The sequence below is a fragment of the Falco punctatus genome (genome assembly GCF_963210335.1).
Source record: "Falco punctatus genome assembly, chromosome: 4".
Taxonomy (NCBI): domain Eukaryota; kingdom Metazoa; phylum Chordata; class Aves; order Falconiformes; family Falconidae; genus Falco; species Falco punctatus.
In genome coordinates this window covers 46,294,686-46,360,896 of record NC_137583.1, presented here as the reverse complement: position 1 = coordinate 46,360,896, position 66,211 = coordinate 46,294,686, and the positions used below count along the sequence as shown (strand labels likewise).

At 62.2% G+C, this 66,211-nt stretch overlaps 3 protein-coding genes across 12 annotated transcripts; 2 read left to right on the top strand and 1 right to left on the bottom strand.

The window, feature by feature from the left end:
- Positions 1–12,864: 12,864 nt before the first annotated feature.
- On the top strand, positions 12,865–22,540 carry TLE5 (TLE family member 5, transcriptional modulator). 3 transcript variants are annotated; one of them, XM_080383838.1, is made up of 7 exons: positions 12,865–13,140; positions 13,537–13,634; positions 15,009–15,072; positions 17,482–17,526; positions 19,089–19,151; positions 20,603–20,677; positions 21,330–22,540. In XM_080383838.1, the coding sequence occupies exons 1-7, from the start codon at positions 13,114–13,116 to the stop codon at positions 21,546–21,548; spliced, it is 591 nt and encodes a 196-aa protein (XP_080239964.1). In that variant the 5' UTR covers positions 12,865–13,113; the 3' UTR covers positions 21,549–22,540. The 3 variants fall into 3 exon arrangements, with proteins under 3 accessions (XP_080239964.1, XP_080239965.1, XP_080239963.1); XM_080383839.1 differs by having other exon boundaries at positions 12,869–13,140; positions 13,558–13,634; positions 21,327–22,540; XM_080383837.1 differs by having other exon boundaries at positions 12,873–13,140; positions 21,327–22,540.
- A 7,839-nt stretch (positions 22,541–30,379) lies between these two features.
- On the top strand, positions 30,380–48,548 carry TLE2 (TLE family member 2, transcriptional corepressor). 3 transcript variants are annotated; one of them, XM_080383795.1, is made up of 20 exons: positions 30,380–30,508; positions 30,598–30,683; positions 31,132–31,195; positions 32,566–32,610; positions 34,502–34,564; positions 34,759–34,833; positions 35,224–35,413; positions 37,659–37,675; positions 40,857–40,958; positions 41,241–41,285; positions 42,615–42,755; positions 43,861–44,002; positions 45,136–45,368; positions 45,727–45,803; positions 46,158–46,407; positions 47,001–47,248; positions 47,351–47,498; positions 47,578–47,728; positions 47,842–47,918; positions 47,999–48,548. In XM_080383795.1, exons 1-20 carry the CDS (start codon positions 30,485–30,487, stop codon positions 48,104–48,106), a joined length of 2,286 nt encoding a protein of 761 aa, XP_080239921.1. In that variant the 5' UTR covers positions 30,380–30,484; the 3' UTR covers positions 48,107–48,548. The 3 variants fall into 3 exon arrangements, with proteins under 3 accessions (XP_080239921.1, XP_080239922.1, XP_080239920.1); XM_080383796.1 differs by having other exon boundaries at positions 35,221–35,413; positions 45,211–45,368; XM_080383794.1 differs by having other exon boundaries at positions 35,221–35,413.
- Positions 48,549–49,679: 1,131 nt separating this feature from the next.
- LOC308062374 (transducin-like enhancer protein 1) lies at positions 49,680–65,204 on the bottom strand. Of its 6 annotated transcripts, XM_080383789.1 has the most exons (22): positions 64,763–65,204; positions 64,093–64,215; positions 63,292–63,440; positions 62,939–63,019; positions 62,553–62,616; positions 62,039–62,083; positions 58,798–58,860; positions 58,578–58,652; positions 57,711–57,906; positions 57,230–57,246; positions 56,765–56,872; positions 56,614–56,658; positions 56,220–56,375; positions 55,783–55,912; positions 55,485–55,669; positions 55,334–55,410; positions 54,832–55,081; positions 51,184–51,431; positions 50,818–50,965; positions 50,588–50,738; positions 50,177–50,253; positions 49,680–49,953 (listed from the first exon to the last, which is right to left on the bottom strand). In XM_080383789.1, exons 2-22 carry the CDS (start codon positions 64,114–64,116, stop codon positions 49,846–49,848), a joined length of 2,397 nt encoding a protein of 798 aa, XP_080239915.1. In that variant the 5' UTR covers positions 64,117–64,215; positions 64,763–65,204; the 3' UTR covers positions 49,680–49,845. The 6 variants fall into 6 exon arrangements, with proteins under 6 accessions (XP_080239915.1, XP_080239917.1, XP_080239918.1 ...); XM_080383791.1 differs by lacking the exon at positions 62,939–63,019 and having other exon boundaries at positions 64,763–65,201; XM_080383792.1 differs by lacking the exons at positions 62,939–63,019; positions 64,093–64,215; positions 64,763–65,204 and having other exon boundaries at positions 62,553–62,788; positions 63,292–63,388.
- Between the last annotated feature and the right edge of the window lie 1,007 nt (positions 65,205–66,211).

Genomic DNA, 66,211 nt, shown 5'->3' with positions numbered 1-66,211 from the left:
TACCCTGAGTTCTCATCAGCACTAACGAGTGGCCAGGACCACTGGGATCACTGAAGTAGTCTCTGAAACAGAAGAAGGAGAAGGGATTGTAGCAGCCCTGGGAGCATCCCTGATGCATGCAGCAAAGCTGGGGCACCAGCCTGCTTGGTCCCCAGGGCCAGGCAGACCAGCCACCAAACCACCTGGGGAGGACTCTGCAGGGAGGGTTGAATTCCTGGTGCACACAGGTGCTTCAGGAACAAAACAAGGTGAAACAACTCCTGCCCAGGTGCTGGGGAAGAGACTTGAGCTATCTCTTATTTCTATGGCTTTAAAGTGAGCTCACAATGAAGGGCCAGAGCACGCTTTCCATCCAACCTAGAGCCCCACTGACCATAACCTGCAGGTTTTGAGGTAACAGGGTCACCTACACCATTTCAGTTCCTGGCCGAGAATAAGTTTTTTTTTAAAAAAAAACAAGCCCATTCCCTCCCCAGCTGTAATCACCGGGCCTATGACTCCCACCCTGAGTTCCCCCCTCCTTGCAGAGGTTCATCACTGCTCCTTGGGCTTCCCCTCTGCCTGCTTTTGCCATCCACCCCAATTCCTCGTTGGCCTGTCTGCCGTTCACCCCCATCCCTTGCCAGCACCCTGGGAGCTGCCCCAGTCCTTGAAGGTGCAACAGCACGTTCCCACTGTCAGGGGACAGGAGTTGCTCCAACGTTCAGCCCTTCCCTTTGGGCAGGATGAAGCAGCACGATGTTGCTGTGTCAAACACCCTCCCTGCTTAACCTGTAACGGCATTCGGAGCACATGGGGAGGCAAGGGCATCCCTCCCTCCCCAGGCTCCCTGCCATCGCTCCCTTGAGCTGAGATGCAGGCTCCTCCGGGATGGAGCGGCGTGCCCAGTGCTCGCTGGGGCAGGCCACAGCAGCCAGGCTGCATTCGAGAACATCAGGGGTTTTGCATCACGGCCGTGATGCCGAGGACCCGTTTGTGCATCAGTGGCACGTTCTGAGGTCGTGCCAGAACTGTCACTCCTGAGAGCACAACTCTGGTGCTGAGAGGGCTTTCTGATCCAAGGAGGACAGAGGCAGAGCATCACAGAGAAGCAGAAGCCAGGGATGAACAGAGACCAGGGCACGTTTTCCAGCAGGGAAGGAGTCAGCGGGACCTGCAGCCAGAGGGTGGCCCAGTGGTGCCCACCAAGAGCCCAGGGCAAACTGGCTGAGCTCAGCCCACACCAACAGGTCCCCGCTAGGCTCATCTCACAGCACCTCATCCTGAGCACAGCCCTTTGCCTGCAGCACCCTGCAACTGCCTTACCCTGCTCCCTCCAGCACCGCTTCCAGCCCTGGGCATGTGACTACCTCAGTGCAGGCCCACTAGCCCTGCACACTGCACAGGGTGCCCACGCCAGCCTCACCACCCACAGGAGGGCACCAGCAAGCCACGGGCCCGCAGGGATGCCACCAGCCCACCTCCAGCCAGCTGCACCCCTTCAACCCCTCCTGACCCAGGTGTTTCAGGTCAGGATCGGGCCCCTGCCACTCTTTAACCCCCTCCTGGCCAGTGCATCGTCAGCAGTTCCCATCCTACGCCAGTTCAGCTCTTACAGTAAGGAAAAGGAAAGCAATGTATCATTTGATACGTGAAAGCACCTTTCTACAGTAAAATCACAGTAGTAGCACCAACTTTGCATAAGCTGGGACTCCCTCCCCATCAGCTCCTTCCCTGTGCTGCAGGTCCCAGTCTGTAAGCGCTGCCCAGGAGGACACGAGGTATTTACTAAGTACCTGCAAGGTGCATGAAATCTCTTCCTAAAGCCTGAGCCTGGCAAGGGTTCTTACTGCAGAGCAAGTGTCAAATGTTTTTAGCCCGCCCCAAAATTATTTTTACAAGCTATTCAATTGCCGGTCACAGGAAGATGCCACACAGAGATGTGAGTCCTCTGAAAAGAGGGGGAAAGGCGCCCAGATCAAACACGCTGCTGAGCGCAGCCTGTGACAGCAATTGCGGGATTACAGTTTTTTAAACCTTATGTTTTGCATCCGGTTTGTCATGGCTGTTGTAGGTGGGCTCGGTGCACGGTAAATCAGGATAACAAACCCACATTTACCATGATCCTTTCATCCCCTAGGATCCCAAAGCACATCATTTAATTGCACTCAACCTGCACATAGATTTCATAAATAAAGGAATGATGAATTAGCACAGCTGCTGCAGCATTCACAGGGGTTACTAAGACACAATCTCCTTGTGCAATCAATCCAGCCTCATGCTTCAGTGTTTTGTCATAAATTGAGGTCAGGAAGAAATTTCTTCCCACCTGGAATGCAGCGCTGCTAAACTAGCTGTGTACAGGAAGACACTTAAGGGTGTAGTAATCTGTCTTCCCTGTGCAAATCTCAGAAATTGCTGCAAATATTCATTTGATGGAGCTCCCATGCAGTAGATGAGAGCACCAGTCCTGCACAGAGGTGAGAGGAATGTGATGCGGGGTCCTCCGGAGAGATTATCCGCCTCACATCAGGCAGGAGGAAAGCTTGGATGATCTCTTTGACCTTAAAATTGGTATCTCATTACTCCCTTTGTCCGGCAAGGGAAACAGAGAAGGAGAGAGGTAAGAGTCCTTGCCATGTCCATGACACACAACAGCCTGGTCTGGAAGTCCCCCTCTGGCCCGTTCCAGCCCCCGCTGATCACTCCCACCGTCAGGATCAGTCTGTTTCATAGGCAGCGGGGTTCAAATGCTGCGTCATGAAACTAATGGGCCCAGGAGCCTGTTCAGGGTCGAAAGGGTCAGTGGATCCCCCTGCACCTCCTGGCCGTGTTATAGCTTCAAACCTCCTGTTTATCTCCCACTAAGTGTCTCAGAAACACCACCTGGAGCTGAGCCCTCGGGAGCTTGATGCTGTCCCAGCCCTGGTCTCGGGCATCCTTGCCATGTGCTTCCTCATCACGCCTCAGCTGCAAAATCCCTTTCCTGCATCCTGCAAGGAGTGTGAACTGTTCCTTGCACTTTGGCTGGTAAAAAGGGTGATAATTACCCCTAGCAGCAAAAGCACAAGCCACAGCAGAAGCAGGGAGGGGCAGCCACCACGAGGAATGGAACCCAGTTATTCCAAGTCACTGATAAAATGGGATCAAAGAGGGTGGAAATGTTTCACCAGCTGTAAAAAGCCTGTGGGGACCAAGGCTCTTCCCTGGAGAAAGCCCCTTTCTGCCCACAGGCCGTCCCTGTCCTTCCCAACCTATGCACATCCATGGGGCCGTTTCTCATTTTTCTCCTTGGTATAGGTGGGGAATTCGGGCTGGGGGTAATTTTTTCCTCCAAGGGCAAGCAGCAAGACTGTTTCCCAAGGCAAAGAGCACAGTAAAACGGGTATGTGGTGCTAAGCAAGTGCTTTGTCTGGTGCCCCGTGTGGGAGCTGAGCTGCTGGGACCTTGCTGCATCCCACCAGGAGCACTGGGGTGTCCCAGGGGATGGTGCTGGGGCCAGGGACAACGCTGCAGGACAGCATCTGCTGCGTGCACTGCCAAGGCTGCATTCATGGGGCGAGCAGTGCCACGCTGCTGTGGGTCTTCCTCACCTCCCTGTGAGCCCACCCTGTGCAGGACCCCGGCCCTGGGTCACTGCCATTGACATGGGCCAGATGAGCGCCTTTGGGAGCCAGCACCGGCCCTGGGTGCTGAGCTCCAGCTCTGGCCCCTCTGCCAGGCACAGGGCTCCGGTTTGCTGGGGGGAACTGGGCGATGAGCAGTGAAATCCAACAAGGGATGCTGCGGCCAGAGCAGCTGTTGCACCGGGGCCCTGCACTCCAGGCTGAGCTCAGCAGTGCTACCAACTGCGGGAACCAGCCCGGCTCCGGAGTCCAGAGACAGCGTCAGCACCTCCATCGGGAGCCTGCCTTGTGTTTGCTGCCCAAGCACTGCACCCTCACGGCAATTCCCAGGGCAGCTTAAGCCAGCAGCAGGAATGGAGGGGTGCTGGGGGGTGCTGCTGCGGCCGGCCCCCCGCCTGACAGAGCAGAGCAGGCTGTGGGTGTCTGCAGAGGGCAGGACCAGGCCGTGGCTGTGGCTCCATGGCTCCCTGATGGAGGCCGTGGCTGTGGCTCCATAGTTCCCTGACGAAGGCCACAGCTGTGGCTCTGTGGCTTCTCGGTGGAGGCCACGGCTGTGGCTCCGTAGTTCCCTGACAGAGGCCGTGGCTGTGGCTCCATAGCTCCCTGACGGAGGCCGTGGCTGTGGCTCCATGGCTCCCTGATGGAGGCCACGGCTGTGGCTCCATAGCTCCCTGACGGAGGCCGTGGCTGTGGCTCCATAGCTCCCTGATGGAGGCCACGGCTGTGGCTCCATAGCTCCCTGACAGAGGCCGTGGCTGTGGCTCCATGGCTCCCTGATGGAGGCCGTGGCTGTGGCTCCGTAGTTCCCTGACAGAGGCCACGGCTGTGGCTCCATAGCTCCCTGATGGAGGCCACGGCTGTGGCTCCATGGCTCCCTGATGAAGGCCATGGCTGTGGCTCTGTGGCTCCTCGGTGGAGGCTGTGGCTGTGGCTCCATAGCTCCCTGGTAGAGGCCACGGTGACTCCGAGGCTCCCTGACAGAGGCCAGCAGCAGCCCTTCCAAAGGAAGACATGAGAAATGTGATAATGGACAAGGGGGTCACGTGCCAGGGGACACGGCTGCACCCCGTGGGCTTCAGCCACCTGGCCCTGTGGCCACGGCACTGCTGTCCCCCGCCCCGGGGCCACCCGCCTGGATGTGGCGGGGTCCGGAGCCCCTGTGCCCGCAGCCCAGGAGGTGTCAGGGTGGCCGATGGCTGTGGCGGGGGGTGGGGGGCCATTCTCCGTGGGGCAGCCCCACTGCTTGCTCCAGCCCTCCACTGCAGCAGGGAGGTTTGCAGAGCTGCCAACAGCGGCGCAGGGGGGGGTCGGGGGGTGGTGAGGGAGAGGAGGAAACAGCTCGTATGCAAAAGAGACCGCAGAGGCAGAGATAGATTGCTTATAAATCACTCCTGGGCCTGCCAAGCCCTCGCCAGGCGTCTGGTAGATTGCATTATGCTATCTGGAGAAAGTTTAATATAAAAAGCCAATAATCCCTGTGATAAGAGGGGTGATAAGGGACAGCGTGGCCTCAGGTCCCACAGGAGCTGGCCTGGATGTGGCGGGGAGCAGGGGCCCGGCACCCAGCCTCCCGCCATGCCTGGCACCATGACCACCCCGTTCTTGTCCCCCGGGGCAACGCTGGCGCTGGCCGGGCAGGGAGCTGGGTGGGTGGGTGGGTGGTACAGGGGGGACTGCGTTAGTGCCGCATGACAGCCTGGTCCTGGGGCCCTCAGCTGTGAGATTTGCCTCCACCCGAGCTGTGAGTGCTCAAAGCCAGGCAGCCGTGAGTGCTCCTTCCCATAGGCAGCCACCACGCTGCACCACGTCCGAGGCACTGCGTCTCATCTGAGCCACTGCATCACGTCCAAGCCACTGCACCACATCCGAGCTGCTGCACCACGTCCGAGCCACTACATCATGTCTGAGCCACTGCATCACGTCCAAGCCATTGCACCATGTCCGAGCTGCTGCATCACATCCGAGCCACTGCATCATGTCTAAACCACTGCACCACGTCCGAGCCATTGCACCACGTCCGAGCTGCTGCACCACGTCCGAGCTGCTGCACCACGTTCGAGCCACTACATCATGTCTGAGCCACTGCATCATGTCCAAGCCATTGCACCATGTCCGAGCTGCTGCATCACATCCAAGCCACTGCATCATGTCTAAGCCACTGCACCACGTCCGAGCCACTGCATCATGTCCAAGGTGCTGCATCACGTCCAAGCCACTGCAATACATCCCAGCCACTGCATCACATCCGAGCCACTGCATCACGTCCGAGCCACTGCACCACGTCCGAGCTGCTGCATCACGTCTGAGCCGCTGCACCACGTCCGAGCCACTGCATCATGTCCAAGCCACTGCACCACGTCCAAGCTGCTGCATCACAGCCACTGCACCATGTCCAAGGCACTCATTCACGTCTGAGCCACTGCACCATGTCTGAGCCGCTGCATTCACATCCAACCCACTGCATCACATCCAAGTCGCTGCATCATGTCCAAGCCGCTCATCACGCCTGAGTGGCTGCATCATGTCCAAGCTGCTGCACCACGTCCAAGTCGCCGCATCACATCCAAGCCACTGCATCACGTCCAAGCCACTGCATCACGTCCAAGCTGCTGCATCATGTCCGAGCAGCTGCATCACATCTGAGCTGCTGCATGGCAGTGACTCCTGGGAGAGGGAAGGAGCAGGGGCAGTGAGAGCCTGTCAGACAGCTCAGCAGTGTGGGAACCTGTTGCCCAAATGCCAGCCCCCTTCCAGCCTTTGCTCTGGCCCTCAGGGATGCTGCTGGGGTCCTGCAGGCCCCTGAGGTCCCCGCAGGGGCCTGGCCTGTGTCGCAGGCAATGAGGCTATGTGCAGCCCATCACAGCAGAGTGTGGAGAGGGAAGAAAGTGACCTTTGCTCTGGGGCAGCAGGGCTGCATCAGGGGATGTGTGGGAATGGCATGCAGGCAACCCACCCAAGGGATCCTGGCCAAGACATGCCCATGAGAACACCTCCCTTGCCCCTAGCACCCCTCCTTGTGCCCCAAGGGATGCTGCCCCTTCCCACACACAGCCCCTGCTGATGGCAGGGTTCAAGGAACCACAGAAAGAGAAACCTAAATGCAGTCTTGAGAGGCTGAAGCAAAACACGGAATTAACCCCTGCAGCTTTAAAGCACTGGCAACCACGTGGTCCCCCATGAAAGTCGGGGGAAACTTTGCACAAGAGTTTTGCCACCGTGCACAAGCCATTAAGGTTGGGCACGTGCCTGGCAGGGCGGCTGGCAAGCAGAAGCAGGCGGCTCCTTTGCCCAGCTCCAGCCCCAGCCAAGCTGCAGGGCTGGGCGAGGATGAGCTGGGAGAACTGGGAGGGTGGAAGGGGAGAAGCCTGTGAGCACCAGCAACGTGGCACGGGGCAGGCTGTGACTAACAGCCCACAAGGTGCCAACCACTGTGCCTTGTAAAATGCCTCACAGATGTCTGAATACAGGGTGGCGGGGGGGTGGGAATCGCACTCTGCGAAGCCACGCTTTACATCCTGGGGAGGGACCAGGATTTGTTAGCAGCTACTCTATGGATGGCAGCTGAAGTTTAATGAGTTTGGTGGGTCTCAGCTCTGTTTCTACTGGGAAGAGACCACAGCATTCAAACCACAGCTGAGAAGCGAAGGAGAAGCTGCTGCCTAACCATGCTACTGCCAGTAAGGTCCTGGCCACGCCGTGCTGAGGCGTGCAGTGCCCAGGGAAGCCCGAGTTTCTCAGACTCGATGCCACAAAACACTCCTGTATGTGGTCAGCCTTCGGTGCTGGGACTCGAGAGTGGTCCTGAGGTGGGCAGCGGGGGGCCGGGGGGGGAGAAAAAAACCTTCCTAGTCTCAGGGCCTGAATTGCTGCTGTGCCTTTTTAATTTTTCTTCTTTTTTAATTCCAGGTAAAAGAGACAGTATTCTCAGGGTAAAAGCAGGATCTTAGAGCCTACATTTCCATTGCAATGACAGCATGACTTTCACCTTGTGTCCAGAGCTTCAGAGAAGAAAGTCTCTGCACAGCCTCTCTCCTTGAACCAGTGCTGGAGTGGGATATAACATCTGAATAATTTACAAAGGCTCTTCATTAAACAGATTTATTTTTGGCAGCTTTGTTAGACTGCTCCTTTTAGGAATGAATAGGAGGTTGCGCTGGTCTCATTAGGATATCCCTGTACGAACCCTTCCTGCTGGGGCAGGGGACTGGGGCAGCTTATTGCCCCATTAGCAATGCTAAATATAAACTCCAGGGGTCCTCTGGTAACCAGGCTCCAGCGACAGTGGCCAGGTGACCTGGCAAGTGAGGATGAGGATGTCCCTAGACACGAGGATGAGGATGTCCCTAGACAGGCGTGCACGTCGTGGGAAGCGGCAGCAGTGGCAGAATCCCCCCTCCAGGCTGGAGATCAACATGAAGGCAGGGAAGAGGTCCAGTCCCGCACCAGCTCTCCAGCCAGGTGAGCCCACAGGCTTGGTCAAGCTCAGGACACAGCGAAAGGCAAAGCTCAGGGGACACGGTGTGGTCCAACCCAAGGGGGCATGGCTTGGGGCAGATGCCGTGAGATCAGCCTGCGCCACGAGATCAGCATGCGTGCTGCTGTGCCTGACTGCGATGCTAAAGGCAGGCACGGCACCCGGAGGGCTGACGGCGAGCAGGGCGCCACAGGAGAGGTGGAAGCAGCTCCTCCAACCCCCACGTCCTGGTCGCCCCATCCCAGAGACCCCCTCAGCCAGCCTCCCACACCAAGCCAGCAGGCAGTGTCAGGCCCTTGACCAAGCTGTCCATGTCAGCAGCCAAGTCCCTGGCTACCCTCTGGCCGCTTCCAAGGATAGCCCGGCTGCCCTAGGAGCAGACATGCTCCCTGGACACCCACCTGCGAGCTCAGCCCAGCCCCGACTCCCAGCCCAGCCCCAGTGAGAGCCTGGCATGCCCTTGCTCTGGGCCGAGGTGTTTGGGGAGCGGCGGGTCCATCTGCTTCACCTGCAGCTTTCCAACACTGCCACAAAACAGCCACGCAGCAGGCAAACGTCGGTTTGCTTGGAGAGCTCCTACACCCTCAGTCAGAGCTCCCCAAAACCCGCGTTTCCTGAGCCAGGGCTGAGGTGGGCTGTGGGAATCCCCCCCCCCCCCCAACTTTTACCAGGGTGTGTTTAAGGCTCCTCCATGCACTGTTTTGCTACCGTGCCCAGGCCACACTCCCCCCTGCTGACACATGCAGACCCACTGCTTAGGTAAGGTTATAATTCTCCTTTCTTCAGATGCAGATACATCGCCTGGCTGGAGACAGGCCCATTAAAGAGTCATTTACTAGGCACAAGCAAATTTGTGTTCCCCTGGATCAGGATTTGCCAAGATTAGACCATAAATTAGTGCGTTTCCTGGAAGAAAGTAAGGAGAGGGGGGGGAAAAAAAAAGATAAAATGGAACATTTTGTGGCCAACATAAAAGCCAATAAAGGAACATTTCATTTCCCACTTGGAAGGGAGCAACTGCAAGCTGCCGCAAAGAGAGGGGAAGGCAGCACAGGGCAGCCTGAGCAGGGCTCCTGTGCTTCCACTGTGACAAGGAAAGACTCATGTTCCTGTTGCCCCTATGGCTGGGGAGCCCACCTGGGGCCAAAGACGCCAGCCAGCTGCCAGGGCGGCTGCCTGGCTGTTCCCCCAACCCAGGTCTCGGGGAGGCATCACGAGCCCTTTCCAGAGGTAGGGGTCTGAGCTGGGGCACCGCGTGGCAGAGCCGTGGAGGGTGTGTGCTGCTGAGCCCAGGGGAGCTTCATGCTGGCAGCCCAGGGCCTGGGAAGAGTGCCTCTGCATCATCTTCTGGGAAGCTTGGTCCGCTCTTGTAATTATTGTTGTTTAAAAAAGTCCATCAACCACAGGAAGAGCCTGGTCCTGTTTGTAGGAAGGAAAAAGGCTTCACAGCTTTGGCAGTACCATCACTAGGAGTACCTGTTATTTCAGGTTGCTACTTGGCAACTTTGCTGCTTTCTCTCAACTGGAAAAAAAAAAATCATTCAAGCTAAAGGAGAAATTGTAATATCTAGATCAGCAATGAAGGGGAGAGCTGGAAAAGGAGAGCGGAGATGCTGCCTGGCTTGGCAGGCAGACAGCTATTCCTGAGCATCTCACAGACATAGCTGTGCTAAAAGGCGGCCACCGCCAGGTAAAGAATGCGCCTTTGGCCCCAGCCGTCCTCCTGTCTTACCTGAGGGGCTGGATAAGGCAAGACATCCTCTGGAGATGTCATCTCAAAGTTTGTCCTGCCCTGCATTAGGACCAACTCCTGCAATATCCCGGGTGGGAAAACACTAGCAGACGGCAACCGCTCCACAGGTGAAAGCCTGTAAAATGGGAGAACAATCTGCGTGCATTCAGGGGCACTTCTTAGGCGCCTGCACGTGTTGCATGGGGTGGTTGGCATTGTGGTCTCTCGCTGCCGCAGGAGCACATGTAAGCTGTTCTTCCAAATGTTCAGCCTCCTGCCTCACACATAGGCTCAAAGGGTTTTTTCAACTAAAAGAAGTAACTTCTCAGGAACAACACGGGAGCCCATCTGCAAATGAAGCAGGAGCAGCCTGAACAGTGCAAACCCTGCAGGCAGCAGCCGTGCAAGAGGGTCCCCAGCTCTGGGTGCCCCCCCTGGGGAGAGCTGGCCCAGCCCAGAATCACCTCAGTGGCCACACACACAGGTTCACGGTCCAGCCCCTGCACCCGCACCAACGCTGCAGAGCGCAGGAGAGAGCCACAGCCCCCAATTTTGAACATGTGATTCAAAGCACAGCATTTGCATTCTGCACATTTCTTCTGCACTTAACATCATCATCTCTAATAGATACCTAATTCCCATAATGGAGTGGGGACTATTACCTGCAAGGCCAGTCTGTTCTGTGCTGGGGGCCAGGGATGGTAAAGCTCTCAATCCGGGCATCACATACCTGAATCATCACGTAGCTGAGGGACAAACCCTTCTGCAACCCATTGTCCCTTCCTTCCCCCGCCATGGCAGCAAGGTGACAAGCCTGGCAGGGAACACAAGATGCTCCAGACTTGTCCCGGTGCCTCCCATCGCAGGCAGAGCGGCAGGGCTCCGCTCTGCAAGGGGACAGCAGTGACCTGCTCGGGTCTCCCGTGCACCCGTTACAAACTGCATCTCACTGCCCTCATACAAAGCCCAAGGGTGGCTCAGTGTCTCTGCATGTAAAAAGGGGACCAGGATGCTGCTCAGATGTGAGGAGACCGTCTACCCTGTTTTCCAGTCCTTATTCTGCAGGGACATAAAGCCTGCCTGCACTATTAATAATCCTTGGCATGAAGCTGTCACAGTTTTCACTAATACGGAGATGTCGAAGTGAAAAAGCTACTGCACAATATGCAGGAGGTGTCACAATAACTCAGCTGCTATATTGTTCTCTTTAAAAATAAATACCACAACAGCCCAGCCCGCATTGCTGGAGTCATGACGTGCGGGGTTTTATTTTTAATCAGAAAATGTACTGATTTTTAAAGACAGACGCAGAGCAGCATCTGAAATTGATGAAAGCTCCCTGTGTGCTCACACACGCCAACCATATTCCTGCCTGTTATTCTCCGGCTGGCTTCCAAGGGCCTGATCCTGCCTCAGTTCGGGCACGTCTGTGTGTGGCTTGCAAGAGGCCCCATGGTAACAAAGTCCTTCCAGCAATAAAGTCTGTGGCTAAATTCCCCACCTCCCTGCTCTCCATGGGGATGCCATCGATCCCCCCGGGACACGATCCGCGGGATCTGCTCCTCAGGCAGCAGGTTTAGGACCAAAGTTTGCATCCAGAGCAGAATTTTCCATTGTTTGGAGATGGGAGACTTGCTGGGGCCCGGTGCTGGTGAACTCCTTGCTGTTGCCTCACACTCAGCAAAGACAGCACCAAAGCATCGCGAACCTGTTCCCAGCATCGCCAGCACGGTTTGGATCCTGTGGTCTCACAACGGGTTTAAGAACCTGTAAGAAGCTGGAGCAGCGGCTTCGTTAAAAGAGAAGCTTCCCCTTCCCTCCAACACCATGCCAGAAAGACACAATGCCAGGAGCCACGAGAATTATCAGCCCGGGGCAGGCGAGAGCTGCAACGGGCACAACGCCTGACCTGGCCCAGCCATCCCGCTGCGGGGGCCTGGGTCTGCCTGGCAAGCCCCACCAGGCCCCCATGGGGCTGCCCGTGCCCCCCGTGCCCCCCGCACCCTCACCACAGCCAGCTGTGACCTGGGCTCCTGCCCAGCATCGGTGCAAGGGAACGGGGAGCGAGGCCACACAGGCTGCCGCCCTGGGGGAGCTGGGGCATGGGGAGGGGGTGCAGGGAGGGGGCACCAGTGGGGAGGGGGCACCAGTGGGGAAAGGCCCAGGATGGCCTCGGGACCACCATGCCTGGCAGTGGACCAGGGGGAGCCGAGTGGCTGCACCAGACCCAGCCCAGGACCCCCGTTTGGCTCCCATGCCACCCGCAGCCCCCAGCCCCCAGCCAGCCCGTGGGGACACAGCCCCCATGCCAGGCCAGGGCCAGGACCCCCGGCCCGTAGCCCCCAGCCCACACTACTGGGAACCACAGCCCCCAGCACCTGTCCCACAGCCCCCAGCCAGCCCTGGCTGGGACCCGCAGCCCCCAGCCCACTGCCCGCAACCAGCCCACCGCCTGCAGCCTGCAGCCCCCCGCCCGCAGCCAGCCCCTGGCCCCCAGCCAGCCGAGACTGGGACCCGCAGCCCACAGCCCCCCGCCCGCAGCCAGCCCAGGCCGGGCCCGGGGACACAGCCCCCACACGAGGCCAGGGCCATGACCCCCAGCCTATAGCCCCCAGCCCACACTACCGGGAGCCACGGCCCCCAGCCCCCATCCCGCAGCCCCCAGCCAGCATGGACAGGGACCAATAGCCCCCAGCCCACCGCCCGCAGCCCCCAGCCCCCTGCTCCCCACCCACCGCCAGCCTGGGCTGTGCCTGGAGACACAGCCCCCATGCCAGGCCAGGGCCAGGACCCCCAGCCCGTAGCCCCCAGCCCACAGTACCGGGACCAACGGCCCCCAGCCCACCACCCACAGCCCCCGGCCCGCAGCCAGCCCGGGCCAGGACCCCCAGCCCGCAGCCCCCTGCCCGCATCCAGCCCGGGCCGGGAACCGCAGCCCACAGCCCGCAGCCAGCCCGGGCCGGGCCGGGGCCCACGGCCGGCGGGGCCGCGCGGCGGGGGCGGGGACCGGCGGGGGCGGGGGCGGCCGTGGGCCCGCCCGGCCCGGGGAGGCGGCGGCGGCAGGTGGTGCCGAGCAGCCGCAGGACGGAGCCGGAGCCGCAGCCGCCATTAGACAATAGGCGCCGGCGGCGGGGCGGCGGGAGCGGCGCGGGGCGAGCGGCGCGGCCGGGGCGGGGCGGCCGCGGCGGCCGGGCCCGGCGCGGACAAAGGCGGCGGCGGCGGCGCGGGGAGCCGCGGCGGGCGCGGGGGCGGGCGGCGGCAGCAGCGGGTCGCTGCGTGCGGGGGCCGAGCCGCAGCCTGACATGATGTTTCCACAAAGCCGGCACTCGGTACGGCGCGGCCGGGGCCGGGGCGGCGGCGGCGGGGCCGCGGGGCGGGGCCGGGCACCGGGGGGGGGGCGGCGGGGGCCGCCCGGGCTCCCTGTGGCGGGGCCGAGGTGACCGAGCGCCACCCGCCGCCGGCAGCGAGAGGGGCGGGGGGGAGGGGAGAGGCCGCTCCCCCGCGGTCGGGCACGGCGCCGGCGGGGCCGCCACAGCCGGGGCCGGAGGCAGCGCCCGGGGAAGGGCCCGGGCGGCGGCGGCCCCGCGGGTGACCTTGGGCGCGTCCCGGGCCTGAGCGCGCCGGGCCCCGGGGGCGCCGCTGCCGGGGCTGAGCCGGGTGGCGGGACGGGACGGGGCGGGCAGGCCGCCTGCCCCGGCGCCCAGCGCTGTCTCCTGTTGTTCAAGGGCTCCTCTCACCTGCCGCAGCAGCTGAAGTTCACGACCTCCGACTCCTGCGACCGCATCAAGGACGAGTTCCAGCTCCTGCAGGCCCAGTACCACAGGTACGTGCCGCTGGGCCCGGCGCTGCCCCGCGGGCGCTGCACGGCGGCGCCGGGATCGCCCCGGTTCTTCCCGCATCGCTGCTTGGCTGCGCGGACCGGCGGGAGCACCGAGGGGAACACGGGTCCCCCGCTTGGGTCACCTTCGGGGGGTGCAGGGCCGGGGGTCAACCGTGCCGTCGAGGGGAGCCCCCAGGTCCTACCCCCGCACGCCCCTCGGCCAGGGCCCTGCCGGGGCTTGCCAGGCCTCCCACCGGGAGTCCTCCCTCGGTTCTCCTCGCTGGCTGCCATTCCTGGCCGGCAAATGCTGCAGGGAGCGCTTAAATCCAAAAGCTTCCGCTGTTCTTGCGGGGGGGTTGTGGAAACGCCGCTGACCCGAGAGCTGGCCGCTGATGATCTGTTGCTTTGTGTGTGCCAGTAGCCGAAATAAACGTGAGCTCTTGGGTTCGACGGACGGGGTGATGCCCGGTGCCATGAGCCATGGGGTGCTGGCTGTGCCTTGGCACCGGGTGCCGTGGCTTCCCCAGCTGCCTTCCCCCTGGCCCAGGCTCTGCTGGGCTGCAGGCCTGTGGCACGGTCCTTCTGGCAGGAGCAGGCGGCGAAGCTGCTGAGAAATGGCCATTTTCCTGGTGTCCCCATGTCTCTGGGCACTGCTGGCAAGGGCGTAGGGGAGCCCCAGAGCCGTGCCCGCTGGAGGGGAGGCTATCCCCCCACCCCACTCCACCCCCTCGGACTTCATCTGCTGGAGAAGAAGCAGGTTTTGTGTAGGTGAAGCTGTTTCTTGTTTGAAACATAAAACTGCAGCACATGCTGGCTGCAGTTGCTCGGCTGGTGAGCTGGAGTCTCATAAAACACTGGGAGCAGCGGCACTTTCTCTGAAGGGTGTGAAGAACCTAGGGGAGAGGAAAAAAAATCCTTTCTTCTGCAGGGATGTGCTGCACTTGGGCCTACCCCCCCACCATCCCGAAATGCTTTTGGTTTTGAAGTTGTTTTGGAGCATCTTTTTGCCCGTGCTAGAAGCTGTCTTCAGCTGCCAGCCATCAGTTGAGGAAAAGCAAATGCCTCCCTGGGCAGCCACCTCTGCTTCTGCCCAGCTTTCTGCTGCCCACCGAAAGGATTTCCCCGGGGGAGTTTGGTGTCCAGCTGGCGAGTAGCCTCATGCCCCAACGTGTGTTGGTGGGACTCCTGCTCCCACCTTCGCCGCTGGCTCTGCCACAGTTGCCGCCGTGCCAGTGCAGCGTGGCCCAGGAGCCTGGATGGTGGCGTCCGAGACGGCAGCCTGGCCAGGATGGGGCCCGTGCAGGAAGCAGCTGCTCTGTGGCGATCAACTCTCTCACCTCCTGTTTGTGGTTTTCTTACTGTTTTCTGGCTTTTCAGCTTGAAGTTGGAATGTGACAAACTAGCCAGTGAGAAATCGGAGATGCAGCGTCACTACGTCATGGTAAGGACCAGCCCCGAGGGTGCGTGGGTGGCGTCGGTGGGGACTGCAGCGGCGAGCAGGTGCCTGTGCCTGGGTTTTGCCTGGCAGGGAGCCTTCGCCCGGGGCAGCAGCAGGTCTTTAGGCAGGGCTGGCATCACCTCTTCTGAAAACGGGGCTGGCTCTCTTGTATTTTTGTGTTGCCTGCATGCAGTGGGTTGTTGAAATGTGGGGAAGTAACACAAAATTTTTGTGCGTGGAGAACTGATGGGCCCAGTGGCTGACGGCATGATGGGTGGTGATGGGGTCCTTGCTCCTGCTGCTGGCTGCCTGCCTGACCTTACTCGCTGTGCCCCGAGGGAAGCAACAGCTCTTACGCACCCAAAAAGGAGCTGCAAGGTGCTGGTGTGCAGGTGTCTGGGGGCTCTGGGAGAGTCGTGCCCGCTGAAAGACAAAGCGGTGCTCTAAGTCCTGAAGCTGGGGGATCCCACAAGCCTGGTGGGAGTTGGAAGCAGAAACTGGCTGCTGTGTGAGAGCTAAACCCTCTGCCCCTTCTTGTGAGCCCGGCAGCCTTGCGGAGCCACGGTGCTGAGCGCTAGCGTGTCTCGCCGGAGCGTGTGTGTCCCAGCACAAAGTGTGTGAATCCCTGGGCAGCGCCTGGTGAAGGCACAAGACGTCGTGCCATGCACGGGCAGCAGGCTTAGCCGTAACTCTAAATTTAGAGAAATCTGCCGGGGAAACAGCCATGGTTTTGTAGGCAGGGGGACAGTTTGCCTGCCAGGTAACACCTCTGTCTTCCCACAAGTGGAAGAGCCCTGGTGGCAGACGGGAGGGATGCCAGGCAGGGCTGTGACCTGTCCCTTTCCTATCAAGGAGTTAACGGGCGGTTGTGATAATGTCCATGAAGATGAGCTGGTGCCGGCTTGCCAGCTGCTGCACCTGCCCTGGGAGGAAGCGATAAGATGCAGAAATGAATACGGCGGCTCTTCAGAGCAGAGTTAGGACTTTATAAACCAGAAATAAGGGGGCTGGCCCCTCCATCCTCCTGCACTGCCTGTGTGTCCAGGCTCCAGGGCTGTAGGGAGCGAGACGTGCTTGGGGCTGGGGACAAGGAGAAGAGGTCACAGCTTTCCTTCTATATTAATGGAGAAGTGTGCCCCATTCTCACTGATAAATGACTGCTTCCTGGCCTTGCAGCCGGCATGAAGACGCTCATCTCCAGGTGTGGCTGAGATAGAGATATTTATTTTTTTCCACCCCCCCCTGCTTAATGCTGACAGTCACCAGAATTGATTCACGTTGCCATCAGCGGGTCGGCGGCAGAGGGGAAGGGCTATCGCTTGTTGTGCAGCACTCGAGGCTTTGCAGGCACAGCAGCTCCTGCCTCATCTGTGTGGCTGAGCTGGAGTCGTGCAGAGCTGCTGTCGCTCCCCACCATAGCGAGTCATGGGAAGCAAAGAGGAGGGTTTCTGTGAATGTGCAAAGCTGCTACAGCTGCTCTGATTTCTGAATAAGTCACAATTAGCAGCTTGGGGGTCGGGCTCCTGCTTCCTGCTCAGTCTTCAGAATGCAAAGAAGCCTCAAGAGCCAGCAGCGGTGTTAGAGCAGACTGAGATCATGCCGATACCAAGCTGGGTGCTTCTCGAACTTGTGGCGTTGGTACCAAAATGCCAGTGATCTTCTCCTTGAATTTAAATGAGCACGGGCATGGATTTTTCTTTCCCTTTGGAAGAATCACGATTGCAGCCTGTGAGCTGCAAGAGGAGATTTCTAAACTCTCAAACATCAGCCTTAAAGCAGCTTCTTCCAGGGGTCAGGAATTAGCTTTTCCTGCCAATAGATTGCTCTGTAGCTGCCTGTTGCTGCTGTGCAGGGGTTTTCTGGGTGGGTTTTTTTGTGGGATTTCGGTGGTTTTTTTCCACATAACTTCTTCCCAAACAGCTGGAGTTGTGTGCAGCTGGATGTTACTTGCCAGATGAAGCCCAGTTGTAATCTCTACCATTTGCTGCTGAAGCAGCCATGTGGGCTTTAGGACATTGGCCAGACAAAGCTTGCGGAGTCAGTCTGCCTCTCTTTTTGGCTGTGGATATGAAATTCTTTGGAGGCCCGAGCGTTCTTCCAGGTTTGAAGCAGCATCGCTCAGTCGCTCCCAGGTCTCCGTCTGCAACAGCATGAGGCTGGAGCAGGGTGGGCAGGGGGTGCCGGGGCTCAGTGCTTCAGCCTTAGACCCGGCGGGGGTCTCTTGTCTGTGTTTGCCTCCTGCTGGTTTTGTTTCCTAGGCCTGGCCTCTTCTCTCCTTCCATCCTTGCCCAGCCTTTGTAGAAGACCTTGCTAGGAAAGCAGCAGCTCCCAGCACTGCTGTATTTGGACCTGCCTTACCCGGTGGAGACTTGACTTACAGTTTCTTTTGTTCTTTTCTCTCCCGCTCTGCAGTATTACGAGATGTCCTATGGGCTGAATATTGAAATGCACAAACAGGTAGGGGGAAGGCGTTTCCAAGTGCTCTAATTCCTAGGGAGGGTGGGTTGCCTGCCGTGCTTTGCCCTCTGTCACTTCAGTGGTATTTCAGGAACTAGAAATGCCATGAGCCTGTAAAATGTCAGAGCTGCATTTGAAATGCAGGGACCCCCCCCCTCCTCTCAGGATTGCGGTGCTGGGCTGTGGACACGCTCCAGTTCTCCCCAGGGCCTGAGCAGGTATTTCAGCACCAGACAAGACGGTGCAGGCAGGGTCTGGAGCTGCAGCTCAGGGGTGGTCAGCAGACAAAACCAGGGTGGAGGGCAGAAGAAGACCCCCAGTCCCTCCCACCCTCCTCCCAGGCCTCGGGTGGGCTCCTGGCCCTGCCGCCTTCCCCGGTGCCTGGGAGGGCTTGTGATCACCCCGACATGGAAAACTCCTCTGGCTCCCCCCAGGCTCTTGCTGCAGCTGGCCCGAGAGCACTTCTGGGCTGCGATTAGGTAAGATGACGGCAGACTCCCCTAAGAAAGCCTCCTTGTGATGGAGACTGTGCTGTAGCCTGGATAAGTTTCTTCATTACCCTCGCTGGTGGTTAAGTTGTTAATTATCCCCAGTGGCTAATTACCTGTGCTGTTAACAACATGAACCTCCTTTGAGCCCGACTCTGTCTGGCTTCAGCTTCCAGTCACAAAGTCACCTGTGTGGCGTGGCTCAGTTATAAGCCTCTTAGCACGGTTCTGCTCCCCACAAAGGCACTCGATGCCCCCGATCCCATCGCCCTCGTTGGTAAGCCCACAAAACCGGCTTCCCCGGGAAAACCTGCGTCTTGGTAAAGGATCTGAGCCACAAATCCTTCCTGCTGTCCTGTGAACGGTCTCCCAGCCTGGTCCGCTCCCCTGTGGTGCTGGCAGGGCCCCCTCGGCTGCTTTCAGTGTCTCTAAACCCTTTGGCTCTGTATTTCTTTTGATTCCATTGGAAAGTAACTTGCAGAAAGCTGGTAGCTTTACTCTTACCCAGGAGGAAAGCATTTAACACCCCAAAATTTGCCACCTGCTTGTATAAGGCTAGTGAAGAAGCTGCCAGGTCCCTGTGGTCTCCCTGGTTAGCCCTTGGTCTGCACTGGGGCTGCTCCCTTTGGGGAGGGGGAGGCTGAGCTGGTGTCCGGGGCAGAGCAGGGGTCTCGAGGCAGCACTGTCCGCGTGACAGGTGTCATTCAACACATCCCCACCTGGGTCTGTAATAAGCTTCCTCTCTGGTTGCTTCCAATTTATTAAATGAGTACCAGAGTCCTGGAGAGGGAAGAGAATAGTGGAAACTTGCCCTTTTCAGCAGCATTGATCCATGTAACTGTCGGGAGGGGCCTTGCAGGTAAGGTGACACCCCCACACACACACCCAGCACTGCAGCAGCTTGCTGGGGGGATTGTGTTTTCTTTGGGCTATGTGGGGGCTTGGGCCCTGCCTGGGGAGGGCAAGGGGGAGCAGCCTGTGCTGGGGGGAGGGGGGGGGGGGGGCAGGCGGTGCTGGGGGGGGGCAGTCCTGAGCTGCCTGATGCCTTTCCTCTCCGTTCTCCCCACCTTCTAGGCTGAAATAGTCAAGAGGCTAAATGGGATTTGTGCACAGGTTCTACCCTACCTTTCACAAGAGGTAAGTCCCTGGCTTGGGGCTGGGGGAGGGGGGAGCGGTGGCACTGCAGCCCCCCGGGTGGGCAGCTCCATGCCCCAGCCTGCGCCTGCTGCGGGGGTGAGCCCTTCCAGACAGGTTTGGTTCGAGAAGCCCGTGGGGCACTCTGTGGTGGCTGGTGTGTCCATCTGTCCCCTTTGCTGGGGGCTGTGGCTGGTGTGTCCATCTGTCCCCTTTGCTGGGGGCTGGGGGCAAAGGTGGGCTCTGCCCTGCCCTTCCTGGGATCCCTGAGTTGTTGGCCACTTCTGCATGAGCAGTGGGAGCTCTGGGGGGCTAACTGGGGAGGAGGGTGTTTAAAAAAAAAAAAAAAAAAAAAAAAAAAAAACAAAAAAAACAAAAAAACCTCCATATGGCTCCTCCTTGAGATCTGGTTCCTCTGCCTCGTTAATTAATGCAACTGATGGACTCCTCCCACTCCCCAGAGAAATTAATTGGGAGGGCTTGGGAGCTGCTGCCTGAGGCAGGAGGAAGATGAAGCACCTCTAGTGCCGTATCAGTCCATCTCCCCACACAGTCCTGCAGAGACTGTCGTCGTGGCTGGGTTTTGGTCAGGACTAGCTGTGGGATGGAGGTGGTGGTTCCCAGTTTGGGTTAGCTGTGGGGTCAGGGGACGGGCTGTGTTTTTCCCACCCACCTGTTCTCAGGGAAAACAAAGTGCCTTGCTGATCAGATCAGAGCTGCCTAATAACAAAGCCACAACTAAACCTCCTGCATCTTTATGCAATCCCTTCCCCCTCCCCAACCTTGTCCTGCTGCCAAGACGGAAAGAAAAATCCACTTGCTGAGGTGCAGTGGACAGGCCTGGTGTTCGGAGACCTTGTGCCCTCAGAGGAGCGAGTACGGTTGTCCTTTTACTTTTTAAAGTACACGATACAGCTGGTTTTCCTGCCTGTGTTCAGAGCAGCTGTGCTGGGCTCTTCCACAGCAACGTCTTCCAGCAGCCGCAGTTGGGACCTGGGATGTGTCCCAAGGAGCCGGGAGCTTCCCGAGAGCTTCTGATTTCAGGGCTTGTTTTGTTTGTTAGGGGGTCTGGGTGGGAGAGGGGAGGCAGGTGAGGGGCACTGCCCACCTTGGAGCCCTTCTGGGCTTCTCAGATCCACCTTGGAGCCCTTCACCGCACCCTGTGCAGAGCAGGACAAGGATGGGGATGAGAGGGGACCCGCTTAACCCTGCGGTGAGGAACTGGAATGGGACAAGTGTGCCTCTTTCTTTGCTCCTCGCTGCCGTGAGCCTTGGTGGGGTAAGGTCCTGGTCACAAATGAAGCATGTGCAGGTGTCCGCAGCTGTGGGGTTAACCAACCTGCCTGTGCCCTGCCACCTCAGCACGCCTGTGGGACCCAGCAGGGCCGGGTCTCTAATCTCCATCCCTGTGATACTGGAAATGACCCTGATTTCCTCTGTTCTCTCTGCGCCAGCATCAGCAGCAAGTCCTGGGAGCCATTGAACGAGCCAAGCAGGTTACAGCGCCAGAACTGAACTCCATCATCCGTGTACGTGATGCATATTTAGTTTGGGTTTGGAGGGAGTGGAATCCATGCCTTTGGCCTTTGAGACAGAGCTGGGCAGGAGAGCCGTGACTGGGGACGTGCCCCCCGTGCTGGGAGCAGGCTGCTCCGCGTGCAGGGCTGCAGCCCTGCTGGGGTGAGGCTGGCTTTGTCCAGATTTGTTACGATGTGAGCAGGGGTTTGCAGGGGGGTACAGATTCCTGCTCTGTCCCAGCAGGGTGCAGGGAGAGGAGCTTTGGGTTTGAGCAGTAACAGCAGCAGCCTCTTGACATGAAAACACCATCTGTTCTTGGTCAAGGTCGGGAGGGCTTTAACTGCATCCTTGGAGCATGCAAGAGTCTGAGGCCAGATGTCCTGTGGGCTAGGGGCTGTGTGTTGTGCTGGGGACGTGCTGTTGAGTCTTCTCTTGAGGCTGTTGCAGCCCAAGGACTCTGGAATCTCTTCCCCCCTCCCCCCTTTTTCCCTCCCCTGCTGCTTGCCAAGACCGTAGTGCTCTCCGGGACCCTGAAGTCCCTGGTTTAAGCTTGGCTGCTGGCACAGGCTGGGCAAGCCAGACCCTTGGGTTGGGGTCCAAGTGCCCTCAAAATGACAATATCCCTCTCCTGTGTTCCTGTCTGTCCATCGTTCTCTACAGCAGCAGCTTCAAGCTCACCAGCTGTCGCAGCTCCAAGCCCTCGCTCTGCCTCTGACTCCGCTCCCGGTGGGTCTCCAGCCCCCATCCCTCCCCGCTGTCAGTGCCGGCACCGGGCTGCTTTCGCTCTCAGCCTTGGGCTCTCAGGCTCACCTCTCCAAGGAGGACAAGAATGGCCATGACGGGGATGCCCACCAAGATGACGATGGGGAGAAATCAGATTAGAGTGAATGGGGGGCCGGGGGGAGGGGACTGTCGGGAAGGGGGGGGGGGGCGGGGGGGCGGGTTAATGCAAGATGCAGTATCTCTCTCTAGTTGCTGCGCAGCAGAATCGCAGAGGCTTGTGTTTGGTGGCAGCTTGCCAGGCCTTTTCCCACGGGTAGCAGCGTCTGGGGGATGCCCCCACCGCCATCCCTGCGGCCGGGCTGCTCCGCAGCAATGCAAGCGCCATAGCAGTGCCCGTGTGGCCGATCGTGCTCTCCCTGTGCCCAGCCTGGCTTCCCTGTCCCCGCTCCCGCTCCATCAGAGAGCCAAGCCAGAGCTGGCTTGGGCTGCTCTGGGGCCACTTGCCCCCCGGCTGTCCCAGCTCCTCGGTGCCATGTGGCTCCCTCCGCCTGCCGCTCCCCCCCTTGGTATTTAAAGATGCCCCGTGATCCTAACAGTTTCTGCACAACTCCCTGCTGGGATCCCTGCCCTGAAACCATCTCGTCCTCCCTCCCCGTGCGCTCTTGATCTCATTGCATCGCCCTGGCCCTGGCTCTGTCCTCCCTGCGCCCCTCCTGCACTAATACCAGGCCGGCACCTTGCTGTTCTGCATGTATCTGTTCTGTACCAGTCCTGCGGCACCACGGCAGTACGACATGCTCCGGCGCCGGGGCTTCGGGGGGCTCGGGCAGCTGGGCAGGGGGGCAGGCAAACCGAGAGCCTCTCTTGGTCCTCCCCATCCCTGCGCCCCTGCCCCTGTGTAGAGGATACAGCAGCTTTCTCTGTTCTTATCTCCGTGCGCTAGCGTGTCTTCTAAAAAAACAAAAATGGAACAAAAAAAAAAAAAGAATAAAATTAAATAATAATCTGGTGTTTGTATATAGTCCTTTAGAAAGATCTTGTTTTGCTTTTTGTGTTTAATCACTTGACCTATAATAAGAGGAACTGAAAATGCTGTATCAAGGACGTACAAGCTGTGCCTTTCAAATAAAGAAATAAGAAGGTTGATTAAAGCCGTGACTTGCTGCCTGCTTTCTCGCCACCTTTGGGATGACTTTAAACTACTTCCCTCCCTCTCCTGCCCCTCAGATAGGGCAACTGGTGGGGGAGAAGGGGTAGCTTTGCTGGCTAACATTTGGGCCCTGCCTCAGTTTCCCCATGTGCTGGCATGGCTCCCTGCCGGCTGTGGGAGAGCTGCCCTCCCTCCTCCCGGTGAGTGTGTCCCGGGTCTGCCCTTCCTGGGGTCCCCTCCTCTCTGGGAGGCAGGAGGAGGGGGGTTAATGTTGATACCCCTGGTTCTGGCTTCTCTCCTGCTCTCACCTTCTGTGGCTGCTGGCAGCGTGAGGACTATCTGCTGCCCACGCCGGGATGCCAGGCATCCCACAGGCATCCCTGAAAAGTTGGGTGCCCACACCGGAGCTCTGGCTGGAGTCTGCCAGAACCAAGGCATGGCCAAAATAAACCGGAGAGCGAGATGAAAGTGGGCGCTGGCAAAGGGACCAGGGAGCTCTGCAGATGAAAAGCCAGGAGGTCTGGAGCAAAGTGCCACCAAGGGCTATCGGCTCCCCGCTGGAGCCCGAGCGGGGTGGCATTTGGTGGCACACAGGGATGGTCCCTGTGGGTGCTACCAGGCTCTTCCACATGTGCATAATTCATTTTCCTGTGGGGGCAGAGGATAAGCCGTTTCTGTGGCGCTCATCCCCTCTGAAAAATCTGGCCTGTGCTGCCCTGGGGCTGAGATTGCTGTAATGGAATTGGCTCTCGATAATTAGCGCTGTCCTCTGGCTTCAGAGCCTGCTCTGCCCTGATAACATCTTCCCCTCTGTATCTCCCAGGCCAGCTGGAGTGGGGAAATTTCCTTCCCTCAGGAAGGCAGCTGTGTTGCAGGGGATCTCCGTGCCTGCAGCTGCCTATCAAGGTCGGAGGACTGTGGTGGCACAACTAGGGGCCCTGGTGAAAGCCCAAAGGGGAGCACTGGCCGCTGTGCCTCTGTCCTGCCGGTGCTGGCGAGCATCCAAGGGTGGGATGGGATGGGTTTCTCTGAACCAGCTCAGGCCTGGGACCAGCTCTGGCTCCAGACCCACTTTGGGCTGGGGCCACGTCTGCTGTAGCGGGTCCAGGGTGGGAGAGACTTGAGGAAGGTGCCAGGTGCTGCATGTGCAGCCGGGGGAGCTGCATCCCCGCTTGGCCCCTGCCCCGCGGCTCCTGGCAGGTTCCTTCTGGCGTGGGGCAGCCAGCAGCATCCCCAGCAGCGAGGGGATGGAGGGGCTGGCACGCAGCTTGGTCTCATATCCCACCATCCCGGGAGTGCCAGCCAGGCCTGGTACCACCAGCTTTGGATGGGTTACAGAACCTGCAGACAATGCGAGGGCTTGACAATGCTGCCGTTATCTGCACATGAGCCGGGGTGGCTGGGGCAGGGCTCCCAGCCCAGGCTTGCAAGGGACTGGGGGGGTCTGCAGAGGACCACAGCTCTGGTGGTGGTCTCTGACCTCCGGCTGCTGGCTGGGACTCTGCAGGGCTGCCTGGGGGTCTCAACCCCGGCCCCTGCCAAACCAGGTGCCCTGTGCAGGGCCAGATGCTCCCAGTGCAGCCAGTGCTCTGGGAAGCCACCACAGGGGCAGAGCCAGGGCACAGAGCCCATGGCGAGGGCAGAGCTGCTGCTGTGGGGCAGAGGCTGGCCTGGCCTCAGCACCCTGGGTGACCTGAGCACCAGGCACCCAGCTCCGATGCCTGCTCCGGCACCGTGCAGGGGCTCCCGGTCAGGAGGTGGCTGAAACACCACTGGTGCCTGCAGCATGACCCGGGGTCTCGGCCTCGCTGACACTGAGCAAGCAGGTTTCTGGTGGGAAAGGCCAACACAGCTTCAGGCTGGGGCTGCTGAGATGCGACGGTTGCTAAAACCATCTCTGCTCTGTAAGTGCTGCCGCAGACCCTGCCGGGAGCGCCTGGCTGAGGGGGTGGGGGCTGGGGGTCTTCAAGCGTTTTCACCTCAAGGTCACTGGTTCAAACTCAGCCTGCGGGTAGGGAGCACCGTAAGTGGATGTTATTCCTGATGGATGTGCAAGGGAGGAGGATTGAGGAGAAATTGGTCCGAGGTGTTTTCAGGCTGGTGATTTCAGAGGAACAGACGTCCCTGTTGTTAGAGCTAATTAGCAGCCTCGGTTGGGTGGGCAAGGGGGTCGAACAAACCACGAGGCTGCTGGCTGAGCATCCTTGGCTGCCGTTAGGCTGGGGCCAGGGAGCCACTGCGGACTGGGCTGTGGATCTCTCGTTGCTCCCTGCGGGAGATTAACCCACTGTCAAGTACAAAGACAGAGCTTTGGGGGTCTCCGAATCCCCCACACCTCCCAGCAGGTGCTGAGCACACCACTCCTGCTTCTCCCGATGACCCATTCCTGAGGCGTGCTGGCTTCGCACCCAAAATGTTTCTCTGGGAGGTGGCGGGCACCCTGATGTCCCACCTCAGGGCTGAGCGATGCTACAGCTCCCTGTGCTCCAGACTTGGGCTCAAATCTAACTGCATACAAAAATCTGCAAATTTGACTTATACCAGCAGCATTAAAAAAAAAAAAAAGGGTTAAAAGTATCTCCCTCATGACTCTCCCAGTAGCTGCAGACCTGAGGAAGTAAGTAGCTTCTCTCCTTGCAAGGGGCTGCTCTGCCTTGTAACCTCTCTCCCGACTGGAGCTGCGAGCCCCTCTCCAGCCCTGGCAGAGGCTCCACACTCTGGGGAAGTGGGTGACATGGGACCCCCAAAGCTCTGCTGACCAGGGATGGCTTAAGGCTGGCTCCTGGCCAAGAAACCCCTTCCCTCTGCGTGCGAGAGGTCCTGACACAGGAGTGGGAGAGGGACACAGGCAGACAGGCTAAGAACCAGCTCTCCTGGCACTGGGATCCTTGGAAAAACTTGGCAAAGCCCTGGCTCATTGAGGGGGGATAGAAAACAACCTGGTGATAACCACCGTCCCGCTAACCAGAGAGCTGTGGTGGATGGGGAGCCAGCCAAGTCTGGAAGGCAGGGACAGGACCCCTCAGTGCCCCGTGCCCTGAGCACAGAGCAGCTCAGCATTTAGCCCAGGTTTGACATCGACTCCTGCTCGTGGCTGCCAGGGGCTCTGCAAAACTCTGCTGCCTCACACCTCTGCCCCCGCTTCCACCTGCCTGTCACTGGAGGGGCCGTACGATAGCATCTTTCCTCCCTGTTGGCATTCTTCCTCCCCGCTGAGGTGAGCAGGTACCAGTTTTTCACGGGGTGAGGGAGGTTTCCACACCCGTTTGACTCTCACTCCCTCCCCTTCAACCTCTTCCCGTAGGACAGACCCCCACCTCCTCTGTGGCAGCAGCAGGAATCGCCTCCACCACATCCCCCATCCCGCTCCCACCCTCCTCATTTTTCAGCTCGGCTTTGCTTGAAACAATGGCACAGCCTGTGAGCCAGGAATGCTCTGCAGCGTGGTGGAGCAGGGCCTCCTTCCCAATTCATCACTAATGCAGGAACGCCAAGCCCTTCCTGGCTGCAGCGAGCACGAGATAAAAGCTAAAAGAGGCATCAATAATTAAAAACCACTCAGAGCTGGTAAGTGCAAACAGGAGCCAACAGACGGATCGAAGGCAGCACCAGAGAGAGTGTCTCTCAGCTGCCAGGTTGCTCTAAGGGCTCCCACATCTCTTTTGCGGGTGTCCCGCTGGTCCCACCGTGGCGGGGTGTCCCAGGCACGGTGGGAGCGTGGCAGCGTGGGGGCTGCGGGAGGCAGCATGTTGGCTCTGCAGCCCATGCACGGCAGGAGAGACCCCCAGCTCCCCTGCCTGCTCTGGGAACATGTGGCTTTACAGAGCAGAGGGGCAGCACTGGGGGCCCGGGGATGGGGACCTGTGGGTTGGCCCCAGCAGCGTGGCTCCAGGTGCTGGAGAACCTTGACTTCGAGTACAGCTTTGGCTCAGCTCTTGCTGACTGGCTGCCAGCCCCTTCCCTCAGTTTCCCTTCTCATCTCATGTTCGTTCCAGGACACAGTCCAGCCAGGATAAGGCTCCTGTTTGTGCCAGCTGCTGGTACAAATGCCCAGGGAAATTAACGTTGTCTGAGGGTGCCAGGAACTCAGCTCCACTCTGTTCAAGGCTTCTCACTCAAGTGAGCAAGTGAAAAGCTGAAAATGGGATGGTTTAGAAACATCACGGTCATCTTTGCTCCCTGCTTCCACAGGCCGAGCAAACTGCTTGACTGAGTCCCAGTAGGGAAAATCTGTATCTTCTAAATCTGGTGACCCTGGTTCCCCCCTCCCCACCCCATAATGGCCCTGCTGACCCAAAACCCCTGCCTGCAAACCCACCACCACCAGCTGAAAAACCCACCCAGGGCTGAGCTTTGCCCACCTGCTTAAACCCAGCGGGCCCTGAACCCACACGGGCCGAAGAGGCAGGTGAAGGGTACGAGTCTGCAAAGAAGGGGGGACCCCCCCACAGCAAATGCACCTGCCAAACTGGACATGCAGTGGCTCTGCGCTGTGGGAGCAGGCCCCTTGGATGGAAGCTGGTTGTTTGTGGCTCTTCGCTGCTGACCTGCCTGGCACCTGCATTTGGAAGGGATGGAGCACAGCAGAGGTGAGCAGAGCAGCGACGACGGGCACCTGTGAGGGTTTCAGCCCAGCGGCTGGCTGAGAGGCTGTGTGAGCAGGCTTCAGCTGCCCCAAGCACAGCATCTTGGCACCTGGGAGAGACACAATGGTCCCTGCCCTTGGCTGTCCACCGTGGAATGCGCTGGGCACGGGAGGCTGCGCAAAGGAGGCATGTGGGGAGAGAAACAACTCTATCCACAGCACTGAGGGGACAGAGCCAGGGCTGCCCTTCCTGGCAAGGGCAGGAGGTTGCGTGGTGCCATGCTCCAGGCCAGCATTTGCGGAGGGAGCCAAAAGCTCCAGCCATCAAGGTAATTCCAGCAGCAACACCCTGTTTTGCTTGGATCCGGGTTCCAACAGGGCTCCCGAGTGTCCCAGAGTCCAGGCTTGTGTGGTTTCTCCGCTGGTTACAAACAGAAGGGCTGTTTACAGCACTCCCCTCCCGATCCTGGCATGGATTTCAAACGCCCTCATCTTTTGGGGCTCTTCCAAGCGCTGCCGTGGGGAGAAGCTGGGCCCCTGGCTGAGCATCCTGCAGCGGGCGGCGGCAGCCGGGGCTGAGCCCAGCTTTGGTGGCTGGTCTGAGCCGCGTCCTCCGCCCTGCACCTTGCATCCTTGTGCTTGGAGGGAGGAGTGGGACCAGCTCCTGTTGCTGCTGCATGCTGAGGGCTGTGGGTGCAAAGGGTTAACTGCGGTTATTTTCTCCCTGGCCCAAGCACACGCTGAAGCAAATTAATCTCTGGGTTACAGGCTGTCCTGCTCCAGGGCCCATGTCAATCATTAATGGAGGGTGATGAAGACATGTGTGACATCCATCATTCCGGGACTGCCTGTTCCAGGCTTACCTGTGTCACTCTCTGAGACAGGAGAGCAGAGAAACTGCCTAAGGAAAAGCAGCAATTTTTGGTAAGGAGTTTTGAAAAATGCTGCAAAACATCTTTCTCAGTCTCTCATTCCCTTGAAGCACAATCTGAAACGCTTCCAGCTTTTGCAAAAACACTCCTTAAATAAAAAAACCCACAACCTCCCCCAATAAGGCAACAAACCAAAAATAAATTCTCTAAAACTTTACATTTGGACTAAAATATGTATATTCATAGGTGTAGATATACAATATACACGCACGCATATGTGAAAGGAAGGTTTTTCAAGGGCTTTGGAGCCAAGGTGGCAGGCCAGCGGCCATCCCTCCCTGCAGTGCTGGTTCTCCCCGGTGAGCCAGCCACGGCTGGGGGGGCACAGGGGCTGTGGGGGGACTGCTCAGGGCTGGGGGGCTCTGCCCACTGCCACGGGAAGGCCTTCAGTCCCTGCCGGGGCACTGTGGGGAGGGGGCAGTGGCAACAGGCAGCCCCGGGACAGTGTGGGATGGGGAGAGGAGGGAGAGACTTTGGTGCCCACCACCTTGCCCCTGCCCCGGCTGCTGCCAGCATGCGGGAAGTAAATAACACAATTAATAAAAGATTAGGATGAAATGTGAGGCATTAAATATTTACCCTCGTGCCTGGCTGTGCAGTGCACAGGTACAGCTGGGTCCTGCAATATTGAAGGCCTGTTCCCCGCGCTCCCAGCCACAAGTGCAGGGGCTTTGCAGCAGGCTGAGGGGGGAGGGGGGCGAGGAGGGCTGGGGGGGACCGGGGGGGCCCTGGGCGGAGCGGGGGGCTCTCGGGCCAGAGGCTGCTTGGGGCCGGGGGCTGCCCGGGGCCGCTGGGGAGGGAGACGGCGCCGGGAGAGCCGGGGCAGGGCCCGACCTCGTCCCACCGGCAGGACTCAGGGGTCGCGGTGCCGGGGCGACCCCGCTGCCCCGGGCCGGGGTGGGCCCCCAGGCAGCCGCTCTGCTCCCCGCGGAGGGGCCGGCCCGGCGGCGAGCCGTGGTGCTCCCGGTCAGCGGCAGCCGCCGGGAAACTCCGCCGAGGGCCGCGGGCCCCGGGGCCGGCCGGGGCTTTCCCCCCCCTCCCCGCGCTGCCGGCCGGGGCAGCCTCGGGGCCAGCGGGGAGCCCGGCCCGGCCCCGCCGCCCCACGTTACTTTGAGTGGCAGCCGGCGGCGCCGCGAGGCCTTGTGGGCCGCGGAGTCCGCCCGCCCCGGCCGCTCGCCCCGGGAGCGCCAGCAGCACGGGGCCGAGCCTGCCCAGAGTTCCGCACCGCCCCCCCGGGCCCCGCGGGCAGCGGCCGGGCCGGACCGGCCGGGCTCGGGCGGAACAGGCGGGACAGGCCCCACGGCACCGGCCCGGCGGCGGACGACAGCTCCCAGCGTGCCCCGCGCCGTCGCCGCTCGCGCCGCCGTGGCCCGTTCAGCTCCTCATTGGCCTTCCCGGCGAGTGGCGTCACGAACCCATGTGGGAACGGCGCAGGGGGATTGGCTGGCGCTCCCGCAGCGGTAGCCAATGGCAGCTGCGAACGCCGCCGGGGCGGTGCAGGGGGCTGGTTAAGGTGGAGCGGGGCGGGGGGGGCCGCTGCGCGCTTTCGGCGGGGCTGCGCGTCCCCGAGGCGCGCCCGGTGCCCCTGGGCGGTATTGCCGGGTGGGCGAGGGACCAGGCCCGCGGGACCCTCTGGCCTGATGCTCCCTGCGGCCCCGCGCCCGGCCCGGCGGTGAGCCGGTGTCCCCGCTCCCCGGCGGTGAGCCCACACCACGGGGGGTCCCCGGCCCGGCTGCCCCCGTTTGTGGTTTACGTGCCCCCGCGCTGCTCCGGGTCGGGGGGGGGGGGGGGCGGGCGAGGGCGGTGACTGCGCTCCCGGGGACACGGGGATGCTCCGGGGGCTGCCGGTGCGGCTCCGCGCCCGGCCCTGGGCCAGGGTCCCACGGAACCGGCGCGCCGCGAGTGGGGCCGGGCCGGGGGCCGCAGGGTGCGGGCAGTGCTGGGGGCGGGCGCCCCCCGCCCGGCGCCGCTCGGCCCCTCCCTGGCCCCCCCTCGGTCTCCGGCATCGCCGGGGCAGCGGGGCCGCTGCCTGCCCGGTGCCCCAAGGCGGCGCGGCGAGGCGGCAGCTCCGGTGCTGCCCAGGGGGGCGTCGGGGCCGCTCCCGTCCGGCGGGGACGCGCCACCTTAAGCGGGCGCCGGCGACCGGGGCGGCGGGGCCGGGCGGCAGCTCCGCCAGCCGGGGACCACCGCGGCCCCGCCGCGGCCTCCCGCCCTGCCCCGGCCCCCATGGGGGGCGAACGGAGACCCCACGGCCGGCGGGCCGCCCGCCCGCCCGACGGCCGCCGCCCCCGCCCCGCCTGAGCCGCCCGGCGCCCCGCCGCCCCCCGCCCCCGCGCCGCCCCCAACGCCCTCCCGCTGCCGCCGTCGAGGCGAGGGACCCCCGCAGAGCCCAGCGGGGGCGGGGGGCGCCGGGGCGCGGGCGCTCACGATGTTTCCGCAGGGACGGCATCCGGTAAGTACCAGGGCGGGCGGGGGGCTCGACGGGACGGGCGGGGGCAGCGCGGCGGGGCCACAGCCTGCAGCCGGGCCGCCTCTCTCCAGCCCGGGCAGCCCTTCAAGTTCTCGGTCCTGGAGATCTGCGATCGCATCAAGGAGGAATTCCAGTTCCTGCAGGCGCAGTACCACAGGTGCGGGGCGGGGGGCTCGGGGGGTGGGGGGGGCCGGGGAAGGGGCGTCCCGGGGAGCCCCCGCACGGCGGGGGGCACGGGCGCTGAACCGGGGCAGGGGAGACTGGAGAAAGGGTTCCCCGGGAGCGGGGTGTGGGCTGAGGGGGAGCGTGAAGGTGAGAATCGGGGTATCAGGTCTCGAGTGGGGGTCCCAAGGGGAGACCACCCCCGGCTTGTTTCTTCCAGCTGAGCTGCGGACGGGGCGACGCGGAGGGGACGGCAGCAGGACGGGGGGGCGGGGGGCGGGTTCGCCGTGGGGTGCGGGGCCGGGGGGGGGGGCAGCACGGGTCCCCCGGGGTCCACTTAAGGGTGGGTGCGGGACCCTCCCGCGGCGCCGGGGATTTGGGGGGAGGAGGGATGGGGCAAGGGGTGGGGGTCCCTCAATGAAACCCGCGGCCCCTCTTCGCAGCCTGAAGCTGGAATGTGAGAAGCTGGTGAGCGAGAAGACAGAGATGCAGAGACATTATGTCATGGTGAGCCCCCCCTGCCCTGTCCCCCTGCCCTGTCCGACCCTCCCCCCACCCTCCCCCCGAGTGCCACCCGCCGCTGAGGTCCTGGGCGCTGGGCTCTGCTCAGAGGGGCCGGGGGGCTCCCCGAGCCCCCCCACCCTGCGGGGTGGGGGTTGGGGGGCTGCCTGGCCCGGCTGCTGGGCTGGGGGTGTGTGAGTTAGGAAGGGGTTAATGGTTATTCCTAGCAACGCTGGCTCTTCTGCCGCTGTCTGCTGCCACTCGGTGCTGCTTGAGCCCAGGAATCCTGCCATAGGTTTTGTCTCTTTTCTTTTCTTTTTTTTTTTTATTATTTTCCCTTTTTCCGTTTGGCTTTTTAAGAGCTCTGTCCCCTCCTCCCTGTCTCTCTCCCAGGGGAGGGGGTGTCTTGGAAGTGACACCCCAAGGCTGGTGTTTTGGGGAGGAGGGGAAGCCGCCTTCAGAATGAGCAGGGCAGGACCCCTCTGTGGTTACCCGTGGGGGGCTAACAGCCCCTGACACCCCACCCCCCACCCCCACAAGCCCACCCTTCTGCTGGCAGCCCTTGCAGTGGGGTGGCCCCTGGAAGGAAGGGGAGGAGGATGGGAATTGCAGAGCCGGAGCAGCATCCCCCTCTCCTTCAGCATCTGATGTTACCAGCCCCTCTAGGGAAAGGGGGACCCCAAGTTTCACCATCCAGAAGGCAAATGCATCCAACTTGGGCAGCCCCCGTGCCCTGGGTGATGCCAGCCCTGGCGGTGAGGCTGGGGGTGTCCTCAGCTTTATTGGCGTCGCAGGGCATGGTCCTGTCACCCCACAGCTGGGGTCCCTTCCCACATCCTGGAGGCTCAGGGATTCCCAGAGGTGGGCTGCCACCTTGAAGGGGGCTTCGCTGGCAGAAGGCCAGTCCTTTGGTCCCCCCCTTCTCCCCATCCTCAGGGGCATGAGGATGGGGTCTGCTGCTGTCACCGCTACCAGTGAAAGGTGTCACCTGGTGTCATCTTGGCTTTTGCACCGGCACATGACTGGATGGATGGGCAGCTGCGTCGGGGTGTGGGTCTGGGGTCAGAGGGGGGAGGGACAGGCCTGGCCAGGAGGGGATGTGGGGGGCAGTGGGGCTGCTTAAGCGAACGCAGAAATGGCAGTGTAATCATCACGGGTGCTAAATGGTCCACGTGGTGGGCGCTCCCTGCCTTGTCCAGGCTCATGGCACAGGTGTGAGCTGTTTCTCCTGGGCTGGGGGAGCGAGGACCCTCAGCAGCAGCGGTGGGGTTCGGTGGGGGGCAGCAGGGTGGGCTGGCTGCCGAGCCCCTGCCTGCTGCTGGCCGTTTGCTCTGGGCAGCTCCTAACGCCGCTGTGTTGTGATTTTTTGCTCTCAGTACTATGAGATGTCCTACGGGCTGAACATCGAAATGCACAAGCAGGTAAGTGAGGAGGGGTCCGCGCCAGCAGCGGGGGATGGTGGCAAGAGGCCGAGGACGGAGACTTTGTTGGAAAACGATCTCACTCGTCTCCGTGTGGGTGTAATGGCCTGGGTAGACGTGGCAGTGCAAGGGGCGAGGGGCTGCCCTGCGGAGGGGCTCGGTGGGTGTCGGGGTGTGCGCTGCTGGGTTCTGGTGGGTGCCTTGGGACAGGGCATCCCCTGGCGCTGCGGAGCACCTCGGGGAGCCTGGCCCTGCGCACCCACCTCCCCCGGTTCCCTGAGGCCCAGGGCAGGAGGGAGTGTGGAGGAAACAGCAGAACCTGGAGCCCAGAGGCAAATGGTTTGTCTTTCTTTTCTTTTCTTTTCTTTTTCTTTTTTCTTAATCCCCTTTTCCTTTCCTGAAGCCAGAGGAGTGTTTTCACCCTTCCCTGGCTCCCCTTTTGTTCCAGCGTTAATTTGCTTTCCCTCTTCAGATTTATCAATCTAGTCATCGCGGGCTCTCTGCCAGGGAAATTAGTTTGGACCAATGCCTGACAAAGTGGCAAGTCAACTGCCATATTCCTCCAGCTGGCTCAGCCCCTCCGAGTTTGCTCCTTTTGTTAGCAGGGAGAGTCGTAGAGCCCGCGAGCACATTCCTGCCATCCCCATATGCTGGGACCCCGGGTGGGACTGGGACCCCAGGGTGGCCTGAGCCATGCGGGGCTGGGGACTCTGCCTGCAAGGTGATGGCCAAGCATGGAGGAGGGGGAGCCCTGGCTCAGCCAAGTCCAGCTCCCAGCTCTACAAGGGCAGGAGGGGGCGTCTCTGCCTCCCGGGGTCCCGTGGTGGGTGTCAGGGCTGGGACCAGTGGGTGACCAGGCTACTGGTGGGCACCGGTGTGCTCCCGGGCGCGGGCAGCCTTCGAGTGCGGCAGGTGAACGTTCCCTTTGTTCATTGCCGGCTCTGTGCGGGGGCGGTTTGACCTCTCCGCAAGGCTGTCGGGGATTGTCGGAAATCTGAGATGAGAAAACACTTCAGAGCCACCAACCCCTCCGCCAGTGCCAGGGTGGGTGTGCAATGGGGGGCAGGGAGGGGCTTGGCAAGTTTTCCGAGGCACAGGCTTGCTTGTGGAGAGGCTGGGATGGAAGCCACAGCCCCTTCCCTTGGGAAATGCCGCTTACCCCCACGGTGTGTAACCGCAGGCTGAGGAGAGGATGTGCCAGGTCCTCTGCCTTCCCTCGTTGCCGCTTGCTGGGCAGGAACAGGAGTGCTTGGTGCCTCTGCTCCCCTCCGGAGAGCTGCCGGCTCCGGGGGGCTTCAGCGGGGTGGGAGCTGGGGCCCTTGCTCCAGCCAGGGCAAGCTCCGTGCCTTGCAGGGCTTTGCCGGGGCGCTGCAGCGAGGGGCTGAATTTTTTTGTGTGTGAATTTTGCCTTCCCTTTGGCCTGGAGTCTTGATGTTCGGAGAGAGAGCACGCGGCACGCCGGTGGCCGGCTGCCAGCGCCTGCGGCTGGGCTCTCCATCCCTGCCAGCCTGCCCGCTGGCTGCGAGAGCGGCAGCCCACAAAGCCGAGATGGGTTTGGGCTGAGCAAAGCCATCTGGGCTGCGAAAGGACTGACAGCTCAGCGCTCCGCTTGGCCTGGAGCCACGCAGGGATTTAGGAATCGGATTCCCTCCCATGTGCTTATGGGGGGGGGGGGAGCGGGGGACCTGACAGCCTGGGAGGGTCCCACAGCCCTGGGCAGGGTCTTCCCTTGGCAGCAGCTTGGGAAATCCCAGTGGGGACGAGGAGGCAGCAGGATTAAAGCTGAGCCGGGGTGCGGCTGGGGAGGATGCTTGGCTGCCCTCCCTGCTGGAGGGGATGGGACAGGGCTCGGAGCCCTCCCATCCATGGTGATACCTGCTGCTTCTTCCAGGCAGAGATTGTCAAGAGGCTGAGTGCCATCTGCGCCCAGATCGTGCCCTTCCTGACGCAGGAGGTAAGGGGGAGGCAGGGGATGTGCACGGAGCTGCTCAGGCTCCTCTGTGGCTCTCAGGAAGGCGTGAACCCGAGTCCAGCCCAAATGATGGGTGTTCGGGGGTAGGGGGAAAACTTCCAGCTGGGGTGGCTCTGGGCTGCGTGGTCCCTGTGGGCAGGAGCACAGTGTGACCTCCCAGTGCTCTTCCCTCCCAGCACCAGCAGCAGGTCCTGCAGGCTGTGGAGCGTGCCAAGCAGGTGACCATGGGCGAGCTGAACAGCATCGTCGGGGTGAGTCGTGCTGTCTGGCCGAGGGTGAAGGCTCTTTCCTGCTCGGAGGCTCGGAGGGCACGGTGATGGGCACGGTGACGAGGGAAGCCAGGGTCTGTGCCACCTCACTAAGCCCAGGGCTGGTCCCCTGCGGGGAGAGGGCTCGGTAGCCTCTGGGGTCCTCGCTGAGCAGAGCAGGGCAGAGTTGGGATCAGGTCCGCAGCGGGGTGGTCCTCGAGGTGCCGTGGGTGGAAGGGGCAGGTGATGTGACCCGGGCAGCTTCGCTCCCCTCCTTGTCCTCATCCCATTGCGCTTTGCATTGCAGCTCAGGCGGGGAGCTGAGGGGTGCCGGGCATGGCTGCGGCGCTCTCCTCCCGCACAGAGGACCATTTGCTTTTTCTCTTTCAGCAGCAGCAGCTTCAGCACCTCTCCCACCACGCATCCCCCATCCCGCTGACACCCCACCCCTCCAGCATGCAGCCTTCTAGCCTGAGTGGGGCTGGTGGCACCTCGGGGCTCCTGATGCTCTCAGGGGCATTGATGGCACAGTCCCAGCTGGCCGCCAAGGAGGACAGAGTGGCCCAGGATGGGGAGAACAGAGGTAAGGGGAAGCACAGCTGGATTAACCCTTGGAAGGCTGGCTGAGTCGGTGCTGGGCAGATGCCCCAGGGGTGCACGGGCAGTGCCGGGAGGGATCCTGCTGCCTGCTCTGCCTGTTTCCAGGGCTCTTCGATGCCTGGCAGCTGCTCCACAGGGCTGGGGGGAGCAGCGAGCACTGTGAATGACAGATCCAGCTAATTAAATGCCTGCAGCCCAGGGAGGCTGGCTCTATTTCTGACCAAGGGAACAGCTGCCAAGCAGTGCTGGTGTGTGCTGGTGTGTGCTGGTGTGGGGGGCAGCTGTGTGTGCGCCCCAGGTGCTGGGCAGAAGAGCTCCGGGCACATGTGTATGCACACATGGGTCTTCCCACTCCCGTGGGTACTTCCAGTGCGTGATGGTCCCCCCTCCACAAGGCACTGGGAGGGCGTGAGGTCCCCATCACAGAGGAACCCTCTCTGTTTACACCAGGGTTTACACCAGGTAAAGATCTGATGCCTGAAGCCAAGGCTTCACGGGAAAATACAAGGGAAGAGTCACAAGCCCCTGGTAGAAACTCTGAGCCATGGGTCTGGGGCAAGGAATTTAGAGAGCAGAGCCTTGTTGCATGTGCAGGTGCCTTGTAAATAGCAGTAATTCCTCATCCTTATGGGTGCCTTATCCTATCAGCATCACAAAGTGCTTTACAAACATCATCAATATTTAATCATCGTTAAATCAGTGCTCTGAATGCTACTGGCAGGTCTGGGCCAAATTAATACCACCACCCGGCTTTGCTGGTGGATTGTTGCTATTGAAGCACTTACGGAGGAGAAGCTGCTCTGAGCTCCAGTCACCTTCTGCAGAGCATCGGGGGGTTTTGATGAGGGGAGGATTGAGGCAGGGGCAGGGGGCTCTGGGCTGTGGGGCTGCACTAGGGGCTAGAAACAGGCAGAATCCAGCAGCCGTCGCGATGCTCCTCTGCGGACTCCTCTGGGGAAGGTGCTGGCTACTCTTGATTCCCCAGTTTGGGGCCTGGGAACGCTGCTGGGACAGGAGCCAGCAGCAACAGCAAAACTGGGCAGTGGCTTGTTGCATTTTCCTAATGATGCGGTTTTGCCTGTAAGATTTCAAGGTGGTGAAAACAGCAGCAGGAATCCATCTGTGCCTGCTTTGTGCCCCTGTACACAGGTGTCTGTGGTTTTAATTCTGTCAGTGTTTCTTTAAGGATGGCCTTCCACCCAAGGAGAAAAACAAACTCCAGAAAGAGGATAAAAGCAGGCTGTGCTGTGCCTGCCCTTAACCCTTAGAGACCCAACTAGCCTGCGCTTGCTTCCAGCGGCAGCTCCTGCTGTGCGCAGCCCCCAGCTGCCCCTTGGCAGGGGTATCCAGCCATGGCAGAGGGCACAAAGACACCCAGAATAATCCCTTTAAAAAAAAAAAAAAAAAAAAAAAAGTGAAATGCTACATATGGCTTGGGTTAATCCCTGGTGCTCTGCCAGTTAGCCAGGGCTGGTGTGGATCAAGCTGAGCGAGGGCTCAAGTGCTGATGGCAGGGACCCCATCCCTTTCCCTCCCCTTTCCCTGGCTTCATGGGGACTGTAGCCTTGGAGCAGCTGCCCACATGGAGAATCCCTCATCTGACACCCGCCTGCCTCCTTTTGCCAGCAGACTGGGACCAGTTTTTTCTCTCCACATGCTGATGCAACTGTTAGGAGTGAAAAGCAGCCAGGGAGGGCTGCTAGACCCCAGCCCGTAACGCCACGCTTAAGCTTGCAGCAAGCGCCTGGCACTGCTTCCATCAGCTCAGGGAGCTGGACCCATTTTGGTGTGCGTGCAAAAAAGCCTCGGAGGGTTTCCAAGCAGGGCTTTTTAGCAATGGCTTCCTAAGGGAATAGGATGGGTGTGATTCAGGAGGTCTCAGCTGCCTGGCTGTCCCCTCCTGGCAGCCCTGGACCCGTTGCCACATCCAGGGGAGAGATTCCAAAGCTGGAGCGAATTTTTTGTGAGTGGATAGAGGTTCCCCCCCACATCCCTGAGGAAGGCCAATGTGCTCGCCGCCGATTAGACATCAGAGGATTCACGCTGTGGTTGGAAAAAGTGGGAAATTGGGTGTGATTTTTCAGCCCGTGCCCTGCAGTGCCCCCCTCTCCTCCCCGCCGGGGTCCTTGGGGTGCAGCCTCTGCATTAACAGCCTTCTCCTCTCCTTCCCTTTGCCTCGCTGCCATGGATCCACCTGGATGCCCCTCCTTGCTGCCACCGGGCTCCAGAGCACACCCCGAGCCGGGTAAGTGGTCCCGGTGGTCCTGGCTCTGGCATCTCCAGCGTGTTCCAGGTGGGATGCAGAGCTGGCTGGGGGTGCTGGGAGGGCTCCCAGGGCCAGCGATGGGCTTGGTGGTGGGGCAGCTCGGAGCTGGGGCTGGCATTGTGGACAGGCGCAGCGGCTGCGTCTTGCAGCCAGCTCCCTTGGCAAGCATTGGCGGTAGGATTTCCAGGAATGTTTTGTTTCCTGACCTTTTCAAAGCAAACAGCCCAGAGGTAGCTGAGCTGTCCTCTGTCTGGTGGCACAGGCGAGGCCAGGCTCCAGCCCAAAGGGAGGCAGCAGCAGGGACAGGGGTCTCGGTATCCGGGGCTGGGTGGGGGGTCTCGGGGCTGCCAGGGAGGGGGGGCAGCTCTGCGGGTAGAGCAGGGCCGTGGTGTTCCCTTGTACGCCACAGCCCAGGCACCCTCTCTCCTGCTGGGGGCTTTGGGTCTCCCACTCATTCCTGCCGATGTGTGGGCTCCTTTCCCCCCCTTCCCTCCCCAGCTCGGTGGATCAGGGCAGGGGACATCTCCCCCTGCCACCAGGAGTCACTTCCAAGGCTGTGCTGGCACACGAGGTGACTGGGGTGATGGGCTCCCAGGACTGGCCTTTCCCGAGTACAGAGGTTGCGAGGGCGCGGTGTGGCAAGAGGGTAAGGGCAAGCCATGACGCGGGGGTAGGTGGGGAGAGGGGCTTGGGGGCAGCTCTGCCGTCACCCACAGGGTCCTCAGGAGGCTGGGTCAGGTCTCTGGATTTGAGGAATTTTGGGGTCATCCCTATTTCTCAGCGGAGCCGATTTCCCAAGGGCTAGAAAGAGCCTCTTTCCCAGCCATCCTAAAGGAGGGGGCGGTGACCCACATCCCACTGTGCGTTCCCATCCTTGTTCACCCAGGGCAGAGGGTCCAGCGCTCCTGCTGTTGCCTTGAGCCCCCGGGGTGCGAGCGCACGGGCTCCAGAGCTGCTCCTGCCCCTGAGCTGGCGCCTGCTCCCCTGGCACACGTGTGGTGGTGGCAGTGCCGAAATGCCACCGTGCCTAGGGGGGAACAGAGCTGTGTCTGAGCTCCACAGGGCTGCAGGAGTAAATCCAGCTGTGGGGTGGAGGGTGGGAGCAGCCAAGTGGTGACTATGGGTGCGTAGGGGTGTAGGGGAGCCCAGGAGCACGTCTGAGCGGAGGGTATAAGACGAAGGGGCTCTGCTTACTGTAACCCTTGTTCCTTTTGCCTTGCTGCCTTGGCTGGGCTGTGTTTGCATCGGGGTTTTGTAGCTGAAGCTTCTGGGCCACCTCAGTTTGGTCTCTGCTGATGCAAAGATCTAAAGGTTGAGGGCTGCTCCCAAAATAACCAGCCCTGCCCTTTTCAAGGAACCTAGGAAACGCTCTGAACAGGTCTCCTTACCTAAGCCTAGTGCTGCCAGCCCCTCTGCAACCCTTGGCTGCGCCTTCCCCCTTTAAGATAATACCCCCCGCCCCCGGTATTGAGTCCAGGTCTGTGACTGCCTTCCCAGGCTCGGTGGCTGCAGTAAGCCAGGGCTCAGCTCCTGGTACGGGCAGGGGAAAGAAGGGTTAACGAGCCCCTCCACTGGGGAGCAATTGGCATTGATCTTCGTGGGCTTGCAGTCAGGTGGGAGAGGAGGAGGGAGAGATGGTCGCTGTGTTGTGCAGGATGGATCACCGCTGTGGTCCCAGATATACTGGGGTGCCTCCTCCAGAGATCACCCAGGGGACAGGGAGCATCCTTTCTGCTCCTTCCTTGTATGTGTCGAGGCTTTTAATCCTACTGTGCTGGAAACAGGCGTGTGGGAGCCCGGGGATGGGGCTTTTTTTCCCCGACACTGGGCTGCAGAGCAGGTCTGGGGAGGTCTGGGAGCCGTGTCCCAGAAACTGCCCCGGCCCAAGCACCCTGGGTGCTGGGGGAGGCAGGGCAGCCCCCTCCAGTAACCAGTGCAGCCCCGTGTTCCTCTGGTTTGCAGGAGAGCTGGGGGGCTGCAGGTGGGCATTGCCTTGTCATCCTCCAAGCAGTGAGCGTGGGGAGGGGGTTTGAGCCCCCCTTGCAGCTGCTGGCAGCATCTGGGGAAGGGATGTGTGTCCTGCTCAGCCCCATCCTGCTTCCCAGCCCGCTGACTCCTGCAGCAGCAGGGTTAAGGTGAAGTAAACACGGCTCCGATGGGGATTTTCCACTCTGACATGCCTTGCTGTCTCCCGAGGGGGTGGACCTACCCTCCAGCTGCCCTGAGGATGCTGAGCAAGCTGAGGATGCTGCCTTGCTCAGCTCGGCCACCCCTTGCTCGGCTCGGGCTCCACAGAGCCCTGTGTGCCAGCAGCAGGGCCAGGGCACGGCTGCGACTCCTCATCCTCATCCATCCCAGCCCACCAGGGGCTGTTGCCCCGCTGCCCAGTTGCCCACCCCTCTGCTCTGGCGAGGAAGGGGAGCCTGTGGCTTTGGGGTTTGGGGCAGGGCTTTGTTCTTGCCCTCTTCCTCCTGCCCTGCAGCCAGGGAGATGCTTTGCTCCACTGAGGCATGATGGGCTGATGGACCAGCCACACTCTCCCGGGTGGGGGGCTTGGCCAGGTTTGAAAGGTGAGGGGTGGGCAGGGGAAGGGGTGAGGGCAGCTCGCTTTGGAGTTGTTCTGGGGCCAAACTGGGAAGGCAGGTGATGGCATGTTGGGGCTGCATGTGGGTGAGGCTCTCGGCACCCTAAAAAGTGCATCTGCCTTCTGCCCACGTCAGCAGACTGTGGGCAGCCAACCCCCAGGAATGGTCCCCATCCTGCTTCCCTTCTCTCTGCCCTGTCAGAGCTGAACAGGTGAATCTGGGCTGGATCTCGGGGATCACGAGGAAACCTCCTCCCCAGCCTTGCTGAAAGCACCAGGCTAAGCCCCGAGTACATTTGGATCTTCAGGGACTCTTGGCCAGGGGTGCCAGTGGGGGGATGCCACAGGTATCTGTGCAGAGGGGGAGAGTGGTGTCTCCCCCTTTAGCCCTGACCCCTGCTTGGTGGGGAAAGGGGACCCCTGCCCTCCCCGGCTGTGGCACAGGGTGCACAGATGGGTGGCTGGGTGCAGCCAGTGGTACTGGGAGCTCTCGCAGAGAGGGGAGCCGTGGCTGGCAGGGCTTTGTGGGGCGTCTGCTGCCCCACCGGCTCACACACATCCCTCTCCCCATCTCAGAGTGTTTCTGCTTCCCCTCCCGAGAGCCTGCAGGACGAGGAGCGGGCAGGCGGCGCAGGGCTGAAACGAAAGCGGGAGGAGAAGGACCAGCCTGGGCATTACGTGAGTGCACCAAAGAACGTGGCTGCAGGAGCTGGGGGTGGCCGGGGGGGTCTGTGCCTGCCCTGGGTGCAAAAGGCTGTGATCCTGCGGAAAGAAACAACGAAGCTCCTCAGGGAGGCCCCTCAGCCATGGGGTTGAGTCGCTGTTGGTCCCCACACGTGATGTGCAGGGGAAAATGGGGTCTCTCCGCTGGCTGGGGTGCTGTGGGGCAGAGCCCAGGGCTTGGTGCAGCCCCCCGCCCAGCTCCTGGCTGAGCCTTTCTGGGTTTCTCTCCCCTTGCAGGACAGCGATGGGGACAAGAGTGACTACAACCTGGTGGTGGATGAGGTAAGCCCACAGCCCTGAGGCCATGCTGAAGCCTGCAGGGGTATCCAGCTCAAGCTGTAGCCAACAGGTTTAGGACTCTGGTTCCCGAGCTTTGGGGTTCATTTGGGACGCTGGTTCCTGAGCTTTGGGCGTTGTTAGGCTCTGGGTCATTGCAGCTGGGCAGGAGCAGCCAGCCAGGACACGAGCCAGCCCCGCTCTGACGTGTTCACGCCAGCCAAGGCTGATTTCGATTTGCAGTGCTCCGGGTGGAAGGCTGTGCCAGCCAGGGCTGAGCTTTGGCAGCCATAGACTTGGCTCCACTTCACAATCCCATTTCAGCCCCTCTCCTCCAACATCCCTTATGGGGAGGCTGATAAGCTGTGACGAAAGCCCCGGGATGCTGGGCTTGCTGCTGGCAGGTCCTGCTCGTGGAGGAGCAGGCAGGGATGCTGTGCTGCCTTTGGCAGGAGAGCTCGCAGGATCCCCAGCCCTGCCAGCCCCTGTCCGGGGGTCTCCTACAGTGCCTGGCTTCAGGGCAGCCTCGATCTCTGCACGCTGAGCCCTGTCCTGTCTCAGGGCAGGGGTTACACTGAATTTCAGTCTTTTGCAACTAAACCACCAGGCGCTTCTGTTACGACCTTCCCTGACCACCAAGGCAGATGCAGCGGTACTATGTGCCAGCCCCAGCTGTTCTTGGCAGAGATGATGTTTTTGGGGACATCCCTTTTCCTCCCCTGGAAGACTGGAGGGAGGGACAACACACGTGATTTTTTTTTATTATTTTTTTTTTCCCCTCTGCCACATCCCAAGAAAGTACAAGCCCTGAAAGGAACATCAGCAGGGATTTCTGCAGAAAACGACACTTACCAAAATTGCTCGTCGGTGTAATTGTGGTGATAAAAATCACAGCCCTAATTGAATGGTTATAGGAGTGCAAGAGCTGATGGATGGCCTTGCCTCTGAAAAGCTGTTGAGGGGCTGCCAAGAGACCCTTTTGCACTTCCTTGGGTGTGCTGGTCACCATCCCTGGCTGCTGGCATCCTCTGAATTTGCTGTCGCCTCTAATTTTGTTTGAAGAGAAAAACCAAGGAGGTTTCTCGTTGAGGGGACTGTGGAGCAGAGCTGAGGCTTCCAAGCGGATGCTCCTTGTTAATGCCACTCGGGCAGGCGCGGGACAGTGGGCGGCAGGATGAGCAGCTCACCCGGTGGGCAGCGGGGAGTAGGTGGGACCCTGATGGTCCCTGCTGGGCTCCGAACCCAGGGGTGGCTCTCCAGGACTCCTGTTTTCCCTGCCCTCCTGTGCAGAGGGACTGAGGTTCCCCGCTCCCTAGAGACCTCTTCTTCCCCCAGGACCCCCCCTCGGAGCCTGGCAGCCCTGGCCGTGCCCCCAGCAGCCGGCTGCTGCTAGCCCGCCGGGAGATGCCCGGGAGCCCTGCCTCCATCGCCTCCAGCCGCAGCACGACACCCCTCAAGCCGAAGGACCAGAGCCTGGTAGGGAGGGATGTGCGCAGCGGGGGCCGCGGGTGGGCAGCAGGGCCATGGCCCTGGGTTTCTCTGTGGCCCCTCTGCCGCAGCCCAAAGGCGGGCGGGCGAGGAGATGCTGCTGGTGCTGAGTGGTCCCCACCACCGACCCCCACAGCGCTGGGGGCAGCGGTCTGTGCCCTTGGAGGGCAGTTAATCGTCTGCTAGGCAGAGCCCTGGCTCTGCAGGTACTTTCCATCCGGCTGCCTGCAGGATTCCCCAGAGCTGCTCATAGCAATCGATTTTTTTTCTTTTTTTTTTTTCCCTTTTTTTTTTCTTTTTTTTTTTTTTCTCCTTCCTCCTTGCCAAGCACCAGCCTAATGCTCAGATTAAAACATCAGCGTGTGGGAAGGGGGGAGGGATGTTTCTGCCACTCCTCAGCCCTCCCAGGCACCGCAGGGACCCGAGCGCTGCATCCCTGCCATCCCGGGGTCAGGAGCCAGCTGGGGGCCGTGGGGAGCAGCGAGCAGCTCCCCGGCACAATCGGATTAGAGCAGACAAAGCGCCCTGAGCAATCTGCCAGCGCAGCACGTAGCTTTTCTCTATTATTAATTTTTTTTTTTCTTTGCTGGTGTCGACAAAATCCCCAGGCAGAAAAAGAGGAAGAAATAGGAGAGGCAAGAAAAAAAAAGAAAGGAATGACATAGCTGTGGGGATGGGAGAGGCTTGTTCGTCTCGGGCATCCTCCTAGTCCTGCTCCACACAGGCTGAGGATGGGGGTGCCCCCACACAGGGGGGGTTGCAGGAGGGAGCAGCCTCTGTGGGGTCTTGCGGGGTGCTGTAGGGGCTCGGGATTGTGGCTGTTTGGGGTGACGTGGAGCTTGCATCAGGCGCTTGCGCCCAAGGAGGAGAGTGGGGACGTGGGGCTCCTTCCCCGCTGGGAGAAGGGTGCGAGGGGTGAAGGAGGCAAGGAGAGGGGATCGGGCCCAGGATGGCCGGGTCCCTGTCCCAGCTCTGTCTGGGAGCGGTGCTCTCAGCGCCCCCCTGCCCTCCTGCATGGCCCGAGGCTGTTAGCAGGCACATGGTGCTGGGCAGCACCCCCGCTGCTGAGGCTGCTCTTCCCTCTGCTCCGCAGACCGACCCTCCAGCCAGCGCTCCCACCTCCAAGCCCTCCTCTTCCTCACCGCCCTGCGACTCCCTGACACCCGGCCCCGGGCCCAGCTCGGCCACCCTGCTCCGGCAGCCCCCCACCAAGGCGCCCGCCACCGACACCATCAGTGAGTGTCCGGGGACTGCGGGGGGGTGTCACGCTCTGCTGGGGACGGTGTTGGGGGGCTGGGGCAAGGAAGGGGAGGCAGGCTGCCCTGTCCCATCAGCAGAGCTGGGGGGCCGTTCTGCTCCATGCAATCAAACAACCACAGCCAATGTATGCACCTACATGCAATTATCGTGTGCCTGACTGCCGACGCTTTCCTGATGGGCTCAGACCCGCTGGAGGTGTGTCGGTGTGCAGAGCCCTTCGCTGGAGGTGTTCGGGGTGGGGGGCAGGTGTTTTGCCTGGAGAACCCCATTTGTCTCTGATGAGTTATCATTTTGGTGCTGCAGCTTCAGGGCTTGGCTGCAGGCGTAGGATGGCTGGCTGAGTGCCGCTGCTGGCACATGGGGATGTGGGAAGCCAGGACGTGGTCAGTCTCATCAGCTGAGGATCTCTGTAGGGGTGAGGGGCTACGTGTGCTGGGGGCTGCAGAGACCCTGGGTGACATCCAGCTGACCCAGGAGCCCCTGTCAATGGCTGCTGGCTTCTGAAAGCACAAGGGAGGGGGATGAGGGCTCGGTAGTGGCTTCTGCGGTGGCTGGTGGTGAACTGGTCGCACCCTTTTTCCTGCCTGTTTCCTTGAGGACATTTAGGGAAGCCTTGGGAAGGGACCCCTGGAACAGCTTGGCTACTGTCTAGCCAAAGGGACCAGAAGGTGATGGGAGGAGGACCGTTAGCCCAAGGGAGAAATAGAGCCAGGACTGGAGATATTAAGCCCATGTCTGGGCTAGAAAATGACAGCGCTTTAGCAAAAATTGAATTGGAATTGATTTCAATAAACCATTGAGACCCTGGAGGTAGAGCTGCTTAGCCACCAACTGCAGGTGCCTTGGGCTGGCCAAGGCTGCCAGGGCGCTGGCAGTGGAGACAAGGGTTGCTGGGGGTTAGCACCTGGTCCGTGTTGCATCCTTTGGAAGGATGGAGCCATCTGATCTCCCGTGCTGCGTCTGCGTCCCCGTCTGTGACTCGTGGGACTCAGGGGCTGCCCCTCTCCTTTGGTCTTTGGCTCCCAGTCCATCACCTGCCTGTCCTCCTCCCGATCCACTGGGGCCGGGGCAGAGGTGACACTGCCTCTCGCTGCCTGGCTTCTGCCAGGTGCCCTTCTCCCTTGGGTGCTGCTCGCTCACACCAGCCGGCCAGGGGCCAGCGAGTGGGTCTCTCCTTGCGCAGCTCTCCGCAGCCCGCTGAGCATGTCCAGCCCCTACACGTCCTTCGGGATGGTGCCTCACGCTACCCTCAACGGGGACCTCCAGCCCCCCAGCATGTACATGGGCATCCACCTCTCGCCGCAGGTCAGCAGCGCCGTGATGTACGGCCAGTCCCCCATGGTAAGTCCCCCAGTCTGCTGGCACGCGTTGGCTCTGCTGCTGTCCCCTGCTGCCCTGGGCACACGCTGCCCCTGACGTGCGATGGGCTGGAGTCGGGGGGCGCAGCCATAGGAAAGGCTCCCTTTCGGAGGGGTGCGGGGTGCGAGGCTGCAGCGTGCTTGGAACGCCCCCCTCCCCAGTCCCACTGGTGTGCTGCTGGGTCTGTGGGAGCCCGTTGTGGGGTTTGTCACTTGTGTGTGGAGGAAATAGCCAGCAGGGACCTTGCCCAGAGCTGGGCTGCTGTGGTACGTGGGGAAAGGCAAGAGCCCCCCTGTGGTGTCCCCTCCTTTGCTGGTCACGGGCTCTTTGCTTTGTGCAGGTGGCTTTTGAGTCGCACCCTCACCTGAGGGCTTCGACCATCTCATCTTCGCTCTCAACCATCCCCGGAGGGAAACCGTAAGCGTGGCCACAGATGTGGGGCTGCAGGAGGGTGGGCAGCAAGGGGCCAAGCTGGGCAGCACAGGGTGGGCACGGGGGGGATCTTTCTTCTCCAGGGCTTATTTCTACACCCCTCAGGTGTAGGGCAGAGCGAGGCCTGGCTGGTGTTTTTCTCCACTTCTGAGTCCAACGCTGCTGTCATTTCATTCCGGGCAGCTGGTGATAACAAGGAGCTGATTAATTATATCCCTCATTAGCCAGAGCGCACCGGACACCTTCCACCTGGCTCAAGTGTGGCTAATGGGAGAGGTCAGCTCCTGCACTCGGGCATCATGCCGGGATCCTTCAGTCCTTTCTTCTGCTCCCTCCCAGCGCCTACTCCTTCCACGTCAGTGCTGACGGGCAGATGCAGCCGGTGCCTTTCCCACCCGACGCCCTCATCGGCTCCGGCATCCCCCGCCACGCGCGGCAGCTGCACACCCTGACCCACGGCGAGGTGGTCTGCGCCGTCACCATCAGCAACTCCACGCGACACGTCTACACCGGGGGCAAGGGCTGCGTGAAGGTGTGGGACGTGGGGCAGCCGGGCACCAAGACGGCTGTGGCTCAGCTGGACTGCTTGGTAAGGAGAAGGAACAGAAGGATGTTTTGTGGGAGCTGGGAAGGGGAATCCGCCCCTGTTACAGTGGAAGTCCTTTCATGTCTGCAATGAGAACCGGAGATCTGTTTCCCACAGCCTCCACGAACTGATCACTCCTGCTTCCCTCGCCCCCTTCCCTGGAATCTCAATTCAGAACTGCAACAACTACAGCCGAAATTGAGGAGTGGGGGAAAATGGTTTAGTGCTTGGGGCTGTGGGCTGGTGGGGTGGCCTCCCGGCTGCCCCGGGTCTCCTCCAGGACCAGCCGTGCCTGTTGAGCAGGGACACGGGGGTGAGGGTGTCCCCGAGGCTGGTCTTAGGGCAGTGACAAACTGAGGGTCTCCTGTGCGGGCTGGCTGGGGCGACCGCTCTGGGCATGGGATGGGGTGGGGGGCACAGCACCCCCTGCCCCAGCCCTGCTGTCCTGGGTGGGGGGAGAGCTGGGGGGTCTGCCCAGTGCTGCTGCCCCTGCCCGCAGGATGAGCTGGTGGCCCTGGGGTGACCAGGCGGTCTAGGGAGGGTGCAGAGGGGCTGGAGGTGAAGGGGTTAACGGGGTCCTCTCTCCTGCACCCCAGAACCGAGACAACTACATCCGCTCCTGCAAGCTGCTGCCCGATGGCCGGAGCCTGATCGTGGGGGGGGAGGCCAGCACCCTCTCCATCTGGGACCTGGCGGCCCCCACGCCCCGCATCAAGGCCGAGCTCACCTCCTCCGCCCCCGCCTGCTACGCCCTGGCCATCAGCCCCGACGCCAAAGTCTGCTTCTCCTGCTGCAGCGACGGCAACATCGTGGTGTGGGACCTGCAGAACCAGACCATGGTGAGGTGAGCTGGGGGCTGGTGGCAGGGCAGGAACCTGGGGGGGGAGGCTGGCTTTTTGGGTGCTGACAGCCATGCCCCTTCCCTCTCCATCCCCCTCTCTCCCAGGCAGTTTCAGGGCCACACGGACGGTGCCAGCTGCATCGACATCTCCAACGATGGCACCAAGCTGTGGACGGGGGGGCTGGACAACACGGTGCGGTGCTGGGACCTGCGGGAGGGGTGTCAGCTGCAGCAGCACGACTTCAGCTCCCAGGTAGGGGCTGGGGTCCACGGGGCGCCCCACGGGGCCGGCTGGGACCTGCCGCGCTGCTGACCCCCACGTCTCCCCCCAGATCTTCTCCCTGGGTTACTGCCCAACGGGAGAGTGGCTGGCGGTGGGGATGGAGAGCAGCAACGTGGAGATCCTGCACGTCACCAAACCGGACAAGTACCAGCTGCACCTCCACGAGAGCTGCGTCCTCTCCCTCAAATTCGCCTCCTGTGGTAGGTTCTGCCTGGGCTGGGGGCAGCCTGGCGGCTCATCTTGGTGTCCCCCGCCCTGCTCAGCTCCCCTGAACCGAGTCCCCAGTGCTGACCCCCTGTGTCTCCTGCCCCAGGGAAGTGGTTCGTGAGCACGGGGAAGGACAACCTGCTCAACGCCTGGCGGACGCCCTACGGAGCCAGCATCTTCCAGGTGCCGGGGGCATTTGGACAGGGGGGTGATGGTGGCTTCATCCACCAGTGCCGTCCTCACCGCCCGCCTCTCACGTTCAGTCTAAAGAGTCCTCGTCGGTGCTGAGCTGTGACATCTCCATCAATGACAAATTCATCGTTACGGGCTCTGGTGACAAGAAGGCCACAGTGTACGAGGTGGTGTACTGAGGCCCCAGCCGTCCCCGTCCCTCCTCCATCAGGGAAGGACACCCAAGGCTCCTGGAGCTGGACCAGCCCCCCCCCCAGCCCTCCTCTCCCTCCTGCTCTCCTTCCAGCTGTCAAAACAACCCTGGGGCACCGGTTCCTGCCTGACATGGGGCAGAGGTGAAGGGGAGAGCAGGGGGGGTGTTTGCTGTGGACAGCCTCCACCCCCGCCCCCCACCCCCAGCCCTGGGCAGGGGCTGCTCTGGGCTCCGACCACCTGCCCGGCAAGGCTGGAGGGGTGCTGGGGGGCAACGCAAGGCCAAGAGCGCCTGAGATGTTGTCCCTCCTGAAATCCTGCTACTGATGTAATAGCGCCCATTTTCTGCTGAAAAACAGCTGTAAATTATCAGTAAAGAAATGTATTTAACTGTGCTTTCAATTCTTACTAATAAAAAGGAACAAACGAGGGGCTGGTTTGGTGGTGGACCAATGGAAACCCAGCCCTGGGGAGCTGCTCCCCTGCCCCAGTTCCCCTGGGATGGGGGGAGCTGGGGCTCAGCCCACTCAGGCGGTGGCAGTTGGGGTGTAGAGCCCAGCGGTGGGGGGGACAGAACCCATCCTGCACCCCTGGGGTCCACAGCAAGGGTTGCCTTGGCTGTGGCTTCCCCACAAAGTGGAGCTGGGAGGGGTCTGCGAGCCACCGCAGCACCAGGCTGGATGTGGCCAGCCCTGAGCCCATGGTGGCTGCAGCCCCATCACTGGTGGTACCCCCATGTCCCCGCCAGCACTTGCTGCAGCCGCTGCTGGCGGGCCGTGCTCCAGCAGCCCTGCTTCCCCCACGGCAGCTCTGGTGGGCAGCCAGGCCAATAAGCCAGCACTGACTGCTCACATCTCATTTCCTCCAAACACCGCTGCCTCCATGGCTGGCCTCTCCCCGCCAGCCTGCAGACACAGAGGTGGCTCCAGGGACGGCACTGCCACCACCGCGAATCCTTCCCCTCGCCACCGCATCCTTCCCCTCGCCACCGCATCCTTCCCCTCGCCAGCAGCGCTGCTCCTCTGCATGGCAGCCCATGCTGCTGCCAGGACCCACGTGGTGCTCCTGCCAGGACCCAGCACCCTGCCTGCAGCCAGAGGCACCAGCAAACCTGCCTCGGTGCAGGGAAGGGAAATGAGCAGCAGCAGCCGCCAAAGGGGACGAGGCTGCGGCCCCCATCTCGTCCATCCTCACCTGGCTCCATCCCACAGCCGTGGCTGCTGCCCAGGTCCGGCACCCTTGTACTTTTTTGTTTGTTTTTATTATTAAATACACCCTAGGAGGCACAGAGGGAGATGGGGACACAGCCCATCCTCTCCAGCCTGGCCCAGAGCCTTAACAAAATTAAAAAAAAAAAAAACCACACAAAAAGTTAAAAAGAAAAAACAAAACAAAACCAAAAAACCAACCAAACAAAACACCCCTAACAACGCCAGACCCTCCCCCCCAACCCCAGCTCCCCCAGTCCAGATTTAGAAACAAACCAACAAATAAAGAACAAAACAAGGAGAAAGTCCCCAGGAAATTCACGGCAAGCAGCAGCTGCCGCCAGCCAGCCCAGCGCGACGCCTGGCCACGGGCCCGGGGCCACCGCATGCCTCGCCGTTCTCCTCCGGCTGGGATGCCCCGGCCCCAGCGCTTTGGGGCAGCAGCAGCGGGGCAGGTGGAGACCACCCACCCGTCCACCCGGCGTGGGCTCTCCCCGCAGTCGGCACCTCTCTGGTTCTCAGTAAATGACCTCGTAAACCGTAGCTTTCTTGTCCCCTGAGCCAGTCACGATGAACTGATCATCCGTGGAGACATCACAGCTAAGGACGGAGGAGGTTTCCTTCGACTGGGGAGAGGAGGGCAGGGGGTAAGTGCGAGAAGCCCCAGAGCAAGGTCCCGGTCCCCACCCCCCCGGGATGTGGGGCCCTGAGATGTGCCCGGGGAGGCCGCAGGGACCAGTTTACGGGGCTCATTATTGCGAAGATACATCTACAACTGGGTTGTACTGGCCCATCGCAGCTCTGGGCAACTTCACGCCAAGGAACATCTGCCCCCAGCCCCCCCGGCACCTGGAAGATGCTGGCTCCGTAGGGCGTCCGCCAGGCGTTGAGCAGGTTGTCCTTCCCCGTGCTCACGAACCACTTCCCTGGGAAAGGGACAGAAGGGACAAAGAGGAGCAGCACGTCACCAAACCAGGCCCACCAGCTGGAGTCCTGCAGCAAATCGTGGGGACAAGGTGGCAATGTCTCTGCCCTCAGTACCCAGGGGTCTGTTTTAAGGAACACAAAGGGGAGTCCTGGGACAACAGGGCTGGTTTTGCTCCAGGGGGATGGACACCCCTTCTCTAAGGGATGCCACCCACGACTGGGCTGGCTACCACAGCCAGTGCTTGCCTGCCACACACCGAGCCCTGGGCCACGCAGCCAGGAGAGGGGACTGTCCCCACCGGGCTCTGGAGACTGGGAGAGACATTCGCCTACCGCAGGAGGCGAATTTGAGGGAGAGGACGCAGCTCTCGTGGAGGTGCAGCTGGTACTTGTCCGGTTTGGTGACGTGCAGGATCTCCACGTTGCTGCTCTCCATCCCCACCGCCAGCCACTCTCCCGTCGGGCAGTAACCCAGGGAGAAGATCTGGGGGGAGATGTGGGGGTCAGCAGCGCGGCAGGTCCCAGCCGGCCCCGTGGGGCGCCCCGTGGACCCCAGCCCCTACCTGGGAGCTGAAGTCGTGCTGCTGCAGCTGACACCCCTCCCGCAGGTCCCAGCACCGCACCGTGTTGTCCAGCCCCCCCGTCCACAGCTTGGTGCCATCGTTGGAGATGTCGATGCAGCTGGCACCGTCCGTGTGGCCCTGAAACTGCCTGGGGGAGAGGGGGATGGAGAGGGAGGGGGCACGGCTGTGGGGGCTGCCGGTGCCTGCAGAGCGTGGGCTGGGGTAGCCCCCCGCAGCGAGGAGCGGGACATCTCTGCTGCAGGGACAGCGGCTGTCCCACGGCCAGGGTTAGACCACAGGGACACCCGGGAGGGGACTGAGCAGTCCCTGGCCCAGGGACCCCCAGCAGCCCTACGCTGGGCTCACCTGACCAGGGTCTGGTTCTGCAGGTCCCACACCACGATGTTGCCGTCGCTGCAGCAGGAGAAGCAGACTTTGGCGTCGGGGCTGATGGCCAGGGCGTAGCAGGCGGGGGCGGAGGAGGTGAGCTCGGCCTTGATGCGGGGCGTGGGGGCCGCCAGGTCCCAGATGGAGAGGGTGCTGGCCTCCCCCCCCACGATCAGGCTCCGGCCATCGGGCAGCAGCTTGCAGGAGCGGATGTAGTTGTCTCGGTTCTGGGGTGCAGGAGAGAGGACCCCGTTAACCCCTTCACCTCCAGCCCCTCTGCACCCTCCCTAGACCGCCTGGTCACCCCAGGGCCACCAGCTCATCCTGCGGGCAGGGGCAGCAGCACTGGGCAGACCCCCCAGCTCTCCCCCCACCCAGGACAGCAGGGCTGGGGCAGGGGGTGCTGTGCCCCCCACCCCATCCCATGCCCAGAGCGGTCGCCCCAGCCAGCCCGCACAGGAGACCCTCAGTTTGTCACTGCCCTAAGACCAGCCTCGGGGACACCCTCACCCCCGTGTCCCTGCTCAACAGGCACGGCTGGTCCTGGAGGAGACCCGGGGCAGCCGGGAGGCCACCCCACCAGCCCACAGCCCCAAGCACTAAACCATTTTCCCCCACTCCTCAATTTCGGATGCAGCTTGAAATTATCATGACTCAGTCTCTTCCTTGTTTATGCATCTGTATCTTCAAGGTCAGCACTATCCAGGGACAATATTTGTCAGGCGGCCCAGGCCCCACGGTCAGCAAGCCAAGGAGAGGACTTGGGTTTGGGCTGTCCAAAGCAGGCACAGGGACTCTGATTCCAGCAGTCCATTTAAAAGAAACCTCGAAGAACACAGGTTAAAAATACTCTCAGGTGATGGCTGTGCCTCCAGCTTGGTGCTGGTGAGGTGCTTTGTTCTGACAGTCCATTTCCTTAGCTGCAAAGGTGAGCGGCTCCAGTGCCCGCAGGGTCGGCAGTAGAGGGATCCAGTGCGGTGCACAGCGGGGTTTCCTGAACTGAGAGAGCCTCAGGCAACCGAGACCCCCACCAGGAGCCCACAGCTTGCACCACAGCAGCTGGTGGGGCCAGGGCAACAGCGGCCAAACCCCCCTCACCGATACAAGCAGCCCCTGGGGAACGCCGTGAACGGGACATGGCACGGCAGCGTGGGCAGACGGGTGTGCAGGATGGGTGCTGCAGCCCTGCCAGCTCAACCAGGGAGCAGGGGTACCCTCCCCCGCCCCGGCAGAAAGCCACAGCATCTCTGACCCTGCACCCACCACGGCTGCCCAGGCAGTGCTCTGATGGGAGCACACGCCACCGTCCAGGACTGCAGCAGTGGGCACAGGGGGGGAACTCTGCCTGGTGAGAGCGCGCTGGGAGCAGGTTGAGGAGCATCAAGAAGAGCGAGATGGACTGCTGGAATGGCACCCTGCCTTCCCCGGGACAGGTAGGAGCATGACACGGAGGACTCCCCGCGCTCTCTCCCCCAGGCTGAATGGGGTGACTTAAGGGACAGGGGCCACGGTGACACATCCCTGCCCAGCACAGCAGCCACGGTGCCCACGCAGAGCAGGCACACGGGGCTCTACAAGTAGAACCGAATGACAAGGACGATGGTTCATCCGGCTTGGAGGTGTCACTGAGGTCAAGTCAGCCTACACCCTGCGTCAAAACCGCCTCCGTAAAGAAAAAAAGACGGGTCGTTGTCAGAGGAGACCCCTTCTGAAGGGCAGAGGGTGGATGTGCCGGACCCGCTTCTTTGGGAAGCCTGCTCCAGGTTAAAGATGTGAAGAGAAAGCTTCCCACCCTGCTACAGCCCTCAGATTATTGTCAGTTATTAATTTTTCAGGTATTTTTCATCGATGCAATTGCAACAACAAGTCCGATAGCAATGGAGAGAGCCCTCAGGGCCGTGGGACCACTGGTTAAAGGATCAGGAGCACAAGTCGCGTGCCAAAGCCCAACTAGAACTGATCTGGCTACTGCCATAAAAGACAATAAAAAACATTTCTGTAAATCTATCAGCAACAAAAGAAGGGCTAAGGAGAATCTCCACCCTTTACTGGATACGGAGGGAAACACAGCAGCAAAGGCTGAGGAAAAGGCTGAGGTACTTAACGCCTTCTTTTCCTCGGTCCTTAATAGGGGGACCGGTTGTTCTCAGGGTACCCAGCCCCTGAGCTGGAAGACAGGGACAGGGAGCGGAATGAGCGGTGGGGATGGAGCCACATCCCGCTGGCACCGGGCACACAGGCACTCCCAGGGCTGGGCTGGAGGGGGTCTCCAGATCAGTGATCTGGGCGAGGGGGTCGAGTGCCCCCTCACTTGGTTTGCAGATGACACCAAGCTGTGGGGGGTGCTGATCTGGGGGGCAGGGGGCTCTGCAGGGGCCTCTGGGCTGAGGCCACTGGATGAGGTTCAACACGGCTCCGTGCCGGGTCCTGCACTGGGGTCACACCAGCCCCACGCAGCGCTGTGGGCTTGGGAAGCTGCCCGGTGGGAAGGGGACTGGGGGTGCTGGTCGACAGCCGGCTGGAGATGAGCCGGCAGCGTGGCCAAGGTGGCCAGGAGCCCAGGTGGCCAAGAAAGCCAACGGCATCCTGGCTTGTGTCTGAAACAGCGTGGCCAGCAGGGCCAGGGCAGTGACCGTCCCCCTGTCCTCGGCACCGGTGGGGTCGCATCACAAATCCTGTGCTCAGTTCTGGGTCCCTCATTGCAAGAAAGACTTTGAGGTGCTGGAGCATGTCCAGAAGAGGGGAAGCTGGGGAAGGGGCTTCAGCACAAGTGCTATGAGGAGCAGCTGAGGGCACTGGGAGTGCTCAGCCTGGGGAGGAGGTGGCTCAGGGGGGACCTTCTTGCTCTCTGCACCTGCCTGGCAGGGGGCTGTAGGGGGGTGTAACAACTGATAGAGCAAAAAGAAATGGCCTCAGGTTGTGCCAGGGGAGGTTTAGATTGGATATTAGGAAAAATTTCTTCACTGAAAGGGTGGCCCAGCACTGGAACAGGCTGCCCAGGGAAGGGGTTGAGTCACCAACCCAGGAGGTATTTAAAAGACGTGTAGATGTGGCGCTTAGGGACACGGCTTAATGGTGGGTTTGGCAGTGCTGGGTTAATGGCTGAACTCAATTATCTTTAAAAGGTCTTTTCCAACCTAAACGACTCTATGATTTATTTTTAAAAGAAATAGGAGTTCTCCCTCTGGCCAGACTCACACAGGCAAAAGTCGAAAGGACAGAGCTGAACCCAAGTGATGCTTCAGCCCCTGAGATTCCAGCCCATACAAAGTATCTGGCTGGGGGGGGGGGGGTGACAGTGGCAAAGGCTTGCCTTGGGGGGCCATCAGACAAAGCAGTGCCAAGGGGTGGGGGTGTAAAAGCCCACCCAACTGCGTGGGATGCTGCGAACAGACAGGGTGGCACAGGGGATCACACCAGCAGCAGGGAGCCAACATCCCTCCCCAGCAGCCCCACACCACCCACACTCAGAAACAAAGAGACTCTCCCTGGTTCACAGCATCCCTTCAGGACACCCTCTGCACCCCGGAGACCCCCTGTGAGGACCCCAGACCCTCTCCTCAGCACAGCGCGGTGGCACAGTGCAGGGAGAGAAGCCGTGCCAGCACGCAGGACGCCCCTCCTTACCAAGCAGTCCAGCTGAGCCACGGCCGTCTTGGTGCCCGGCTGCCCCACGTCCCACACCTTCACGCAGCCCTTGCCCCCGGTGTAGACGTGTCGCGTGGAGTTGCTGATGGTGACGGCGCAGACCACCTCGCCGTGGGTCAGGGTGTGCAGCTGCCGTGCGTGGCGGGGGATGCCGGAGCCGATGAGGGCGTCGGGTGGGAAAGGCACCGGCTGCATCTGCCCGTCAGCGCTGACGTGGAAGGAGTAGGCGCTGGGAGGGGACAGAGCCGTGAGAACCAGCCACGGGTCCTGCGTGGAGAGCAGCCAGTGCCACGGGGGACCCAGCATGCCCAACAGGCAGCGTGGGCTGCAGCGGGAGCTGTGGGCAGAGCTATGCCCGGTGAAGCCTGGCCGGGCACACAGGAGGGCTGCCCCCCACCCTGGGCTGTGCCCTCCATCCCTGCTGCCCCCCCTCCCACCTTAATCCCTGCAGGACACCTCGTCCCAGCGCGGCCCCACTTACGGTTTCCCCGAGGTGCCCACTTGCATGCCAGCTGCCAGCCCTGGGACGCGCATGTGGGGGTGCGGGTCGTAGCCCACCTGAAGGGGACAGCAGGTGAGAGCAGCTCGCGCCCCACGGCCCCCACAGCCCCACGGGGAAGGGGCTCACGCACCAGGGGGGAGCGCCCGTAGCTGCCGGCTCCCACGGCGGCCGCAGCCCCGTTGAGCTGCGGGGACATGAGGTGGAGGCTGGCATAGGCGCCGGTGCCGGCCATGTCCCCGTTCACCACGGGGTGGGCCATGCCGAAGGCGGCCGAGTAGGGGGTCTGCACTCCCAGCGGGTTCCTCAGGCCCAGGGCTGCCGGGGGAGAGGCAGCATGAAGGGACGGGGCCCAGGGGCTGTCCCTGCGGGGACCGGCGAGACCAGCGCTCCGAGCCACTGGCCCAGGTCCCAAGGGGGGCCAAGCTCACCCAGCGGGTCCACGGGGGCCTTGGCCGTGGCGGAGCGGAACTGCTGGGCGCTGCTGGAGCCCGGGGCCACCGCATCACCCTGGGAGGTGGGGGTGCTGGACTTCAGGCTGGGCGTCCCTGCCTTTTCCACCTGCCGGGAAAACAAGGGGGAGATAAGACAGCCGCACTACCGCCCTGCCGGGGGGTCCCCTTAGGTCCCCCCAGCGAGCTGGTCCCTGTCCCTCACCCCTGATGACAGCCCAGTCCAGCCCAGCCAGCACTGCAGGGTCTGCACCATGGGACACAGAGGGAATCTATGGGAGCAGGAGCCCCCCTGGCCCCCCCAGCGCTGCCCTCACCCCACAGGTTTGGGGGCAGGTGGACCCACATCCTGCAGCTCCGCCAGCCGAGCCCACCCCTGAGCAAAAGGCCCCGGCAGCCCCATGCAGCACACGTACCGCAGGCGCATCCTTGCTCCGGGACGGGGACGCGCTGCTGGAGGAGGCCATGGAGGTCGGGCTGAGCGGTACGGCCTCCTTCCTCCCCAGCGGGACCTTCTCCACCCCATTCTCCCGGGACGAGTAGGAGTGGACGCTGTGCGGGGAAGAGGGGTCCTGGGGGAGGGAAAGCAGCAGGCAGCAGAGCAGGCGGGAGCGCAGGGATGTCCCAGGCCGTGACAAGCCGGTGGCTCAAGGAGATGATCATGGGGTTCATCACCGCCGTCGGCAAGGGCCAGTGAGCACAACGGCGGGGGGGGGTCCCACCGCCACCGCCCCATCCTGCCTGCTTCCATCTGTGTGTCCCCTCGAGTACCCCAGCCCTGCCCGGTGCCCAGCCCCCTGGAGCACTGACCTCATCCACCACCAAGTTGTCTTCGCTTTTGTCTGCGTCGCTGCCCTGAAACACAGAGGACGGCTGGAGCCAAAGGGGCTGGGGCTGCCCTTGCTCCCCCCTGGGAAGCCCTGCGAGAGGGGACAGGGATGCCCCCCAGCCCCAGGCTCACATAGTCCGTAACAAAGTCCTTCTCCTCCACCTTCCTCTTCTTGCTGCTGCTGCTCAGGTACTCGGAGATGGCTCGTGCCCGCTCCCCGTTGGGCAGCACCAGGGAGCTCTGGGGCAGGGGGACACAGTTAGGGGCCGCAAGCTGCTCTGTCTGGTCCCCAGGACAGGCAGCACCAACACAGGGCTGCGGCCGGCTGCCGGGACACTGAGGGTCCCAGTGCAGCCCCCCCGTGTCACCAGCTCTGGCTTCAGCTCCTGCCGAAGGAGTGAGGAGGGGGATGCTGCTCGGGGACGGGGTGGTTTGCCCATGTGACACAGGGTCCCCCCGGGGAGAGCACCCACCCACAGGGCTGTGCTGGCAGCGGGGCTTCGGCCGGGGAGCAGGACCCATCCCCTGCTCCCAGCATCCCAACCGCAGCCCACGCATCCAGATGGAAACGGCGGAAGAGAAGGAAAAGGCACTTACGGGGCCGGGGTCTCGCTCTGTCACCGTGGCAACGCAGAGGCGCAGGAGGAGGGAAGGAGGGACACGCTGTGACACCGCCAATAGCCCCCCGACCAAGCCACCCACTCCCCCCGTGGGTGCCGGGGTGCTCATGGCAGGGCCAGGACCACACCGCAGCAGCAGGGTGGTCCTGGGCCCCCACCAGGGATGAACCCCCCCCAGCCCACCCAGGAGGTGCTGCTCACTCGGTCGGGGATGTTTCCCCCCCACCAAACCCCTGCCGGGGGAGCCCCCTGTTCCACCAGCCCAGCTGGGAGCCCCAAGGCATGGACAAACCGCCCCCCACCCACCCCTGGCCCCCACCCTGGGGAAGCACCCGAGCGGGAAGGGCAGAGGGAGCTGAGGCAGCCGGCGGGTCCAGCATCGCCCGTCCCCCCAGGTCTGCCTGCTGCCAGAGGGGTCACCCCACCCCCACCCCCAGCTCCCAGCCCCCCACGCTCACCCCTGGGCTCGCTGTCATGGACTCCTCGGTCATCTTTGGCGAGGAGCTGGGCCTGTGCCCCCAGCGCCCCCGAGAGCGCCAGCAGCCCCGAGGCACTGCTGATGCTGGCGAGGCTGGCAGGCTGCATCCCGGAGGGGTGGGGGGTCAGCGGGATGGGGGGAGCGTGGTGGGAGAGGTGCTGGGTCTGGAGCTGGTGCTGGAGAGGAGCGGGAGGAGAGAGCAGAGCTGGGGGGCTGCATCAGGACGGCTGGCGGTTGGGGAAGGAAGAGGCTGCTCCTCCCCACCAGCAGCCCTGGCTCAGCCAGGGGACGGGAGCTGGGTGAGTGGGGGACTGGGCATGCTCCCAAGGTGCCCCAACCAAGCTGGGGGGCCACCACATCCCTCCCGCCGCCACCTCCCACCCTGTGACAGAAGCTACCGGGATGTATGGGGGATCCTACTCACATCCACACAGATGGGAGACCCTACCCCTATCCATACCACCCTACCACTGCGGTCTCAAGGGAATAACCGAGGTGGGGGGACGGTGGTGACCCCCCCTCCACCCAAGCCACAGGGCATCAGGACAGTGACACGCACCACTCAGCACCCCCACACCCTGCTCTGCAGCAGCAGCATCTCCTCCACTGCAAGTGCTGCTGGTGGACCCCAAAACCAGTGCGGCTTGCCCCCCCCTCCTCCCCCTGACTCAGCCACGGGCAGGAGAAGGAACTAGGGGCAGGGGGCTGCAGCCGACCCCTGTGTGCTCGGGACAGGATAGGTCTCCAGCTCTGGGGACACTGGGAGCACAGGAGGCACCATCGCCTGTGTGAGCCCAGCACCCCCAGCTGGGGGTGGCGGGAGGGGGTGGGCAGAGGGTTGACGTACCCCGATCGCCGCGTTCAGGTCGGTCATAGTCACCTGCTTCGCACGCTCCACGGCCTGGACCACCTGCTGCTGGTGCTGCAGGGAGAGGAGAGGTGTCAGCATTGGGCGATGCCCCCACTGCAGGCTCACTTCTTCAGGCCCCCCGCCCGGCCCAAAGCGCAGGGTCCCTGAGCCCCCAAGGAGCTCTGCATGCCCAGCCAGGGCCCGGGGGCTCACCCACCTCCTGAGACAGGAACGGGATGAGCTGGGCACAGATCACGTTGAGCCGCTTCGCGATCTCCGTCTGGCAACAGAAGAGAGGCAGCGCCCGTCAGGGCAAGGGGCAGAGTTGCCCCCCCCCGTGCTGGGCAGCCCCAACACCACAGGAGATCCCCCCGGGGCGGGCAGCCACCCCCTCCCCATCGCCACCCAAGCAGCCACAGGGTGCTGGCGCTTGTCCTGCTCAGCACCAAGGAGCAGCAACGCCCCGGGGAGGACCAGGAAAACTCTCCTTCCTAACACCCCCCTCCTCCAAAAACACGAGCCCAGAACCCTCAATTCCCAGCCTGAGAGCCCCGGGATGGCTCCCACCTCCTCCCCGACGGGGTCACACAGCCCCATGGCCCACGCCACCAAGGGCCACCCCCGAGCAAGCCCCCAGCCCCACGGGTCAGGGCAGGCTCACCTCCGTTCTCCACGCAGCCTCCTGCCAGCACCGCAGCCACTAATTGCAGCTCTCTGGGCCCGCAGGAAGCCCTGGAGAGATGCTCTCCTTACAGCTGCTGTTTTTCTGCAACACTTGAGTGCCACAGGCAATCAGGAGCGCAGAGCATGGCAGCAGCGCGGGGAGGGCGAGCAGCAGCACGCCGTGCCACGCTCCCATCGCAGCCCACAGCCAGGGCAGGGGGACAGCACAGACATCAAGCCATCCCCAGCTCCACCGACACAGCCCTGGGGAGAAGCCAGTCCCCAGGGTGTGACAGCTGGGAGAGCGGACCCCACTTGAGGCAACAGCGGCGATGCCCACGCTGTTCTTCATCGCGCAGAGTGGGGGGACCCCAGCCCAGCACCGGAGAGGGGGCAGAGAGCAGCAGCCCTCCCTCTGCCTGGCAGCCTCCGCTCCGGGATGGGCAGGGATGTGCCAGGCACAGGGGGTCTGGGTATGGTGCTGTCCCAAGCCCCAGAGGGGCTCCCTGCCCACCCCAAGCGCCCCAGAGGGGCTCCCTGCCCACCGCGGCGGGGAGGATGAAAGCCTTACGGACCCAGCACAGGGCTGAGAGGAGGAGGTCGAACCAGGACCCTCCTGTCAGCCCCAGGAGGAGCCCAGAGGCTGACAGCCCCCACCAGCCAGGGTCAGAGCTGACCCCCAGCCCTCCTGACCAGGACCTGGGGCACATCTCCCATGCCACAGGACGAGGGGCTGCAGCACTGCCCACCCAGTGCGGGGCCACAGACCCAGGGACACCCCACGCCGCCCTCCAGAGTGGCCACCGACCCGCTTTTGCCAGACCCGCAGGGAGCAGAAACAATCCAACACCCGCCCTCGCTTCCCCTTCCGAGGGAGGAAAAAAGAGAAAGAAAGGAAAGGAAGGGGGGGGAGCAAGGAGATTTGGCAGCCAGCAGTTCTGGGAAGGATTTAGCTGTCTCCCGGGGCCGGCAGTGATGGATTCTCTTCCCTAATGCACTGATGGGCAGCAGCTCCTTGGGGAGAGCTGCCTCCAATTCACTCGCACTCGTTAATGTGCAATTTACTGGCACTTTAACGCTCTCAGCATGAAAAATGATCATGCTGTTTGCAGCCCCCCCAGCCACCATCACCGTCACCTCCCCTCTGGCTCGTGGTGAGCAAGTCCAAGGCCAAGCAGATTCGGGGAGGTGGTTTTATAAAAAGCTACAGCCCCCTTCCCCGCCAAAAAAACAAAACAATAAAAAAATTAACGTCTCCTGCTCGTTCCTGTCTTGAGCCTCCCCCGCCAAGCCTGTGGCTGCCTGGAGAGCCGCACCACCACAGCCAAGCCCCAGCCCCCAGCCCCATTTCCCTCCAAACAAACCCAGGGGAAAACCACCCTGCGCCTCAGCCCTCACCAGTGCCAGCGCTGCCGACGCCAGCACCGCGGGAGCCTCCGGGGACGCCAGGCTGGGCACAGCGGGGACAGGCAGCACCACGGCACTGCCCAGGCTTGGCGATGGGGCCAGTGCTTCCTCGGGGGTGCCAGGAGCACTCAGGACCCCTGCCCACGAGCAGAGCTGGATTTGGAGGAAGGGGAGGAGAGGCAACGAGCCCATCTCCCCGCAGCGGTGATAACCCGTGGCTCCCGCGCAGGCAGTTCCCATTTTTCACACAATGGCCGCTGGCTGTCAGAGCAGACTTACGGGCTCTTGTTAAAAGTGCAGACAGCTCGCTGGCGGGCGGCCAGCGGCACCTGGGACCGGCAGAAAACACCAGCCCACGAGGGCCGGGGGACAACCGGCAGCCAGACCAGAGGAGCACACAGCCCTCCAGGGATGGGGGTGCCAGGGGGACCCTCGGCATCACCCCTCGCAAGGGCGGCTTCATGCCACCTCCTCCTCCTCATCGGCCAGCACGGCGTGCCGCGGGAAATGAGAGTGGCAGAAGCACCCACCCGGTGGGCACGAGGCTGGCAAGAGCGGCCGTCAGCCTGCCCTGGGCTGGGGGGGCAGTGGCCAGCACCCCCATGGTGCCAGCTCCCATGCAACAGTTGGCAGAGGTGGTGGCGGGGCACGGGGTGGGAAGGAAGGAGGCCGCGGCTGCAGCACGCCAGGCTCCTCCGCAGCCTCTTTAAAAATAGATGAGAAGAAACCTTCTGTCTCAGAGCAGCTGGTGACCCAGAGTGCGGCACAGTGGGAGGAAGGGAGGGATGGGGAGGCAGCTAGGGGGGATGTGCAGCCCCAAGCCCTCAGGGAGCCCACCCTGCACCCAGTCCCCTCTTTCCCACCTCAGGGTGCTCCTCACCCTCTGGCCCCCAGGCAAGCTGCCCCCAGGGCCAGCTGGCACCAACCAGTTGCAAAGGCAGTGAGCCAGAGCTCAGCACCCTGCCGTGACGCCGCACATCCCTTGCCCCATGGGAGCTGCTCTCCTCCCGGACAGTCCCCAAGCGGCAGCTCACAACCAGCGTGAGCAGCCGTGCAAGCACAAGTCCTCCACCACTGCTCTCCCCACCACATCATGACCCAGCCAGCAACGCACGCCCTGAACCCAGCAAGCAAGCGGCAGCTCACGCTGGAGCACCTACATGTGTGCAGAGAGCCAAGGAGACAAGCCGAGGCGGTGACGCAGAGCGGCACAGAGCTCCCACAGCACGAAGAGGGAGAAGGGAGCACGGTCCCCACAAGCACAGCCTGCCCTGGGCTACGGCACGGTGCGGCTGCCCAGCCTTTCTGTAGGAAGGGATGACCCCAGAGGGCCCAAGCAAGGTGGCGATGGGGAGCTGGGACAACACTCCTGTCCCAGCCACACTCACCTGTTTGTGCATCTCAATGTTCAGACCATAGGACATCTCGTAGTACTGCGAGGGAGAGAAGGCAGCATCAGCACAGCTGGGGAGCCTAAGGGGACTCACAGAAGCCCTCTTCGGTGCTGGCATGTGAAGTCAGCCCGGCCACAACCACCCATGCCATGGCCAGGCCAGGAGGACACGGTCCCCAGTGCCTCTCCTGGGAGCAGAGGTCTCTCCGGCACGTGGCCCCAGCCCGCAGAACAGACGTGGTTCTCCCAGGGCTTTCCCCAGGGAAAGGAGAGAACCGGCACAGGAGCAGCCCCACCACCGCGAGGTGCAGCAGCAAGCCCTGCTCCAACACCGCCGCTCATTTCAGGGGGAAAACCAGACAATAACCACAGGAACCAGATCTCAGGGCCTGGCTGCAGAATCCAAATGTGAGGGGAAGCCAAAGCATCCCAGGGCCGCATGCCCTTTGATGGCTCAGAGGATGGTCCACCCCCCGCCGCCCTCCTCCTTTCAGGTGCAGCTCACTAACCATGACATAATGACGCTGGATTTCCGTTTTTTCTGTTGCCAACTTTTCACATTCTAACTTCAAGCTGTAAAAATAGAGAAGAAAGAGGGAGGGAGAGGGGACAGACGCCCTGGTTGTGTCCCCCCCCGGACAAGATCTCCCAGGCTGGACAGAGCACAAGTCCTCCCAGCACACCACGTGCTTCAGCCTCAGATTCAGATTCAATCCCATCTCCCAGTGCAAGCGAAGAAAACCACCTGAAAGAGGGTGGGAAGGGGCTGCTAAAGAGGAGATGGGCAGCAAAGGGATCCCGGCATCAGGGAGCAATCTGCACAGAGTTTTAACCCCCCTCCCCAGCATCTGCTTCCCAAATGGAGCGAGCCGCAAAGCCGAGCTGCATTTCAAACCTTGCTCTGCCCAGCACCGTGCAGGGAAGGGGAGGTGATCCCAGCCAGCAGCAGGGAGGATCAGAGGGATTCACTCCGGGTCTGCTAAGTGACGGCTCCAGCTCAGCCCAGCCGGGCCCTGGAAGCCAGTAACCTCACCCTGACACTTTTGGCAGGAGGAATCCCAGTTTCTCCCCTGCTCCCAGTATCCTAACTGATGCCTGGCACAGCCGCCCCCCAGCCAGGACGGTGTCCACAGCAGCACAGGATGGCACTGCCGGCCCACCCCAGTGCCCGGTGCCGAGGGGAGCCCACCCAGCACCAGGTCAAGCGCCCAGCACCTCGCTGGTATGCGGGTCCTGGCAGCTCCTCACCTGTGGTACTGGTTCTGCAGGAACTGGAATTCCTCCTTGATGCGGTCCAAGGTCTCGGGGTAAGTCAGCTTGAGGGACTGGGGGGTGCTGGGGATGGTGCTGGCAGCGACAGCGGCACCCGAGGCAGCAGAGGGGGCCTGCAGGTGGGCCTAGGCAGAGGGGGGGACCCCCGGGGTCAGCGCTGCCAGCCCAGAGAGGCTCATCAGCCCCCCAGGGGGGTCCCTGCACCTGGGGAAGAGGCTACAGGCACGTCTGGGAGGGCAGCACGTGGAGGCAGCAGCAGGAGGAGTTATGGCGGAGGAATCGCAACCATTCTCCGCCTTTCCAGCACCAGCTCAGCCACTGGGCCAGTCGAGGAGGATCAGCACCCATGGGTGGCACGGAGCGTTTGCCCCCCCAGCCCTGGGGGGCCGTCCTCATCTGCCTGCCATCATGCCCCACCATCACCGGCCCCATCGTCACCAGCCCCGCCATCATGCCCCACCGTCACCGGCCCCATCGTCACCGGCCCCGCCATCACTGGCCCCACTATCACCGGCCCCGCTGGCACCAGCCCCGCCATCATGCCCCACCATCACCAGCCCCGACTCCCATCTGGCTTCCAGCGATAAACCCCAACCCGCAGCGCGGGAGCTCAGCACCCCTTTGGGAAGAGCCACGACAATGCTCCCAACGTGTCACCCACCACCGGCACAACTGCCAGGCCCAGGCTGGCACCGCCTGGGATGCGGATCCAGCACCGCGGCCACAGGACCGTGCCCACCGTGGCCCGGACGGGATGAGACCGAGCCGTGGACTCACCGGGGGCCGGTTCTGCGGGAACATCTTTAGCAGCGGTCAGGCCCGGGACCCCCCTCGCCAGTCGGGGCCCCGCCGCAGGCTCAGGACGGGGTCTGGGGACGCTGCCCAGCTCCGGATCAGGCCCTGCAAGAGAGACGGGGGTCAGGGCCCCGCGCTGCCCGCTCCCGCTGCCAGCCGGGGCGCGGGGCCCTGCGGGACTGCGGCGTCGTGGGGCAGGGAACCGGGACCCCCACACCACCGCGAGACCCCCACACCACCCCGGGACCCCCACATTGCCTGCAGGGACCCCGGAGTGCCGCAACACCCGCACCGCCCCGGGACCCCCGCAACGTCCCGGGACCCCCGCAACATCCGCAGGGACCCGAGATCCCCGCGCCGCCCGCCCCTGCCGCGCCGCATCCCCGCGGGGACCGGGGGGGGCCGGGCTCCTTCCGGGCGCTGCGGGCCCCCCCGGCCCGGCCCAGCCCCGCGCCCCCCGCGCCGCGCAGACAATGGCCCCGCCACCGCCCGCAGCAGGTACGGTCGCGGGGAGAGACCGCCCCCGCCGCCATCCCGGCCCCCAGCGGGGCCGGTCCCGGGGGCTCCCGGAGCGGCGGGGCCCGAACCGAGCCGGACCGGACCGAACCGAACCGAACCGGGGCGGGGCGGGACAGGACGGGACGGGACTCACCGCGCTGCTGGGCCCGGCCCTGGCCCCGCGCCCCTGCGGCGGGCCGGGCCGGGCCGAGCCGAGCCGAGCCGAGCCGAACCGAGCCGAGCCGAACCGAACCGAGCCGAGCCGAGCCGAGCCGGCGCCCCCGCCGCGCCCCGCCCGCCGCGGCAGCCGCTCTGCGGAGCGCGATCAATGAACGAGCGCCAGCGCCAGCTCCACGTGGGGCCTGGCCCGTGCGGGCAATCGCCCCGGCCGCCAGCCAATGGGAGCACCGCGGGAGCGGCCCGCCCCCACGTGGGGCGCGCCGAGCTGGCTTCCCATTGGCCAGCCCCGCCGGCCGCCGCGGAAGGTGTCAATCTGGGGGAGGCAGAGCAGCCAAAGAAGAGGCGGCGCGGGCGGGGAGCGGCCGTTAACCCGTGCGGTGCCGGGGGACACGGGGGGGGCACCGGGGGGACACGGGGTGAACCGGGGGGGCACCCAGGGGAAAGCGGGGGGGGCACCGTGGGACGGCCCCAGCGGTGGCTGACCCCAGGCCGCCCCCCGAGCCCGGGCCCGGCCCTGGGGCCGGTGCGTGGGACCCCCGGGCTCTGGCGCACAGCCCCTTCCCGCACCCCCGGCAGGGCCCCCCCGCACCGCAGCTTCATCCGCAAAACGGAGCCGTGAGGCCCGCACCCACCGCTCCCCCCCCGGGCCGGCTCGGGGTCTGGGGCTTTTTCTGATAAACCCCAAGTCCTGTCACTACCGCCCCCCCCTCCCTTTTTTTTCGTCAGTAAAATAAACGAGCCGCGGGATCCTCCCCGGGGGCTGCAGGGCTCATCCCCACCCCGGGAATCCCCTGGCACCTCGGGATGCTGGCCTGACTCCCACGGCCCCTGAGCCCCACTCCCGCCCCCCGGTAGGACCCCCGCTGCATCCCCTTCCCCGCCAGCCAACGGTGTCCGCCCCCCCCCCGGGCGAGACGTGGCTCTGCCGCCCCCCCGGCTCCCTGCCGCCCCCCGCCCCGGCTCCGGCAGCCCCGCAGGGTGCTGCTTCGGTGTGGGCTGCAGGGGGGGGCCGGGGGCAAGCCCCGGGGGATGGGGAGAGGGACCCCCGCCCGCAGCCCCCCGTGTGCCAGCCAGGCCGGGGTCCCCCAGCCCCCCGCGTTTCTCTCGTGGGTTTTCTGACATTTTCCTCCTCTCAGGGCGAGCATTTGTTGTTCGACATTTTCTGCTGCCTGCGGGTCAATCCGGGCTTACACGGAGCAGGAAATAAAAACACTTGGAAGAGCAGCAGCTGCGAGGGGTAACCCTCTCCCCTTGCTCAACCCTAATCCAGGAACATGCCTGGCCCCCCCTGCTCCCCACCGCCCCGACCCCTCTGTCCCACCGCCGGGTGGCTGCGATGCCACCAGCCCATGGGACAGAGGCATCAGCTGGGGACATCCCGCAGAATGCAAAGGTGCTGTATTTCACATTTTGCATCCCTCCA

What these genes read in the sequence shown, in the direction of transcription:
- TLE5 (XM_080383837.1), top strand. Translation starts at nt 13,114, where the DNA reads ATGATGTTTCCACAAAGCCGGCACTCG. An exon ending in TTCCACAAAGCCGGCACTCG is followed by an intron (nt 13,141 to 13,536) that starts GTACGGCGCGGC and finishes CTGTTGTTCAAG; the next exon opens with GGCTCCTCTCACCTGCCGCA. An exon ending in AACTGAACTCCATCATCCGT is followed by an intron (nt 20,678 to 21,326) that starts GTACGTGATGCA and finishes CGTTCTCTACAG; the next exon opens with CAGCAGCTTCAAGCTCACCA.
- TLE2 (XM_080383794.1), top strand. Translation starts at nt 30,485, where the DNA reads ATGTTTCCGCAGGGACGGCATCCG. An exon ending in AGGACCAGCCTGGGCATTAC is followed by an intron (nt 40,959 to 41,240) that starts GTGAGTGCACCA and finishes CTCCCCTTGCAG; the next exon opens with GACAGCGATGGGGACAAGAG. An exon ending in AGCCGAAGGACCAGAGCCTG is followed by an intron (nt 42,756 to 43,860) that starts GTAGGGAGGGAT and finishes TCTGCTCCGCAG; the next exon opens with ACCGACCCTCCAGCCAGCGC.
- LOC308062374 (XM_080383788.1), bottom strand. Translation starts at nt 62,891, where the DNA reads ATGCTGGGGAGGGGGGTTAAAACTCTGTGCAGATTGCTCCCTGATGCC. An exon ending in ACCTGAACGCGGCGATCGGG is followed by an intron (nt 57,907 to 58,577) that starts GTACGTCAACCC and finishes GCTCCTCTCCAG; the next exon opens with CACCAGCTCCAGACCCAGCA. An exon ending in GGAGCAAGGATGCGCCTGCG is followed by an intron (nt 55,913 to 56,219) that starts GTACGTGTGCTG and finishes TTTTCCCGGCAG; the next exon opens with GTGGAAAAGGCAGGGACGCC.